The sequence below is a fragment of the Lampetra planeri genome, chromosome 12 (genome assembly GCF_965212315.1).
Source record: "Lampetra planeri chromosome 12, kcLamPlan1.2.h2, whole genome shotgun sequence".
In the NCBI taxonomy this organism is placed as follows: Eukaryota; Metazoa; Chordata; class Hyperoartia; order Petromyzontiformes; family Petromyzontidae; genus Lampetra; species Lampetra planeri.
The window spans coordinates 3,267,366-3,337,836 of record NC_136118.1 but is presented as its reverse complement, the minus strand read 5'-3'; the positions used below and the strand labels follow the sequence as shown (position 1 = coordinate 3,337,836).

At 45.9% G+C, this 70,471-nt stretch overlaps 2 protein-coding genes across 2 annotated transcripts; one reads left to right on the top strand and one right to left on the bottom strand.

Annotated features, from left to right (window-relative positions):
• Positions 1-11,445: 11,445 nt before the first annotated feature.
• LOC144721794 (kinase non-catalytic C-lobe domain-containing protein 1-like) lies at positions 11,446-52,121 on the top strand. The gene is made up of 26 exons (XM_078599717.1): positions 11,446-11,809; positions 17,410-17,527; positions 18,252-18,323; positions 19,140-19,201; positions 20,032-20,190; positions 20,730-20,813; positions 21,713-21,863; positions 23,572-23,674; positions 25,479-26,548; positions 27,240-27,384; positions 27,804-28,070; positions 29,356-29,522; positions 30,127-30,596; positions 31,316-31,409; positions 31,765-31,862; positions 32,325-32,602; positions 34,842-34,952; positions 36,794-36,932; positions 39,156-39,326; positions 39,794-39,997; positions 41,717-41,802; positions 43,343-43,484; positions 45,544-45,666; positions 46,041-46,100; positions 47,586-47,743; positions 48,500-52,121. Exons 1-26 carry the CDS (start codon positions 11,747-11,749, stop codon positions 48,729-48,731), a joined length of 4,827 nt encoding a protein of 1,608 aa, XP_078455843.1. The 5' UTR covers positions 11,446-11,746; the 3' UTR covers positions 48,732-52,121.
• Positions 52,122-54,670: 2,549 nt separating this feature from the next.
• On the bottom strand, positions 54,671-62,246 carry PLPBP (pyridoxal phosphate binding protein). The gene is made up of 9 exons (XM_078599201.1): positions 62,081-62,246; positions 60,338-60,454; positions 58,811-58,918; positions 58,583-58,618; positions 58,155-58,230; positions 57,477-57,608; positions 56,309-56,451; positions 56,018-56,116; positions 54,671-55,827 (listed from the first exon to the last, which is right to left on the bottom strand). Exons 2-9 carry the CDS (start codon positions 60,416-60,418, stop codon positions 55,705-55,707), a joined length of 798 nt encoding a protein of 265 aa, XP_078455327.1. The 5' UTR covers positions 60,419-60,454; positions 62,081-62,246; the 3' UTR covers positions 54,671-55,704.
• Positions 62,247-70,471: the final 8,225 nt, after the last annotated feature.

Sequence of the window (70,471 nt, the reverse complement as noted above, 5' to 3'; positions counted from 1 at the left end):
ACGTGACGTTACAGAAAGACCCAACAATAACAAAACAGGTGTTAAAATGTTAAAACAACAAACTGAAACCTTTTACAAGGAATCATGTCTGCATTAACCACAATACTGGTCAAAACTGGTCAGGTATTGTGGTTAATGCAGACATGATTCCTTGTAAAAGGTTTCAGTTTGGTGTTTTAACACCGTAACACCTGTTTTGTTGCCAGAAAAAAATGGGAAAATATATTCTCAAAATGTAATCTTGTCTGCAATTTGGCCTGGATGAAATCGACATCCCAGTAAACATAAAACGTTGGGCAATTGTTGATCCAACGGTTCCAACCCACGTGCCAACGTCTACTCAACGTTGGCATATTTACTGGGCAGCTAGCTACTGGGAGAAGTCTTTATCAAAAACCTGCCCCCCCCCCCCCGTGGAGCGTGATAAAACTACACAATTTAACTGCGGCTGTTGATCTCCTTTCATCGGCGTCTCATCATTTGGTCGTGAACTATTCTCCCCCTCAACTTGAAACTGCACGTCCTTCCCTCCTCTCCTCCCACGCACACAGGGCACGCAAAAACACGAGACACACGCACACAAGGCACACACAAGACACACACTTGGCACACACACACAAGACACACACGCACAAGACACACACGCACACACACACAAGATACACGCACAAGACACACACACACAAGGCACACACGCACAAGACACACACACACACACGACACACGCACGCACACACACAAGACATACGCACATAAGACACACACACAGGGCACACACACAAGACACACGACACGCACACACACAAGACACACACGCACACACACAAGACACACACACAAGACACACGCACGCACACAGGTCACACACAAGACACGCACACAGGTCACACACACACACAAGACACACGCACGACACGCACACACAGGGCACACACAACACACACACACGACACGCACACACACAAGACGACAGCGGGGCCAAGGAATGCTTCTGTAAACATTCGTCCCTTGAACAAGAAGGCTCTACCCCACCTCAGCGTTGTGCTTTGACAGTGGCGGTGGGTGGTGGTGGTCACGATGGGCGGGAAGAGGCAGGTTAGAGACACTTACTGCGGACGGGTCTGTGCGTGTCGTCGTGACAAGTTTTACCGCCCACCTTCCCTTTCCCCCAAGAGAAAAACATATCTAACTTACTGGCGCTTCGCTTTTAACACAAAAGGACACGAGGATTAGTGTAAAGAACGTCTCGTCATTGTTCATCTCCTGGTGTCCTCATGCGACCGCGAGGAGGCGAGGACTCGTTAACAAATAAGACCGCGGTAACAATAGGGCAATAATTAAAAACAAATGTTGTAATAGTATTGTAATAGTGGGGAGGGGGTGGGCAGTGGAGTGGCGAGCGGTGGTGCAGCGGTTAGCGCTACGAACCCGGCAACCCGAGTTGGATTCCCGCCCACGGCCAACAACCACCAGTGCTAGCGATTGTCTGAACCCGTTCTGGGCCACCCCTAGGTCGACCCAGCCTCAAATTAGTACCCGGTTTGTTGTAAACATCGCCACTGGGGAGACAAAGGCGGCCGGGCGTGGTGCCTTGTGCGCCGTTGCGACCTTAATTTGGTGCTCGCAAACAGCACCCCCTGTGCCATACGATCCTGGTTCAGGCGATAATCGGAAGATGTTCATTATTGATCGGAAGGGATCTTTGCCTTTTTGTTGTGTGGACAGCGGAGCGAGTAGCACGACGACCACCACCACCCCCGTTCACTTTCTCCGCAGCGACCAGAAGTGGTGAAGTATGGTCAAACAGCAGCCACGGTGGTCTGGAGAGAGACCTTTAGGACGCGGCAATAAGTGGTTTGACAGAATGGGCACTGGACATGAATTAAGCATTTCACGTGCGCTGGATTTTGCGAAGGTGCGAGCAATTTTGTGCGCAGGTTAGTTTCACTTCGGCCGTGCAACGATCCACGTGCTCCGGTTTTCCCAGTGGAGATGGAGCGATGGAATCGCCTCGTGTGCAGGTGCGAGGGGTGGATCGTGACATTCGTGAGAGATATCCGTGGCGTGGGGTTTTGGCCATGGCTGAAGATGACGGTGACCAAATCTGACACACGTGGAATGTTTTTCAGACACACACTAAATGGCGCGAGGCTTAAAGCCTCTCACGCCAAATACGCGAAACTGCAAAGTTATGACCTGACAGATATTTTATTGGTCACATCTAACCCTTCGCTTGTACAGTGAACCATTGCCGGATATGAGAATAGGTCTTCCCCTTTTTTCTGGCAACAAAACAGGTGTTAAGATGATGTTCAAACGCCAAACTGAAACCTTTTACAAGGTATCATGTTTGTGCATTTACCTGTGTTATTAAAGAAAAATTCGGGCAAGTATGGACCGTTCATACAGTGTGTGCGTATTGTTTAATTGTGTGGCTGTTATCATTCTCTCTGTGTGAGTCCTCGGGATAATGGGAGTGTCCATACGTCAATCAAATGCTAGTGTTCATCTGTCCCAACTTTTAGGACCTGGGAAAACAAGATACAACCCAGTTACTCAGCTCTCCTTTGCAGGAGAGGCATTGTGTTGACACAAGTATACAGTGATAATAATTGCCTTTGTATATCCAGGAAAGCCTCACTGAGTCTCAATACTCTTTTTTTCAAGATGGTCCCAATGCATTGTGCCTTTTCGCCAATTCCATCAATAACTTGCCATGTGGGAGGAAAATTGAGTACATAGAGAAACCCAACGCAAACAAGGGATGTCAATTAAAGCGCCGCACGTCCAGTGCTGCACTGCCATCTCCTGGTCATCTTGTCAGCCCAGCCCCACAACACCTGGTAGTCTCAGACAGTCTCCCACCCAGGCCCTGACGAGGCTCAATCCGACTTAGCTTCCAAGATCTGACAAGATCAGGCACATTCGTGGTGAATTTTATTGTAGGCAACAAACCCGGCCACATGCAATTTAATTGGACAAATGTCTCAATGCGTGACTGACCCTTATAAAGGGCGTTTTACATATATATTTACTCCCCTTGTTAATCCACTTCAGGTTGAATGCTGTGGGGTTGGTGAAGGTGAGGCTGAGAACTAGTTCATATATTACTCGCGACTGATGTTAACCATGTCCGAGCTTCTATCTCAGCTTCTTCTTCTTATTGGTTCTTTCGGTAAAGTCACGTAGAAGGGAAATAATACAATAATAAAAATAAAACATAATAAAATACAATTCTCACGACGTTTCGGCCACAACGCAAGCAGCCGTCCTCAGGTGAAGAACAGGTCTGTCGGAAAGACAGCGTCTGAATGGGCACCACCAGGCTTGGCAGCGTATATTTAAGCCGGGTTGGTAGTACGCAGCATGCTAACCACTGTGCCACCACTCTACCTCACAGGACATTTTACCATGAAGTATTTAAACTGTAGATGGTACTGTATTTGAATATTAGATACTATAATGTACTGAGGGATTTCCACTAACTCTGGTAAACCTATCTATTATAGTTAGGTGCATAGCTAGCTGGAGGTAAAAAGAAAATCCTCATTGAAGTCGAGGAACAATACGTCCGTTTTCCCGAGATCATCATTGGCTTTAAAGCTGCACCCATCCCATTATTTCGTGGTTTGGCTTCGGAAGCAATGCAGTCGTGTGCTACCGGCCTCTCACACCCGTCAGCATGAATGATTCACTCGTGCATTATTCAAGTAGGTCTTTTTGTCAGCAGTAGGAAAGTAAACAACTGATTAGGCTTATGGACAACCTTGCAAAACGTACAGGTGCACGTGTTTTCTGTGGAGAGTGAGGGAGTTGAATTTCACGGTGAGTGTTTCAAGTTTATGATGTTTTACAAGGTTAAGACTAAAGAGACAATAACAGCCTAATGTGCCAGAGTGACCTGGGACATTAGTTTGCCAGGAAAGTGCAATGATTGCTATATATATAATTAAAATTGAATAATTTGTGGTAATTTTCGAATACTGCATAGCAAATCTTTAGCTTGACGTTGCAATACAATGGCCGATGCTTGCGTATGACGTCAGGGAATGTTTAACATTCACTTTGAAGCACACCACGTATTATGGCTATTACACGCGCAGTAGTAATCAGGGCAACCACTTGAATCGAACTGTGAACAAGCAGCGAACGTGCTTTAGCTAGGCCATATCATGGCCCATGGTGGTGAGCTTTGAGTGAAATGCCACACCAGCTTGATTGATTTCTCACTTCGAGTATTGTGACAGTACAGGTGGGGATGTGAGCCTGAATTCAAGTATTTGTTTCATAATCTTCGTCTTGCGTATGGCTGATGTAGATGCAGAGCAACAAGTGCAATTTCACATTTACGTGGTCAATCCAGACAACCGCGTCAGGATCAGCGGAGTGTATCGCTCTGATGTCTCCTTCGTATTTGTGGATTGGGCCATTGCGTCGTTATATGTTGTACTAACCTTTTGCCCGTCCAAGGACGGGTGTATTGCAGTAAATCTGAAACTCGCAAGCGAAAAGCAGACCACGACGTGATATTCTAGATTTGAAGCTTTCGTGACTGCAATGATTCATATTCTCAGGTTTTTTCGGTAAAGTCACGTAGGTAAAACATTAAAAGTAATGAAAGTAAAATAAAACAAAACAAAAATAAAAATAAAATTCACGACGTTTCGGAGGCAACACAAGTCTCCGTCATCAGGTGGGACCGTCACAGCCAGATTAGCTGCATCAAGTGAAGCAATGATTCAAGATGTAATCCCTTATAAGCAAGTTGAAGGGGGGAGGAGAGGGGGGGGGGAGTTCATCAGAATGTGGTAGCCAATGAATGGAACGTATCGGGAGGGGGGGGGGGTGGGAGGGGGAGGGAGCCAACAAAACATTTGGCGACGGCTTGGACGCGGCTGCTGCGCACGCCAACACAATGGGCAGAAAGGGGGGAGGGGAGGTCTGATACACATGATAGAACAAAGGAACGAAAATGCCCATGTTTATACCAATGCAGGCTGAAAAAATGAAGAGAGTACTGTTAAAAATAACTGGAGATGTTAACACTCGGTGAAGTAAATTAAAATAGTGCCTGTCAGATAAGATGGTCCAAAAAGTGTAATTAAGTCTTTTTTGCGTGGTTAATAACATCTTTCCAGTGATTACTGAGTTTGTACCCATCATCACGGTTGAAATTATGTCTGTGTTTGTATATTTGTATGGCTTCGTGTACAAACCTTTGATGGTAGCCAGGAGGCTTGCAGAGAACCTTGGTCTCGGAAAAGACAATTTCATGAGAGCCCGCCGAGTTGTAGCAATGATCGGCAACGGCCGAAGAATCAGTTCTGCCGTGTTTCAGATCTGACTTGTGCTCGCGGACACGATCAGCAACATGACGTTTTGTTTCTCCAATGTAGCAATCACCACAAATGCAACTCAATTTGTAGACTCCAGGATACTGTAAGTCAGGAACGACATCCTTCACAGATGGAATCAGATCACGGATTTTATGCACTGTGCTGAATCGGACTTGGATCTTATGTTTGTTTAGAATTTTGGAGATCTTTTTGGTCACGCCTGCTATGTATGGTAACGTGATAGTTTTGGTCGGAGTTTCATGTGGTTGTTTCTGTGTGGTGGGAGAGACAGCTTGGCGGATAGTACGGTCAGAGTATCCGTTCATCCTGAGGGCCCGATGTACATGTCTTAATTCATCAGTCAGGTGGTGTTGGTCAGAAATGCCATGGGCTCTGTGGTATAGCGTTTTGATGAGAGAATTCTTTTGAGATGGGTGGTGGTGGGAATCCGGTTTCAGGTAGGAATCTGTGTGGGTGGCTTTCCTGTAGACAGAATGTCCCAAGGATCCGTCAAGCCTCCTCTTAAACAGAATATCCAAGAATGGTAGTTTACCGTCTTTCTCCACTTCCATGGTGAATCTGATAGATGGGTGTCTAGAATTGATGTGGTCCAAGAAGTGGTTCAATGCTGGGAGGCCATGTGGCCAGATGACGAAAGTGTCATCCACATATCTCTTCCACAGGGAAGGACTAGTAACATCAGCAAAAACGAACGCTCTGAACTCGCGAATTTAAAAAAGAGAGATGATATAGTCATCCTCTCGGCAGACAAGGGCAATGCCACGGTCATCATGGATAAAGATTCATACAACAACAAAATCCTGGACCTTCTTAATGATGGGAGTTACTCCAAAATTAAAAACGATCCCACTAAAAGCCTAACGACAAAAACCAACAGTATCATCATGAGTTCGACTTCCCTAATCGAACCAAGCAAACGTCCCTCTCTAAAACCATCGGCGGCAAGACCTCCCAGACTCTATGGTCTTCCTAAAATCCATAAAGAAGGCACCCCGCTACGACCCATCGTGTCGACGATAAACTCTCCGACGTACAAACTAGCCCGTTTTCTATCAGATACTCTGCTCCCCTTCACAGGCAAGACCTCTTCGGCAGTACTCAACTCAACCCAATTAGTCTCTATGGTTAAGGACATGGTACTATCTCCTGATGACATTCTCGTCAGCTTTGATGTAGTATCTTTGTTTACCAAAGTCCCAGTACCGGACACCCTAACAATAATTGAGGACTTAGTCCAACAGGGATTGAATTCTGATGTACCTGCGCTGGTTAGGCATTGCCTCACCAACACCTATTTTACCTGGAATGGCACCTTCTACAAACAGAATGAGGGCACCCCTATGGGCTCCCCCTTGTCACCAGTTATAGCCAACATTTTCATGGAAAAGTTTGAATCAGACGCCATCCAGACATCCACCCTGCGTCCTTCCCTGTGGAAGAGATATGTGGATGACACTTTCGTCATCTGGCCACATGGCCTCCCAGCATTGAACCACTTCTTGGACCACATCAATTCTAGACACCCATCTATCAGATTCACCATGGAAGTGGAGAAAGACGGTAAACTACCATTCTTGGATATTCTGTTTGAGAGGAGGCTTGACGGATCCTTGGGACATTCTGTCTACAGGAAAGCCACCCACACAGATTCCTACCTGAAACCGGATTCCCACCACCACCCATCTCAAAAGAATTCTCTCATCAAAACGCTATACCACAGAGCCCATGGCATTTCTGACCAACACCACCTGACTGATGAATTAAGACATGTACATCGGGCCCTCAGGATGAACGGATACTCTGACCGTACTATCCGCCAAGCTGTCTCTCCCACCACACAGAAACAACCACATGAAACTCCGACCAAAACTATCACGTTACCATACATAGCAGGCGTGACCAAAAAGATCTCCAAAATTCTAAACAAACATAAGATCCAAGTCCGATTCAGCACAGTGCATAAAATCCGTGATCTGATTCCATCTGTGAAGGATGTCGTTCCTGACTTACAGTATCCTGGAGTCTACAAATTGAGTTGCATTTGTGGTGATTGCTACATTGGAGAAACAAAACGTCATGTTGCTGATCGTGTCCGCGAGCACAAGTCAGATCTGAAACACGGCAGAACTGATTCTTCGGCCGTTGCCGATCATTGCTACAACTCGGCGGGCTCTCATGAAATTGTCTTTTCCGAGACCAAGGTTCTCTGCAAGCCTCCTGGCTACCATCAAAGGTTTGTACACGAAGCCATACAAATATACAAACACAGACATAATTTCAACCGTGATGATGGGTACAAACTCAGTAATCACTGGAAAGATGTTATTAACCACGCAAAAAAGACTTAATTACACTTTTTGGACCATCTTATCTGACAGGCACTATTTTAATTTACTTCACCGAGTGTTAACATCCCCAGTTATTTTTAACAGTACTCTCTTCATTTTTTCAGCCTGCATTGGTATAAACATGGGCATTTTCGTTCCTTTGTTCTATCATGTGTATCAGACCTCCCCTCCCCCCTTTCTGCCCATTGTGTTGGCGTGCGCAGCAGCCGCGTCCAAGCCGTCGCCAAATGTTTTGTTGGCTCCCTCCCCCTCCCCCCCCCCCCTCCCGATACGTTCCATTCATTGGCTACCACATTCTGATGAACTCCCCCCCCCTCTCCTCCCCCCTTCAACTTGCTTATAAGGGATTACATCTTGAATCATTGCTTCACTTGATGCAGCTAATCTGGCTGTGACGGTCCCACCTGATGACGGAGACTTGTGTTGCCTCCGAAACGTCGTGAATTTTATTTTTATTTTTGTTTTGTTTTATTTTACTTTCATTACTTTTAATGTTTTACCTACGTGACTTTACCGAAAAAACCTGAGAATATGACGTGATATTCATTGCATCAATTCGTGTGCAATTTGTAAGGGCGTGGTGACACAGACTTATTTCATTTAAAGGTTATAATCCCTTGTTCATCATGACGTCCTTTTTACTTCGATGTCTCAACAGCGTTACGGAGATCGCGTGACGTGAGGGTTCTGCCTTTGTAGTGAGGGTTGTAAGTTGACGTTGAGGAGGGGGGGAGGAGGCGCCTCGGCCCCCCATGTGGAGTGACGTCACCCGCTAATTATTATGAATGTGGGGGGGGGGGTGTCCATTTAGAGGACGTCACCTGTTCATGATTATTAATGAGGGGGGCTGTTCGATGCGGAGTGACGTCACCTGTTCATGATTATTAATGAGGGGCGGGTCCATGTGGAGGACGTAACCTGTTCATGATTCTTGACTTAAAGTTTTCGTAGATAGGTCCAAAAAAAATAAAAATAAAAATAACAAAAAACTACGACATTTCGTCGTAGTTTTTTGACGATCGCTTGTGTTGCGATCGAAACGTAATTTTTTATTGTTATGTTTTTGTTATTTTCTTTGAACCTATCTAGGTGACTTTACTGTTCATGATTATTAATGCTCGACGTGGAGTGACGTCACGCGCGTTACACACTGACATTCTTGGCTAAATATAGTCGTAAATGGTCTGTTCTGGATGACCACAGTCGCACACGGGAGAGTTTTAATTTTCCATTTGTGCACCATGGTTTGTGCAGATACGATTAAGGTTGGTTCATGAACTTCGTGGAAGATCATACCCAACGATCTTCTGCGTTGGGTCTTTCGCGATATGTTTGTGAGTTCTTTTGAACTCCATTCAGCTCTTAAAGCTTCATCGGGATTGAATTTGCATTGTTTAAGGTTAAGCGCACGGGTCCAAAAGGGCTTGCGTGACTTCAAGCGATGACGAGGGAGGTTATTGAGGTCCTGATGAATGGGAAGGCGATTGCTTTCCTGGATTCGCACGACTTCCTGGAGGGTTGCAGAGGATGGGTGGGGGAGAGATGTGTGACAGCACGGGGGGTGTTTGAGTCGACTTGAGGGTTCTAGTGATACGCCGAATTGCAGTGTTCAGTTGGACATCAACACGTCGAGTGCGACTAATGAGGTGAGTTCTGTGTGTCCCAAAGGTCTGGCTCATCGCAGAGTTTATGATGTTATCTTTCTGTACGGCACTGCTTCATCTTGCCCAGTTGGAAGCGGTAGGTCTCTGGTTAAGATTCCGGGGGTATTTTGCATGTAAGCAAAAATATTTGGGGACGCGTTAATATCAAGCGGTGTAAGTAAATTCTGAACAAAATAGCATTTTTTCTGTCTCCACATATATATAAAAGGCAAAGTTGTGATTATGTGTGTCTGTTCAAAATGTTTAGCGTACTTCCCGACATGCAACAAACTGCAAATTTGCCATGTGGGTACTTTCCAGACTGTACACCATGCAACAATTATAAAAAATACACTTTTTTGGGTGGGGGAGCTCAATAATGCATATTTTTTTGCACGCAAGTGAGCTGTGACGTCACATCTGTCACGTGACCCGCGCGTGTTGTAGCGTAACGCGTTGTAGTGTTGTGGTCAGCGCGCTGCGCTACGAACCCGGCGACCCGAGTTCGATTCCCGCTCTCGGCCCACCACCGGTGACGATTATTTGAACCGGTCCTGGGCCTCCCCTAGGTCGACTCAGCCTCAAACGAGTAACTGTTGTGGTGTGAACATCGCCACTGGGGAGACAAAGGCGGCCGGGTGTGGTGAATCCAAGTCCGCGAAGCCGGGTAGTACAGCTAGTAGCCAAATAAAGTTTTCTTCTTTTTTAAATCGTGCATTTTTTTCAAGCACGACCATTTTAACCCTTTCAACTTCATCCAAAACACATCCATGCTGGAATCCATTGGCGTGATATTTATACTCGCGTCTAATATTAGCAAACGTCGTCAAGGTAAATGTGAGCTTGCACAATTTCTGCATTTGTGACTTAGCAATCATGATCTCAGCACCTGGACGCCACACTTTAGCCTCAGCAACCTCGCTAGGACTTCAGTGAGCTCTGTTGACTCACTGCCGGGTGTGTGTAGGCCGCCAACCCAATACTCTCCCCTCTCACCTTGACCGTGGCACCCATGCAAAGGCATTCCTGCGGTCGTCTGAGAGAAGGGAGGCTTCCTGCTCTCGTTAAGATGCTGCTGATGCTGCTCATTGACACCCGAGACAATACTTGTTTTTCTTTTAGTTCTCAGAACCCAAACATTTTTTTGCTCGTAACATGAGGGACGGCTGATGAGAGTTTAGCCCCTGGTACTGCGGGGGGAGCTGAGATGGTATCGGTGGGGTCACGCACGTCAACACCAACACAGCCCTCGACACAAGCACGCGTGAGAAATCGTGGTAGTTGGAATCGGCACTTGCCAGCAGCCAAAGCTGCATCGGTTTCCTGCCTTCCCCCCCCCTCCTCCAACCCCTCTCATAATAAATTATGCTTTCGCGATTACTCAGACATAATGAAACTGGTTCTTCCACACCTGTCGTGTGATGTCATTTCATAGGGGCACCGTATGAATGCACGCAGGCACCGGCGATTCCAGGGGGGCCCGAGTTTGCAAGGTTTTTTTTTTAATGCAAGCGTTGACCATCGCTGGCATAACTAGCCGGTGCTATTTTTAAATGCACCAGCGAGATTAAATGATGAGGATGACTCCCCGGCTACTGAAAAACGAAACGTCTCTTGGCCGATATGTTATCACTTGCTCCGAACATAAAACTTCGCTCCGTCGTATACTTTGAGTCGTATTGAGTTGCCCCGGGCAGAAGACTACGACAAAGTTTATAACGCGTCTACTGGCTTACTGACGCTGTAACGTTTTAACATCTAATTCGGTGAGCTTGTATTTTTTTAAGCTAATATTTGCAGTACCCATCGTTAACATCATGTATTATTTCGTACGTACACTTTATTAGTTCCCCGATTTTTTTTTTTGGGAGGGGGGGGTGGATGGGTTGTTGTCAAACCTCCCCTAACTCAGCCTAGCCCAACCCAACCGAGCCCATCATTCCTCAGGGCTGTTGTGAGACCAAGTTGAAGCCATAGCTTGGCTTGGCCTGCCTGGACAGGCAAGTGCGGGCGGGCGGGCGGGCCATGAGCGCTTTGTGGGTTTGTCAGGCGCGAGCTCAATGAGCCGCACCCTCGCAGTCGTCGGCGGCTCCCGGAGTCCACGCGGACACGTCCTGGAACACATGACACGGCGCACACTCGCTCGCTCATCTTCCCATCGCTGCCTAACCCCCCCACCCCCCAACCGTTCACCATGGCTGCATCTTACGACCTGCGTACAGCTTGAGTCCGGCTTTGAAGAATTCGGGTTTTTTTGTTGTTCGTTTGAAAATAATCCATTTATTGTTGATCTTATTGCGTGCAACAGCTGTGCTGCAGGGAGACACCGGTGGGGTAGTTTGGGTACACGGGGCCATCCTGCTGAAGGCTGCCGATCTTCATTGGTGAACTCTTCGTCATGCTGCCCATCACGAATGGTGGTCTGGGTCGGACCAGACCGCCACTGGCTCGCCGGCAGAACGTAAGCGTTTGTTGATTCATGTTCTTTACTTAGCCCGTTTGAGGCACCTTTTGAGATGCATTACATCTTGCAAGGAACACCTGGGAGGCTTTACTTACAATAGGATAGGTAGTGATTTGAACACATTTGAAAGGAAAATGTTCGAGTTTATCTCATAGATCTGTATGTCCACTTTCTTGGTTCATTGTAGAAATTACTTGGTGGGCTATAGGAATTGAACTGTCCCCTCTGTGCAAGCTGGTTCAGTGGCGAACGAGCAGACTAAGCAGGGGCTGTTCATTCAATTGTGTCGTTTACAAGAACCTGCTTTTGTCGTGTGGTACATTTATTTGTTTAAACTGCGCGGTTATGTGTGTGGGTGAGCTTTTGCAACCCTCCCACCTTGCCTTTACTTGACATAGTTAGTGCACTGTAGCATAGTTTTCTGACGAACTGTAAGCCAGCCAACTGTAGCAATGTATTTGCTAAGCCTATGCAGCTTTTATTTAAATTTCAAATCCAAGTGGAGTAAATACCTTTATAGAAATGGGGGTAGCTTAAACATGTTGTTACACTGCAGAAAGCCAGGCCTTAAATCGTACCATGCCTTAGGACCTCGTCGTGGTTGAAAATATAAAAAATCAACACGACCACTCGCTTTTTGTACGTCTTTTCTGTTGCTTTTTTTTCGACCACTTTTAAGCACTGCTTTTTTATTATTAGGAAGTTCCTATCATGATTTTTTTTAATTAAGTACCATGACATCATCGACGTTCACCGCGAAATTACGCCGATGAAGTCAGCTCGTGTGCAGGTACCTAAGAGTGGCTTTGTTACATCTCAGGAGCGTGAGAGATGCTGACGGCTTTGGGAGGCGGCCTTCATCTAGAGCAACAGGGTTCGGCAATTCGCGGCTCCGGGGCCGGATGCGGCTCTTTAAGAAGGACTGCTTCGCGAAGTTCGCCACGTGCATTGCGGCTCTTGAAATGTTTATGGGGGGGGGGGGGTTTAATTTTTATTTTTTTTATCGAATAATCTCGAACAAAAATGTCTCTTCTTGTTATTTTCGTTGTGATTCTCGAGATACGTTGCATCGGTCAAGTGGAAGTTGAACCTTTCTTTCTGTACTATTGGGTTCTTTCGGTAAAGCCACCATATTCAAATTAGAGACACTCCCATCGTCAAAGATGGTAGACGGGATGAGTGAGATCGGCGTGCGTTTAAGGGTTTGCGAGTCTCTTGTAGTGTAACGTTAAAAGGCCCTCTATAATGAGAGGGTTGGCAGCAGAAGCGGCGGGGAGTTGACGGGTTTTACTGCTGCAGAGTTTACTGTACCCGTGAGTCTCGGGGCACACTTGAGGCCGCGTTCACCACCTGCACGGGGCAGGCAGCGCGCCACTGCAACAACAATAAAGAACTGGAAATGTCACTTTTGTCCAGACCCACGCTCGCGGGACCTGGAGGGAAACAGCGTAGAAGAAGCATTTCGTGGTTCCAGAAAACCACATTGCCGGAGACTAGCTTGTGGCGCAAACGCCCGCAGCGAAACTGATCCGTGCCTTTATTTTGCACGCGTGCTGTGCGAGTTGTAACGCAGGCACCTCGCACCGTTTGATTTTTGTCCTTGTCGATATTCATACGATGTTGAAATGCACTACGACTTGACCGGCCAGAAATGTATTCGAATCGCCTAGCTGCCTTATCTAGGACGAAAGGAGAGTAGAGTGTGAGGTGTGGTTACAAAAAAAAGCACAGGTAGCCCTAGCTGTATGTGCATTGCTGCATCAACTTGTTAAATACTTAAGTGTACAGTGACATTTCCTTTATTGCTTTGAAGGAGGGACACAAAGTAGATGTATATTTTATAATTGTTTTCTTTGTGAGCTGCAAGTTATTGTTGTTGCTTTTGAATGACAGTCCCAGGCAGGGCTGCCCCGAGCTGTGAAGCGCTGAGCGTGTTTGTAGTTGCCGGCCGCTGCTCAGGCGGGTGGTAACACGGTGGCAGATGCCACCTGGTTTGGCACCAATGAAAGCTTCACGATCGGGTTCACGACAATTCATGTTCCTCTATGCGGCAAAGCCGCATTGAGTCTCAAGACTCGTTTTCAGGTGGGTCTTTAATAGAGAGATGGCGAGATGGTAACACGGTGGCAGATGCCACCTGGTTTGGCACCAATGAAAGCTTCACGATCGGGTTCACGACAATTCATGTTCCTCTATGCGGCAAAGCCGCATTGAGTCTCAAGACTCGTTTTCAGGTGGGTCTTCAATAGAGAGATGGCGAGATGGTAACACGGTGGCAGATGCCACCTGGTTTGGCACCAATGAAAGCTTCACGATCGGGTTCGCGACAATTCATGTTCCTCTATGCGGCAAAGCCGCATTGAGTCTCAAGACTCGTTTTCAGGTGGGTCTTCAATAGAGAGATGGCGAGATGGTAACACGGTGGCAGATGCCACCTGGTTTGGCACCAATGAAAGCTTCACGATCGGGTTCGCGACAATTCATGTTCCTCTATGCGGCAAAGCCGCATTGAGTCTCAAGACTCGTTTTCAGGTGGGTCTTCAATAGAGAGATGGCGAGATGGTAACACGGTGGCAGATGCCACCTGGTTTGGCACCAATGAAAGCTTCACGATCGGGTTCGCGACAATTCATGTTCCTCTATGCGGCAAAGCCGCATTGAGTCTCAAGACTCGTTTTCAGGTGGGTCTTCATTAGAGAGATGGCGAGGTGTCAACTACATCGCCTGCTATGAAGGAGGTCGTGGACATGATCCCAACCTGTATATTTGGAGTTTGCGTGTCTCCCTCCATATTTAGAATCAACATACGTTTGCAGTATTTGGCTGCTATACATTTCCACGTGATGAGCTGCTTCGCTGAGCTATCATTTGTGGCTAGGTTCCTTCTGAAAAAGAGCTATACAGCTCAGTGGGCCTTACCTGGTCAAATAAAAAATAGTGAATAGTATAGTTAGACATTTCCCTTGAAGAGTGGCATGTGCAAGAAGACAGAGGAGAAGCCCACGTACAAGGAAAACACTTAAAGCCCCGTACAGATATATCCAATGACCACCTCAGTCCAAGCCTGTCATGCTTGTTATTTCCATATATTATCCCATCCAAGTTTTATTGCCAGACCCAACTTTGTTGGGCTTCCGAGGTCTGACAAGACCGGGCGCGTTCTTGGTGATTTATTCATTGCTTAGGTGCAGCCTGACAAGGCAACTGTCTCCATTTTGGCATAAATGGATAACACATAGGGGTTGCGAAATCTTCAACAATGGCTTGCGCTCAGTAAATGTTTCGTTTTCATGCACTGCACAATGGGTAGTCAGTAGTGGTCAGTTGTGGCACATGCCTATAATCCAGCACGGTGGAGGTCGAGGGTTGATGGATCACACAAATGTTGTTAAATGTGGGGTCCATATGCTCCATCTGTATAAGATAGTGTTGCCCACTCCCACATATGGGTTTTTCTGGGTGTTTTGGTTTTCTCCGACATGAAAACACTAATTCACCAGCTGAAAAGATCTCATATGAAGAAGACCGCAGAACTTGGGCATTTGGCACCAGCGCACCACATGGCTGCCTCCCGCTTGTCTGTGGTTCCTCGTATCTCGGAGTTGTCCTCTCTTTTTGAGAGTGAGCGAATACTCTGTGGCGTGTTATACATTAAAATTAGTATAATTGTGGTCATCGCACTGCACTATAAACTCGGCAACTTGAATTGAATTTCCTGCACTCCGTTCACCAACCCGCATTGACACACACGGTGAACTGTGGTAATTGCAAGGTGATTGTGTCACATATTGAGCCTTCTGCAAGAGACTAAGGAGGCTTATCAGCATAGTTTGCTATCTTGAGGATATTTGTAATAATTTCTTTCAATGTTTGCCAGTTAAAAACCATCAGTGCAATGTCACTGATGTTATTTAAATATGCCGTAAAGACCATATTCACACGCATACAATTGAGACCTCTCCATAATTTATGTCGGTAGCGGTAGTGTTGTTTTTGCTGCAACCTATGTGAGCGTTTAGCGTGCGAGCATGGACACAGAAATTTGTGCTGGTCTGCACACTCACAACACCATGGCCTATGTCACCAGAACCGATATCACCATTAGTATCATTCATCCAGTGTCCGACTTGCATACTTGAAATGCACTTACATGTGTACAAGGCCAGATTTAGCAATCTTTCTCCTGGGACACCAAAGCAGAAAAGATCACCACCCCACCCCACCTCACCTCCCCCCCTCTCCGCTTACACTATGAATACACAGTCCTACTCTTCCAAATACGTTTTGTAAAATGTATTTCAAGTGCGGTTTTCTGGGTTGGGTTGCAAGTTGAGAAATGTATTCTGAAACGACACTAAGCTTCGCTTGAAAGAATTTAATGTACAGTATTGTAATGCTTTGTTCAAGAGTTGACTATAATGTTTTGTTTTTGGTGGGCCCCGCTGGAGTTTTGGACTCAGGAGGGGACAAATGTCCATTATGCCACCCGCTGAAATCTGGCCTTGCATGTTTGTGTCCTGTGTCAGCTCTATCTGAGTGAGGATTCGGCCAGTCGTTCATCCGCTGATGATAGCAGTGAAGTTGATGGCCATCGGTGTCACCACCCACTTCCCCAACCCGCAGATGATTATCATTGTAGCTTTAATCGATGCCCCCATGATGTACGGCTCATACACAATGGGTGGCCAATGACTCATCCACATAAATGTGTCCTTAAGTATTAAATAGCCCCCACTTGTGGCTGCCAGGTATGTTGGCAGTTGCGGTCGGGACCCTAAGTGGTTAACCCAGACCCTTCATGTGTCAGTTCTGTATGTATGTATTTATGTTGAACTTCTTTCACACTGTACGTAGCTAACCGTGCTAATCGGAGGTCCGGCGGAAGGACAAGAAACTAAACACAAAAGCAGTTCTAAAGAAATGAGTTTTCAATTAGGTTTAAAGGTGTAAAGCTCCAGTGACTTACCTAATATCGGAAGGAAGAACGTTCCAGACGGCCGCTGAAGCGCATCTAAAAGCGCGCGATGCGGTGACCGTCTTTGTAAAGATCCCTGGAGGGGTCTGAGAGACACGATGTGTGCAGTGGACAGGCATCGCCATTAATGTGTACGTGTGTGGACATTTGAGCTTATGTCAGCTGTGAGACAAAATTGTATGATAAAATGTTGCTTTTTTCAGATTAGGCCAACTTTCCAACAATTTTCACTTATATGCCCATAAGGCCTGTGACCAAATCAACCAGAATGTGCCCGATCTCATCAGATCTCGGAATCTAATCAGGATTCTACCTTGATAGTGCTTGGATGGGCGACAACCACGCAGAGCGAGCTGTTTAATCTCCCCATCCTCACCCACGCTGACCATTGTGGTCAGCTACGGTCAAATAACATTTCACACGGAGTGGGGATGCCCTCATCCAGTATTGGATTGACAACGCGGTGTATATTTACACGTACACTTCATCAAGCTGTGCCAATGGGAAGTTTGCTGATCAGTGTACGACCCATCGCTGCTGCCCCGCATGGTAAAGAGTAATCCGTTATGGACGAGCCTCGCCGGTGATTGAGACGGTGTTGCGCTTTGCCCTCCCCGCTCAGACGATAATGTCCCTGCGTGAGATCCTCTGGGGTCTGACCCACCACATCGGAGAGCCTTCGCTGTGGGCCGTGCTGCGGGAGTGTGTCATGGCTCTCAAGAACCGGGAGCAGAGACCAGGTGAGGACTGGCCCGTGAGAGTTATTCATCGTCGTTGTCATCGTCCTCATCTGCCAGGATCAATCCACTGCTGAATGAAGGCCTCCCCAAGCCTTCGCACTTTTTCACAGTCCTGCAATTTAATAATCCACCTAGCACCTGCACAGGAGCTGATTTCATCACTCCATCTTCGCGACGGATGTCCTCTCCGGCGCGTTCTCTCACTTGGCTGTCACTCATTAGTCTTGATCACCGGCGATGATCATCACCCTCCTGCCCAAGCCCACTTTCATAACAGCTGAAATTATGTCTTTAACTTGCATCCATGTGTTCTGCTTTCTGCATGTTAATTACATCCCGAGCATGCACCTCTCCATGCTTTTTTGCGCACTGTCTTTGCAGATTTTTATTTTATTTGAGCAAAACCGAAAAAAATGAGTCTGCTAATTGTGTAATGTGTTTAGTCTTCATTGCCAATTCTGCCTTCCATCACACATTTACCCTGCAATGGTTACGTCTCTGAAGCGTGTTCAAACTACCTGCATGTGAGAACTCTGAGCATCAGCAATGTGTTAAACATCATTTATAAAATCCTGTGAGTCTATACCTTAAAAGTAAACAGAGAACCAATTATTTGCGTCGTGTTGTTATTGATGTCGTTTTTTGTTTTTGATAACATTTGAAGTAATAAAACGCGTGTCGGCGGCCCTGACGCAGAGCGCGTGTGTGCCCCGTTCTGCCGCAGTTTACGTGTCGCTTGACACGGTCACCATAGTCCCTTCTGGGATCGTCAGATTCATGCCCGTGAGTCCACAAGGTGAGGGCCCAGAACAGCCACAACGCTACACCCAAAGACAAAGATCCCCCTTATAGCCTTAACAGACTGTCGGGGTAAGATAAAATAAAAATCACCTGAAGATGGAAGCTTGTGTTGCCTCCGAAACGTCGTGATTTTTATTTTATTTTACTTTTATTAATTTTAATGTTTTTACCTACGTGACTTTACCGAAAAAACCTAAGAATATGTAGGGGCAAGTGCTGTTTGTGAGCACCTATTGAAGGCCGGCACTGCACACGAGGGGGTGGGTGGCCAACACCACGCCCGGCCGGCTTTGTCTCCCCAGTGGCGATGTTTACACACCGCATCAGGTATTCATTTGAGGCTTAGTCGACCTAGGGGAGGCCCAGAACCGGTTCAGATTATCGTCACTGGTGTTGGCCGCGAGCGGGAATCAAACTCGAGTTGCCGGGTTCGTAGCGCAGCGTGCTAATCGCTACACTTACACTACTCAGAAAGTGACACCAACATCCACAAACACATACAAATGCAGAGATGGTATTTGTAATTGCTGTTAATGAACACCTCTGAAGGCTGTCACTGTATTACACAACCTTGGGGAAGCCCAGCACCGCTTGATATATCGCCACTCATTTTGGCTGTGAATCGGACGCACATCACAATGCCTTAGCCACACAGGCATATACACTTTTACACAAGCACTAACACGTGAATATGTACACTGATACGAATATCTTACATGGACTGTTGGTGCTGTACCTCAGTCCCCAGCAAATGAGATATGCGACATGGTACTCTACTCGCAAAATAATGGATGACTCTGCCCCTTCTCAGATGACCTGGATGAATTTTTTCTGGCCCCAGAGCTTGAAAAGCAGGGAATCATCTCAGAAAAGGTAACGGTTGTGTGCATCGCTCCTCCCTCCACTGGCACCTACCGCAAACCAAAAGCCAAATCCTCGTCATATAAAAAATATATTATTCCGTCAAATTGTAAGCAATCTCCTGTAACTAAGGACTTATCTTAACCATCATCGTCCTCAACCGTGAGCAATCCGCTGCGAGGTGATGGCCTCCCCCAAGCCATCGTCATGCCACACTGTCTTGTGATGTAGCAATACATCGAGCACTTGCACAGGTGCTGATTTCATTGCTCGGTCTCCACCGTGGACGTGCTCTCGGGCACGTTGCTTGGCGGGCAAGTGCACCGACGTCAGTCTTGACCACCAGCCACTTTTTTGTCAATCGCAACAGACCTCATGGAAGTCTTGACTCTTACCCCGTGGATATTATTTATTCCGATGGCTCACTGACTAACCATTTAAATTTCGATTTAAAGCTTTCGTGACTGCAGGGATTCATCTTTTTGGTTCTTTCGGTAAAGTCACGTAGAAGGGAAATCATGAAATAATAATAATAAAACGTGATAAAATAATTCTCACGACGTTTCGGCCACAACGCAAGCAGCCGTCCTCAGGTGAAGAACAGGTCTGTCGAAAAGACAGCGTCTGAATGACGAAGAACAGGTCTGTTGGAAAGACCTCGTCTGAATGAACATTCACGGCTGCTTGCGTTGTGGCCGAAACGTCGTGAGAATTATCTTATTATTCTTTTATTATTCTTTTATTATTTCCCTTCTACGTGACTTTACCGAAAGAACCAAGAAGACTAACCCTTTGTTTTCTCTGCACCCACGTGATCGACGCCTCCTTTTTACCTCCAACAGTCGTGTATTTTCGGCGTGGCCCAGACGGTGCTGGCCGCGGCCACGCTCTGCCTCCCAAGCAGCCAGGGCCCCCAGCTCACCGAGCACTTCCAGCAGCTGCTGGCGCGCATGACCGAGCCCGACGCAGAGAAGCGCCTCTCCATCAGCACCGTTCTCAAGGTGCCCGCCGGCACGGTGCCACGGACGGGGCAAGCGGCAGCGCGCTGCGTTCGATTTTGTAGCCGTTGAAGTTGTTTTGCATTCGGTGCAAGTTGTAACGGGGCTCGTTGGGACGGTAGGACTCAGGCACTGGAAGATCAAAAGCAGGGAAATTGTACGTGGGACCCTCATTTAAATCCTTGCAGCATGCCCATTGCCAACAACGCTACGCCACAGAACTGGCCGTGGTGTTCATTTCTACATTGCGCTGGGCTGGGATGTGCTGTGCTGTTGGCCATTCAAATTGTGCTCTTTTGAGCTGTAATCAGCCATAACAATGATGTCATGTGCCCTGCTGCTCCTTCCCCCGCACCTCCGATCAGCACCGTTGGCTAAGAAGTTCAAAGGAGGTCATCTTTGGCTCTAAGCCAGGACTATATCTTGGGATGCCCTCCCTCTTTTACAGTCTTCGTGTGTTATAAGCTGGTGGATGAGCCTGTGCGTTTCGCTCCAAGGCTCTTGGCTGACCAGGTTGCCGTTCTCTGTTTACCGTCGACCAGGACTGTAACGAGTACCAGAGCCAGACAGGGATCCTCACCCAAGAGATCTGCATGATGTTGCGCATGGAGGCTATGCATGGACAGGTGAGACACCGTATTCATTTGGCTGATGGAAGAGACTCAAGGAGTTCAGGTTATTCTTCGGGAATGGGGTGGTGTTGTGGCTTAACTTCCTGTTCACCTTATTTTTTACGAGTACAATGTGCATCTCTACACTTGCACCGTGGAAAATGAATCCCTTCTATTGCGTAATTATCATTGCCGCCGGTCTTTTAAAGAGTGACGGATAGGCCTGCGGGTGTGTGTCCACGTTGGGTAGCTTATGATTAATCAGGAAGTTGACTGCCCACAGAGTCATCTCCGCGAAGTATAATTCGCGCCGCACCCACCTGTGCACTCCACCGTGAAGCCCACGCCCACGCCGGCCGTGGTGTGCCGCGGCGTGTCTGCGCAGGTGTGCGGCATTCCGCAACGGGAACTGTGCAGCTCGCCCTCCCTGCGAGTGTCGCAACAAGGAGCCGCGTTGCCCTCCCTGCGCGTGCGAGCGATTGGAGATGACACTTTTGTAATCGGTTCACAACAAGCAGAGCGGGGATAACGAGCGTTTAGTGTTGCGTGACGTGGCACCCCTCGCTTGTGCTTTTTGCGAGGCATGTCAAGAGCTTCGTGAATTTGGATAACGTAGCCTGAAACGATCGTCCTCGCACGCAGGGTTGATAGAGTTCAACGAGCTGTTTAAGTAGTCTGGATTTTGCACCAGTGCTCTGGAGACCACGTGTATCATTTTTAATGCGATGTATGTATGCCTCGCATGCCTGTGTTATACTGCTACAATGCGTGTCCATTGTTCACGAGCCGAAGAGCATTTGTATCAACCGAGCAGCGCCGACTCCAAAATTCCTCTTGGAGCCGACTCCCCTTCATTCTCCTGGTCTCGGTGCCACTTGTGCCCTGCTCTTCTCTCTCCATTCTGCTTCCTGTAGATTCTGCAAATGCAGGAGCAGTGCTCGGGACAGCAAGGAGCCAGAACAAAGCCCAAGAGCCCTCCCCCCTGCCCGGCACGCGCCTCCCGTCCAGCGCCGGCCTGCTTCTCTCATTCAACCAATGACCATTCGGGGAACCCGGGCCGCTCAGGTACTGAAATGCTTACAGACTCGGTCCCACGCAGGCGTTCAGTGCCATGACTCATGGGCACACGAGTGGGTGGACAAATATCTAGCCGGCATCAGCCCGGAGGAGTGAATGAGTTCAGTGTGGCTGAGCAGACCTCGTGGTGCTATATTTGAGCTAAATTTACACTGTCAGTAAAACATTTGCATGAACACGATTTGTCCCGATAAGCTTGCCTGTAGAAGTTCAACTGAAATAATTCCCCCATGAACTAGACATTTCTGGGGTGTAAGAGGGAATTTTACCCCCAAGGACACCTGACCATGAAAGACCCCCTCCCCCTCTCCTCCTCCGCCCTGTCACCCTACACATACAGACAAAGCTCCCTCGTATAGCCTTAACAGACTGTTGGGGCAAATGCTGTTAGCGAGTACCTATGGAGGTCAGCACGGTACATACGGGGGTGGGTGGCTGGGTGGCTAGCACCACACCCAACTTCCTAGTGGCGATGTTTACACACCGCTCCAGGTACTCATTTGAGGCTGAGTCGACCTGGGGGAGGAGGGCCAGTACCGGTTCAGATATTCGTCACTGCTGTTTGCCGTGAGCGGGAATCGAATTTGGGTCATTGGCTTCGTAGCACAGCGCTAACTGCTACACTACTGCTCCCCACATACAAGGAAAAAGACACACACAAAATTCCTACCTAACCTACATGTTGAACTATCTCACTAGTTTAGCACAAGGCTGAGATGGGAGGGGTTAATATATGTCAGATGGGAACAATTGAAGAATAGATCAACCCCATGAAACAGCAAGTAATAAAGGTAGCATTGTTTATAACGTTCATATTATAACTATTATAAGACTAAACAGCCAGATTTCCCTTGCCTCCTCCCACTAAATCCGGCCGTGCCGCAGGAAAATTCGATAAATTGTTTCCGTTCAGCGTTTGTGATATGATTCAAGAATTTGTTTTTATTGTGGTGAATGGCAGTGTCTCCAGTGGCTACAGGGGTCATGGGAAGCCATTTCATACATCATATATACGAATAAAAAATCATCAGTTCTTACATAATCGATTCGATACATGAATTGTGAGCTTAACATTCGATATGTATCGATGTGCCGTCACACCAATGCTTGTCAGGGTAAACTCATTAGTCACAGCGTGGCATTAAAATCATACAACTACATTTATAACATTTATTTCCCCTTCATAAGACAAATCTGGGTAGTGGCAGTTGTAATATAACAAACTTTAATGATGTTATTTGTTTAATTGAACATGAGTTTCGGGCTTTATTCTAGGAGGGTTACGAATGAATTATGGTAAAGTTGTAGTTTTTTTTGTGTTTAGTGCTCAACCATGACTTAACCCTGGACTGCATGAGTCCAACAGATCTGAGAGGAACTTTCCACCTTTAATTTTCAACCTATCCGGATGTATCTTCCGATTTGTGCAGTGTCTCAGTACGGTACAAACATTACACGTTACGGCCGGTCACACTGAGTTGTCAGTGCTTGGTTGGGGAGGGGGAAAAGAATTGTTTGATTATTTTTTAACCGCTTTCGTTTTTTTTATAACAACACTACGGCCTCACGGTCTGCGCAATTGGGTTCTCGGGGCGCGTCGCGACACGCCCATGGCTTGCCCCACTAATGCACACCTACCGTCCCCACCACTACAGCTTACCCCACTAATGCACACCGACCGTCCCCACCGCTACAGGTTTCGTGCCCGTCTCCTCGACGGGAAAGTTCGAGGCCGTCCGCGGACCCGTTCCCACCAAGACCCCTCCGCAGCATGCCGGTGGTGCAAACCACAATCCTGAGTGAGTGAAGAATTTGTTGAAAAGATATATATAAATTTCGATTTAAAGCTTTCGTGACTGCAGGGATTCATCTTCTTGGTTCTTTCGGTAAAGTCACGTAGAAGGAAAATAATAAAATAATAAAAATAAAACATAATAAAATAATTCTCACGACGTTTCGGCCACAACGCAAGCAGCCGTCTTCAGACCTGTTCTCCACCTGAAGACGGCTGCTTGCGTTGTGGTCGAAACGTCGTGAGAATTATTTTATTATGGTTTATTTTTATTATTTTATTATTTTCCTTCTACGTGACTTTACCGAAAGAACCAAGAAGAAGATATATATACCTACCGTGTTGTCCGGGTTATAATACACACTTTTTTCTCCCTGTATTTTAAAGCAGTATTGGGGGAGGACACATCTTCTCGTCCAGTAGGTGTGTCTGTGACTAGATTTGTAAACCTTTATTGATACAGGGCACAAGGTTTCGAGTTTCCTCTAACTTTTAGAAATGTTTCGGGCACTTTCAGAAAATCTGTTGAGCCTTTCGCATTTAGCGAACGAGCCAAAGCCTTCACCCTTCTCTACTTCATTCACAGTGACGGTGACACGGAATAAACTTCTACTTTTGTACTTTAAAAAAAAAGTTCGGTGGTATTCAGTGCCAATTAACTAAGATGTTAATTACATACAATAAAATATATTTAGAAAAAAAAATTTGCAATATGCCAGTCTTCGCACATCGCCGGAAAGGTACTCTCAATGAATTTTCGCAACAATTAGGTAAAACTATTTCCATCTCCAAGACTCGTGCAATTCATCTTCTTGGTTCTTTCGGTAAAGTCACGTAGAAGGGAAGTAATAAAATAATAAAAATAAAACATAATAAAATAATTTTCACGACGTTTCGGCCACAACGCAAGCAGCCGTCATCAGGTGAAAACCAGGTCTGTCGAGGCGACAGCGTCTGAATGAAACAGCACCATGCTTGGTTTTCACCTGATGACGGCTGCTTGCGTTGTGGCCGAAACGTCGTGAGAATTATTATATTATGTTTTATTTTTATTATTTTAGTACTTCCCTTCTACGTGACTTTACCGAAAGAACCAAGAAGATGAATCACTGCAGTCACGAAAGCTTTAAATCGAAACTCGTGCAATTGTTTAACACGCTATCAAAGACTATGTTTGTGGTGATGCTTAAGTTCCTATCTGTGGAAAGATTGCTATCTGATCATTGTTATGTTTGTTTCTGTTTATTGCCTCTACCATGTGTGACAATAATTGGCAGCAGAAATTGGCAGGAGCACCTGCACTCAGTCATACTTTCATCATAATGACACAAAGTCGGTCCTGTATTGCGAGATTCTCTTGCAATTTTAGCATGCTGCATGTGTGTGTGTTTACATTATAAGATAGTATGCTGTTCATCCACAGCACCTGAGTAACCTTAATCGTTCGGTAAGATCTCATTTAAAGTCTCATTCTGACCAGAAGTAACCACGCATGTATGGTGTTGATGATGCGCTATCTACAAATCATATGAGGTTTTACCTGTTAAAAAAACAGCTATGAACATTTTCACCATGCTTATCTTATAGGTTAAAAAAATCTGTAAAAAAAATTCAAATCCTCTAATGGCATTGCCACTTACCTCAGGAGACCACGGGTTGGGAGTCTTATTGGTAAAATGATGAAAAATCTGGGTAACATGTCAAATGGAGTCTTGGGAGGCAGGGGGGGCAGAGGGCACTAAATTGCATTTGTGAGGCATTTTTGAGTAAATATGTAGAGTGTCTATAGACTCGTTTATTTTTGTTTGCAGAAGGAGCATGAGCGTCGACGACGGCGCACAGCAGATGCCTAGGCGCCGCGTTCTCCGGCAGCAAACGTGGACCGAGACGGGGCACCGTAGGGTGTCGCGGCAAAGCGGCGTCGACGCCGACCACACGACCGCTCGCCTGCCGTCGGACACCACTGCCGACACCGCCGCCGCCGGGCAACCGCAGCCCAGCCGGAGGCAGTCGGAGAACCACAATCCGTGCCCACCCGCGGCCTCGCCGGCCCCGCAGCAATGCTTCTCCCTCGTCCTGGACGAGTCGTCGGGGAACTACCTCCTCGTCCCCGTCTCCTCCCCGCAGGACCCCGCCGGGGCCACCGCTCCCGCGCCCGGGCCCATCGTGAGCAGCTCGCCGCTCGTGATGATGTCGGCCGCCGGGAGTTACGCTCCCGCGGCGCAGTACGGCGCGCGAGCTGCGGCGCTCGCTCGCGGCAACTGGCCCAACTCCAACGGGGACGGTCGGGGGCCGGACCACCCCGCCTCGCCGGACTGTGGCAGCCCCTTGTCACCCGGACGTGCCACGAACTGGAGCTCGCAAAGTGGGCCGCTTCGCCAGCCGGCGACGCCTGTTGCCAGGCCACGGGGCCGCCCCGAGCAGTGGACCACGAGCACTCCGGTGCAGGGCCGAGGAGCGGCGGCCGCCGGGCGGACGGCGGTGGGCGGCAGGGCTAGGGGAAACGGTAGCTTCGGCGGTCGGGCCTGCTCACTCAGCCCGGACCTGGAGTTCCGCCGGGCGGAGATGTGGGCGGCTCAGGCGCAGGGACACCCGGGAAGTTACGAGGGGAGCGGTACGCAGGGTTCCGGCTACAGCCCCGAGGCGCAGTGGGGCAGCCGGGCGCCCGTGCCGGCTGCGGGGAGACGCCGGACGCCATCCAGCCCTGAGGTGGGGCCATCGTCGCCTGGACATCAGGGCCAGAATGGCCGCACGGGGGCGGCCGAGGGTCCCCATTCACCACGTCCCATCAGCCCCCAGCAGCAGCGCATCCTGAGGCTGCTGCGCGAGGAGTTTGCCTTTGAGGGCTACATGGAAAACGGTGCCGTGGAGATGGAGATGGGTGAGCAAATCCATGAATTAACCGGTGCTCCAGCAGTAGTGGTGGTTAGGGTGACCACGATATGGCGATTCTATGATATATCATACGATATAAGATCAGCAATAATCAAATCGTCCATTTTGCTAAATATCATGACGATCATGTCTTAATTGTTGACAATATTTATGAAATGCAAACACAGTCATAAGCTAGCTATCATGCATTAAATTAATGCTCTGCATTAATAAAGTATTTGATGGCATGGCAGTTATGATGTCATCCCTTTCGGTTTCATTTTATTATGTGATTATTCATTGTCCCACTGACAGTGTGCATTATAACCATTACAGATTATAAAGTTGCGATGATTAAAAGACTTATGGCATGCTTATGTTGAGTGAATTGTTTCTGAATAACTTCTAATTAACCTTTATTCGTACTGGAATTACAGCAAAGTGTAAAAAGAATACAAAGATAATGCAAACTGCGATTGCCTATTGCACCTGTTTAATGCACGATCGTAAACCGTCCAAGCACTATCCAGTCTCAAACTTTGCTTATCTTGCGAGGCCTTACAGGATCGTGATGCATTCTGGGTGATTTGTGTGTGCATTATCAGGACATTGAATGCAAGTTAATTATTTTGTTACATCGATTTGACTCCCTTCCCCCCCCCACCGCCCCTTTCACCACATCTGGCTCCACTTCACAGCTGAGTTTATCCGAGCCCTGCGTGTACTCAACTTCAAGGCTTTCAGTTACCTGGTAAAGGAGCGCTACCCGGACCTGTACTGGGACGACGGGCTGCTCCGCAAGCTGCACTCCCGCGACACCATGCCGCCTCTCAAGATACAGAGGTAAACATCCCCGAAGTCACGATGTGGAACGCTGTTTGTGTCTCACGAATCACACTGCTCCTTCCTTCCGATCTTCCAACATTTCAGTGAACTTGTGAAGATTCAGATTTATTGTATTGCTATTCAGGATTTACCTTTATTTACATTCCTAGAAATTGGCCCGAAGGGTTGCCCATAACCTGTAGACACAAACCAGAGCAAAGTGGACGATTTTCAAACATGTATAAACACAATTGTATATTAAATGCTTACGAAGACAAATCGAATCATATGCATCTTGAACTTCTTTAGCACTGTAGGTGCGGGGGAAGGACAATAACAAAGCACAAAAAGCAGTTGAAATTTTGCAAAGCGTAATAATTTACGCTTGCGCGTGATTCTTCCTAACTTGTGGGATTGCGCGTTTCCCATTAAAGCAGGCCGTCCTTTCAGAAGCCACCGCCGGGCGTCGAGCGGCGCATCGACTGCACGGGCCCCGAGCCGGTGACGAGCAACGCGGGCCGGGGCAATCGCGGTGCGGCCGACATGGAGCCTGGCCTCCGGAGCTCGCGCTCGCGGACCTGGTCGGAGAGCACGTTCCGGCAGCACGGCACACCGCGCAGCGCCGGAAAGAGCGCCAGCCCTGGCTCGGGAGACTCGCGGGGCTCGGGGTCAAAGGTTGCCGGGAGAGTGCAGTGCACAGGCGAGTGCGTGCGTGCGTGCGGTGGTGGGGATAGGGAGGGAAGGATTTCCCGTGTGTGTGTAGTAACAATCATCAAAACGATTTGTAACCTGCACATTATTCACAAAATGACAAGGCTATGTCCTATGTCATAGTGTGGCCAGCCCTCTTCTGATGTAGCACTAAGTTAATCTCAAATTCATATATTTACTCACTTTGAAGTGATACTGATGATGGTGATGGTCAGGGTGATGATGGTGATGATAATGATCACGACGTTAACAATACATATAGTGATCACAATAAAGATGACGATGATGATGATAATCACGATGATAATGATCATTTTTAACCGATGTGACCCTGGCTGTGATTTTTACTCCCGTCCTCACAATGTGAGACTTTAATCGAGAAACCGGTTAACCTAGTGGTTAGTGCAAGCAAATTAACATAGATGGTCCAATTTCCACATTCGTTCAGTAATTTCTGCACGGTGTTTATTTTAAAGTGTGCCATCTGCTCTAAAGTGGAATGTGACGTAATTTTTTTACAAGAGTGGGTCATTCATTACCTGTGCCATAACCCAAATCCTAGGTTGGCAATTGCTAGGAACTAAAGTACATGATGATGAATAACTGTTCATACATTCGAGTGTTCAGGCTCCCTCTCGGAAAATACACGAGGCACTATGATTTCTTACCTTGTTCAGTAAGCGGCATTCAAACGAATCGTGTTGTTTCTTGTGTACACATTTCGGGCTCGTGTTTAACAATTTATGCATGTCAGCCATTATTTTATGGACGCGCTTGGTACCATGGGAGCTTTTTGCCAGTATCAAAGTATGAAAATAAGAATAGATTTAACCCTTTCTGGCAATAAAACAGGTGTTAAGATGTTCAAACACCAAATATATACCTTTTTCAAGGCATCAAGTCTGCATTAACCACACGTACTTGTGGTGAGCATGTTTGTTTGCATATCCAAGGTATGTATTTGGTTTTTGAACATCTCAACACCTGTTTTATTGCCAGAAAGGGTAAAACCTATTCTTATTTTTCATGCTTTGTGCCACCGTAAACGTACACAGCAATGGGACCGAAAACTGGTTAATATTTACTGGTAATCTTCCGTGATGGACAAAGTACATTCAATTTATACAAATGACAAAAAAAACTGTGTCTCGCATCATTTGGATAAAATGTACAAATTCCATTGAGATGTTTAATTTCAATCAATTGTAATTTACATACTGCACATATGTGATTATTTCAGTTCTATGTCTCGTAATAGCCTCGTTGGATGCAACTAAGCCATGTTTATTTTTTCCCCAATGCCGCCCATGCAGGCCCGGATCCGGCCGTGACATGCGGCAACATCAGCGAGGTTCCTGCACCGGAGCGGTCGCCCGACGATCAGGCCGGAATCCAGGTCTGGAAATCCGTCTGTCAGAAGGACACCGGCATCGGAGAAGGCAGCGGTGCGTGCAAAAATGTCGCGATGTGAACGTCCGCGCCGCCCAGTCTCTGTTTGATCCACGCGTCCTGTGGCTCAAAGCATTTAGGAAATGACGCTGAATTCTAGTAACAATCATCGCTGCCAATGGCGGCGTTGCTTGTAAGGACTCGGGAGTGCCACGACGTGTCAATTCCTTGATTCATATTTACTTTTGCACTCGTGCTGCACCGTGAAATGCGATCACAGCACCCCTCACGACCCACGCGGCGTCATGGAGAGACGCTCATCGCCGTTCCTGTCAACCCTGCAGCCGCTAGAGGTGCTGTGTAGGAACATCGGATAATTTTCCATTGTGAGAGGAAAGTTCTTTGCCTGCAAATCATTTTCTTTACTTGTTAATAATTAACACACGCTGCAGCATTAATAATGGATGTCATTATAGAATTCAAAATAAACGATGCAGTCGGAAAGAAATTGCAGGATAGGAAAATATTTTCCCGTTTTGCCGATCGGTATTTTTGATGTGTCAATGAATGAAAGAAAACTGCGCAACGAGGTGATAACCCTTTGAGACAAAGGTGGCTCTCACGCAACATCTGTCTTACCATTGCACCTTCCACTCACAGGAAACCCCGCGGCACTGCCAGCCCTGCGACGGCCAATCAGCTGTCAGAGCGCCAACTCCTCACTCTCCGAGCTCTACAGCCGGGAGTCGTGGGAGGGGAACGAGGGAGATGGCGCCTTGGGTCCCAATGTCACTCTCGGCTGGCCCGGCGGAGAGACTCGTGGCGGAAGTGCTGGTGGCGGTGGTGGCGGTGGCAGCCGGATGACCAACAACAACAGCAGCAGCGGTGGCAGCATTGGTGGCGGTGGCGGCGGTGGTGGAGACGGAGGCAGCGGCAGCTGCAGCGGGGATGGCGCCAGCAGCGGTGGCCCCAGCTCAGACTTCCCATGTCCGTCCGGGCCACAGCCCACATGCCTTGGCTGGGCCTTGGCCTTCCGCGGCGAGGCGGACTTTAATGAGGAAATCAAGACGTATGCACAGACGTTGGGCCGCAAATACGGGCAGAGCGCCGGGCTGGAGGAGAGGTTGCAGGTGCGTACACCAGATGCCAACAAGTATGCCGCACTTTGGCTGATACTCGTTTAAGGCTGAATCGCAAGGTGGCAAAGTGGCTCCAAGATAAAAAAAAAAGATGAAGAAAACCCTGAGCTGGCATCACTTAGATATTGGGTTCACATCTAGGCAGCTGCCCGATATTAATCTGGGTTCTCAAGTGTAGTGAGCTGATTGTCTCAACCTGGTCACTAATGACTGCGCAACAAAAACAACATCGTGCCATATTTGGTTCTGCAGTCAATTTGGCTAAAGTCCAGCTCTGAGAATTAAAAATATCGGGTTGACTATCTTGCGACGGACATTACTCTCAGTGGCAGAGCGCTGCCCCCTGCTATATGGAAAAAGAGATCACTTGAAGGCATCTCAGAGGTAACTCTGTGATATACACTTACGTGGGCCATCTCGAACATGAAGAGTTGCGGTGTTTTGCGACAAATCCAAATACACACATTGTCACATGATATTATGTCAATTGCACAATCGGGATAAAATTCTGGAAACTTTATTTCGTTTTTAAAAAGGCTGAGTTGCTTTAGGGGGGGACCCAGGACAGGCGCAGCTAATATGTGCAACACATCGTGTGCACGTGATAACAAAAGCTGCCATGATGTGCCCATTATACATTTTTTTCACCTCCGTACATTTCTGCCAGGATGTTTACCGCCGCAAACCAAAAAACAATCTTCTTCTTGCAGGAGCTGGAGCAGCAGTTGATGCTGGAGAAGAAGAACCTGAAAAAGACACAGACGTACTACCGCAAGCTCACGCAGGGATCCGTCAAGAGCAAAAGTGAGACTCGCTCACTGCAGCAAAACCAGACAGACATGAATCCGAATTCTAGATTTGAAGCTTTCGTGACTGCAAGGATTCATACTCGTAGGTTTTTTCGATAAAGTCACATAGGTAAAAAATGTATTGAATAGAAATTAAATTTTTTACCTACGTGACTTTACCGAAAAAACGTAAGAGTATGAATCCGAATGTGTTCTCAAAACGACCCCTACATGGTAATACGGTTGTATGTAACCTGCACTGAAGCCTTCTAGGCAACGTTGCTGTCAAATGTTGCTGCCGGGTGGCTAGATGACATCACCCGCTCTGCATTGTGGGTAGCTCGAATGATGTTGCCCGTTTCCGCCAACAGGTGGTGGCGATCGTGGGCTGCTGTTCAAGCTCACGTCCCAGATGGAGGAGACACAGGGCAAAGTGGAACTGATGCACTTTGTGCGCTCCTACCTGGAGGTGTGGACCTTGTGACCCGTGGCAGGCACCAGGCCCGAGTGATTTTGTGATTTTGATTGCTACAAATATTTTTAAAACGGTGACCAGTTTAAGTTGAACTCTTATGTATGTTGAACTTCTTTCGCACCATACCTAGCCAACCGTACTAATCGGAGGTGCTCTTAGCATTACACCCAATGCCTCTCCATTTATTCCATGACTTCGTCATTCGTAACTTGTGAGTAGGCATTTTGAGATTGTGCTGTTTAACTCAATGATGTGTGTTCAGGTTGTACCACGTGTTGTTTGCCATGATGTCTGACGTTTTCCGGCTACGCAGCACGTGGAGGAAAAACTTTCGACATCACGTCGTATCTTATCTGTCAAAACAACACATGCGGTGCAATCTGAATACACATCAGAGAGCTGTTCAACATTTATTGTTGTCTACATCATCACCGCCATTGTGCCACTAACCCGCAGCTGCTGACGGCTGAGCAATGTGGCTTGAACCTGTACGACCTGCCCTCGCTCAAGACGAGCCGATTTGCGGGGCAGCCCAGCCCGGACTCCGTGACCACCGACATGGGGGAGGAGGAGGAGGCGGAAGACGCGATGGCCGGCGACGTGAAAGACGTGGCTCCACCGACCTTTGGCCTCCTCTTCCAGGCGGCCGCGCCCAAAGAGGGTGCCCCAAAGGAGTCCACGGCCTTTGTTCATGCAGGCACTCCCCTCGGACTCATGTCCTACCTCTATGCCAAGTACGAGCCAGTGACGTCCACCCGCTTCCTCCTTTTTTACTTAATGACTAGCATAAGTTAATAACCTTACATATATACACACCCTCACCACTCACCACTCACCCTCACCATTCACCCTCACCACTCTCCCTCACCACTCTCCCTCAACACTCATCCTCACCAATCACACCCTCACCAATCACCACTCACCACTCACCCTCAACACTCACCCTCACCACTCACCACTCACCCTCACCATTCACCCTCACCACTCTCCCTCACCACTCATCCTCACCAATCACACCCTCCCCACTCTCCCTCACCACTCTCCCTCACCACTCATCCTCACCAATCACACCCTCACCAATCACCACTCACCACTCACCCTCAACACTCACCCTCACCACTCACCCTCACCATTCACCCTCACCACTCTCCCTCACCACTCATCCTCACCAATCACACCCTCCCCACTCTCCCTCACCACTCTCCCTCACCACTCATCCTCACCAATCACACCCTCACCAATCACCACTCACCACTCACTCTCAACACTCACCCTCACCACTTACCACTCACCCTCACCATTCACCCTCACCACTCTCCCTTACCACTCTCCCTCACCACTCATCCTCACCAATCACACCCTCACCAATCACCACACACCCTCAACACTCACCCTCACCACTCACCACTCACCCTCACCATTCACCCTCACCACTCTCCCTCACCACTCTCCCTCACCACTCATCCTCACCAATCACACCCTCACCAATCACCACTCACCACTCACCCTCAACACTCACCCTCACCACTTACCCTCACCACTCACCCTCACCACTCAACCTCTCCTCACCACTCACTAATCACCACTCACAATCGCCACTCACAACCGCCCTCACCATTATATTTTTGCCCCAGTCAACGCCGGATATTTCCCATTCGTAGCAGTTTATATCAACTCTATAAGCAACTTATATTAAACAGGAAGCGCGATCCTAAAGTAATTTACAACCTTCGATTAGTCCTTTGTGCGATTCAAAGAATCGATTCCTGGCATGTTGGGGGTTTACATTTTGAATGATAGAGTTTCATTCTCATTGTTATTTTATTTTTTTATTTTTTCAGGAGTTTTTTATTACATTTTTGCCCCGGTCAACGCCGGATATTTTCCGTTCGTAGCAGTTTATATCGACTTTAACGAACTTATAGTAAACGGGAATCGTCCAAATCTAAAGGAATCTACAACCTTCGATTCCTTTGCGCGATTCAGAGAATCGATTCTTGGCGCGTCGGGTTTAAAAGTAATTACACAGTTGTTTTTTTCATTGGTATATAATGTTTGAAAGTTTTCATAAGATTTTAAATGTATTTCCCCCCGGGCAACGCTGGGTATATCGAGTTTATAGCACAAATGCGTGCGCATATTTTTAACGGGAATTAAAAATGGCGTCCACCCGGCAGCGAATGCGTCGCTACCCGTTGCCAGGGGCAACCGCCGTCCAATGAAACTGCGTATGGTCTGGCGACACACAGACACACACACAGACAGACAGATTTGCGATTTTATATATATATAGATGTCCAGTTCACGGGCCACCTTGAAGAGCAATTGAATAGCCTTAAAAAAATATATCCAAGTGCTCTTAAATGTCCGTTTGTTTTGCCGCTGCACCCTTGCATCGCAAATCCACTGCTCGGTTTGTGCGGCTGCGTCTAATGTAATTCTGGCTTCTTATGATTGCGCTGAAAATTCAAAATGCTGGGATATGCCATTAAGTAGCCTCTGTGGTAACACAGAGCTGCCAGCCAGTGAAATAATTTAAAGATTAACTCATATTTGGGGCAGGTGGATTGACGCCTTTATGCTCTTTTTAAAGTTTCAACTCGGGTTGAAAGCGTTGACACATTAGGGCCATCCTTTGTTAACAGTGAGGCATTGTAAGACTCGTAAACATACCTAGTGAGAACAAGACTTTCGTATACAATTGTGTTGCTATTGGCCACTTACCCTATTGAAAAGCAACCAAATTATTGAACGGTTGCTTGCCCAGCATTCCGAGTCACAAACCAGAGCAAAAGCATTTTGCCCTGACAGCTATCTGTAGGCTTCCGTACTGCTAACGAAATGATTTTGAAGACAGGTGCATGTTGGAAAATGTTACATAATTCATGCGAATGCATAACTGTTTGAACTCGTTTCTTTTCTCTCTTCGTGTTGTGCGTGTGTGTGCGCGCACACGTGTGCTGTGGGTGACAGGAATTCGCTGTCCCAGGGATACATTCACCAGTTCTTCTACACGTACCGCTACTTTGTTTCCCCTCAGCAGCTCCTCAGCTTCATCATGGAGCAGTTTGTAAACGCCTCCAGGTAAAGAGTAGCATCTTTAATTTATAATTTCCTTTTTTTTTATTCAAATAAAGCTTCACCGATTCTCAGAACTCTTTTTCACGGGAGTACTGCGTTGGGATGGTTGGCCAATTCGATAACTGAGTATTTAACTTCGTGCGACAGGAAACTGGATTACCTGCAGAAAATCTACCGTGCATACGAGGAGGGTGTGACACTCAAAGCTCCGCACAGATGAAGTGAAGCCATTGCTGTGATACCATCAATTGGCCACCTTGTAGCCAAAGACTACATGCAACACCTGGTATACCCAGGTAGTCTGCCATTCAAATACTAAACTGACCTGCCATAATTGGGCATGTTCACGGTGATGTGATTGTAGACGCCATGGTGATTTGGTTGTAGGTTGGGCATATATTTGCCCATAGGGAATACATTCTCATAGAAGCAGTACACCCATCATTGTGGTTATCACAAAACCCGTTGTCGCCTATGCTTAGACCTCACACCTTGGAAAATGTGTTTTTTCATTGTGAGTCCTTGTGTTGAGTGTGTAAAAAGACGCCATTTTTATTGGTCATGTACAACATTCAGTCAATACCATGGTAATACAATTGCAGCATTAAATGCCATACTTGATAATCCCACAATTTACGACTATATTTACCCAAGAATGTCAGTGTGTAACGTGCGTGACGTCACTCCACGTCGACCAGTCCCCCTCATTATTAATCATTAGCAGGTGACGTCACTCACATGGAGAACCCCCCTCATTAATAATCATGAGTGGGTGACGTCACTCCACATCGAACAGCCCCCCTAATGAATAATCATGAACAGGCGACGTCCTCCAAATGGACAGCCCCCCCTCCCACCATTAACAATAATAAGCGGGTGACGTCACTCCACATGGGGGGACCGAGGCGCCTCCTCCCCCGTCGGCGTCAACTTACAACCCTCACTACAAAGGCAGTACCCTCACGTCACGTGATCTCGGCAACGCTGTTGAAACATCGAAGTAAAAACGACGTCATGATAAACAACGGATTATAACCTTTAAATAAAATAAGTCTGTGTCACCGCGCCCTTACAAATTGCACACGAATTGATGCAAAGAATATCACGTCGCGGGCTGATTTTCGTTTGCAAGTTTTAGATTTACTGCAATACACCCGACTTTGGACGGGCAAAAGGCGAGTTTAACATAATCATAATTTGTGGATTTACAGTTTCTGAAATGTTTTCACTCAGCAGATTGGGAGTGATTACATTAAAAGCCCATTTCATTTCCATAGGTAATACATCTCCATTGTTCATGTAATACCGCTACCGTGAAATCGCCCGGTCCGTATGTATTATTCAGATCCATCAGTCCAAAGGACTTCTTGGTCAACATTTTCCAGGGGCATTTGTCTAAAGAGGAAAACCCCGGCACAGATCCTGCTGAAAAACATTGGTACGGGAGGGTATTTTGGATCATCAACTCAAATGTTGTGGGGGGGGGGGGGTTATTTTTTCTGGTGAAAGAGATCTTTGCGTATATTTTTAATTGCCCACAATCTAACAGGATAACTCAAAAACGGTTTTGTTATATTTTGACTTAAAACTTCCGTGACTGCAGGAATTCATATTCTTGGTTCTTTCGGTAAAGTCGCGTAGATAGAAAACAAAATCTAAATTAAAAGCAAAAAACCCACGACGTTTCAATCGCAACACAAGCGGTCTGAAGAAGAAAACCAAGAATACGGTTTTATTATACATTATACATTATTTACAGGATACGAGGCACCGCTGTTTAAACATTCTTTGCCCCCCTCTTTTTTGTGTCGTGTTTGCGACAATCCTCTTCCTTGTCCCCGTAGTGTCTACACGCCACATTCGTCCAAGATCTGCCAGCGCAGCATGGACCTGCTGCACATGTGGTTGCAGACATGCTACAGGGTGGACTTCGCGGGCGATGCGGAACTCACCAGCGTACTGCAGGGATTCATTTTAAACAAGGTGAGGCGTGTGTGGTGAGCCAGTGGGGGGAGGTGAGCATCACTGGACGTTTATCCTCATTGCTGTATAATATTTTATTTGTTTTGCTTTCATCATTTGGTGTCCCAGGTCATTCTTGAAAACGAGATGATACCCTGGTCTCTTGGGTTCTCACCTGGTTAAACAAATAGACTTGACTTGAATTTCGATTTAAAGCTTTCGTGACTGCAGGGATTCATCTTTTTGGTTCTTTCGGTAAAGTCACGTAGAAGGGAAGTAATAAAATAATAAAAATAAAACATAATAAAATAATTCTCACGACGTTTTGGCCACAACGCAAGCAGCCGTCCTCAGGTGAAAACCAGGTCTGTCGAGGCGACAGCGTCTGAATGAAACAGCACACGAGCTTGAGCCAGTAATAAGTATAACCCGTAAAAACAAAGTTTTTCACTATAAATCCTTTATATGCGTGGCAGCGAACTTAATATAAAGGATTTAAAAATATATTCGCCTGTGGAGGACGCGGGGATCGATCCCGTGACCTTTGGCATGGGAAGCGAGGGCACTACCAACTGCGCTACTCTGCCACGGCCTATGGAGGGGTTACGCTCGGGGCTCTTATACTGTGAATGAGTTCTATTTGAATATATGTAAAATACATTTTTTTTGCCTAAAAAGTGTAAAATTTTGGGAATTTTTTTTCACGAACATTAATTGTCTCGCACAACGAGTCTGTGTGGAAAATGTCAGCTCGATTGGATCACGGGAAGTGGGTTAAAAAACGACCGAAAGATTTGCACGGTCGTAAGCAAGCACGCAAGCAAGCACGCAAGCAAGCAAGCGAACTTAATATAAAGGATTTAAAAATATATTCGCCTGTGGAGGACGCGGGGATCGATACCGCGACCTTTGGCATGGGAAGCGAGGGCGTTACCAACTGCGCTACTCCGCCACGGCCTGTGGAGGGCTTACGCTCTGGGCTCTTACACTCTGACGTTCAGCCAAAGCCATGAATGCGTTCTATTTGAATATATGTAAAATAATTTTTTTTTGCCTAAAAAGTGTAAAATTTTGGGAATTTTTTTTCACGAACAATAATTGTCAGGCACAACGAGTCTGTGTGGAAAATGTCAGCTCGATTGGATCACGGGAAGTGGGTTAAAAAACGACCCAAAAGATTTGCACGGTCCTAAGCAAGCAAGCAAGCACGCAAACATAATATAAAGGATTTAAAAAATATGACGCTGTCGCCTCGACAGACCTGGTTTTCACCTGAGGACGGCTGCTTGCGTTGTGGCCGAAACGTCGTGAGAATTATTTTATTATGTTTTATTTTTATTATTTTATTACTTCCCTTGTACGTGACTTTACCGAATGAACCAAAAAGAAGACTTGACTTGATCGCTCACTCGCTATAATTACTCGAATGCCTCTCGGCCTCTGGGGTGTTTGTTTATTTATTATGAATTATTACTGCATGAGAAGAGGGAATGCGATGTGAACGGTTTGTTCTGAGTTGCCATTGGGCAGCAGGCATAAATGGGGGGTTCACGTCCTGGCAAATGATCCCAGTTAATGCATTGGTGAATGTTATTTTGTTTGCGCAGTTTTGGTCAAAAATTTGCTGACTTCTCCATTGCTAAAAATGGGGAAAATCACAAAGGTGCCATGATTTGGCCATTTCTAATCTTTAGTCACCTGCCCAGTGGCAGGTTCATGGCTCAAACATCCTCCGTTCTGTCCGATTTTGATATTTCTTCTTCATGTCACTTCTTTCCAAATTTTCAAGCAGCATCTTTATTATATTCTTGGTTCTTTCGGTAAAGTCACGTAGAAGGGAAATAATAAAATAATAAAAATAAAACATAATAAAATACAATTCTCTGCCCCTTCATCTCTATCTTTTCTGAGTTATATTAATTACACTTCCCTCCTCCTGAACTTGGCCATGTCACTCAGATGTAAACATAGCCAATTCAGTTTGATTGAGTTAAACCTTTGGAGAATTTTGCATCGGGCCGATACCAGTTCTATAAAAGATTAATAAGTTGGCCTAGAGGCCTGGCACCTGGTTATGCAGATTGTTGTATAATCATTGGCAGCCTTCTTACCAACAGCCCTACCCAATGTTGTCACTCCATATCAACAGACACGCACACATAAAGACACTTCCAAATGCCCACCACCTGAATCAATCCACGTGTTCTGCACCTCCCAACACCCACGACATGACACAATGGCCAGGTGGTCTCATACCACGAGACGGCGGGGCAGCACCTTCTGCACCACAGCAGCAACTGCGACCACTCCAGGGGTCAAGGGTCACTGAGCAGCCTGGAGGAGGAGGACGATTACGCAGTGTTCTCACCGGGCCCCGCATCGGCACGTGCCTCCTTGGACATCGGCGCAGCGCGGGTGAGTGTGAAAGTAAAGTCACAGGCTTAATGAATCACTCGCTTGCGCTTGCACCTACGATTAGTATGGTTGGCTACGCCCGGTGCGAAAGAAGTTCAACATACCATTGGTACCTCAATTTTTTTTTACCCTTTTATCTGGCAACAAAACTGATGACTCCTCGTAAAAAAGGTGTCAGTTTTGTTGCCAGATAAAAGGGTAAAAAAACAATTATCAAGTTCAACATACATACATATATACATAAGTCAGAGTAGTGTGATGAAGGATGAGGTGGCCCGGTGGTTTTGTGCGCTCATACCATATTAGAGAACTGAGCCGTCACCGTTGAGACTTGCAATTCAACGAGATTCTCAGCTGTAGTGAGTTGATACATCTCAGTCCAGTCGGCAAATGACTCCACAAAAAGACCAAATAACATGAAATGTAGTTGTGTCACTTACATGTGTCATCTTGTGTCCACCTTGCAGAGAACCCGAGATCAACACAAGGCCCGGCTGCCCGTGCAGCAGCAGATGTCCGTCTCGGGCTGCCTGGGCCTCTTCCGACAAATGTCCTCGGTCGGCGAGAGGGACACCTCGGTGTACAAGCACAGCGCCAAGAGCCCCGGCGCGTACATGTTGGCCAATTACACGGCGACGCAGATAGCGCTGCAGCTCACCCTGCTGGAGGAGGTATGGCTTCTCCGCACATCCGCGGCTCGCCGTTTCGTGCCGCTGCGTAGAGGGACGGGGCCGCTGTGTTGCGTCTCGTCTGCTCTAGTGCGACACGGTGTGTTGACGACTTGACGTGTGCATTATACACTTTTGTTTGAAATTTATGGAACGGTCTTTTTTTTCCGGACATAACAGAATAGCTGCTTGTTTTTAAAATATTCGGGTTGTTAAATGTTTTTTTTTAATTGCATTACCCATAGCTGCATGCAAAATTAATGCTAAATACAGTTTGCCGCACGTATAGAAATGTAACATCTTTGCTATTTTAGTCGAGAAATGAAGGGAGCTGCCATGCTGCAATAGAGAGGTAGACGATTTGATCAGTGAGACAGTGCAAGTTCCTTAACCCCCCCCCCCCCACACCTTTGTCCCCCCAACAGCATAGTTTGGTTCAGAACAATTGATTGGCTGGTCGCGGTTCAGGGCACAAGGAGTATAGGGAGGCCAAGCATAAGATGCGAGGGATGCAGTGGAACGAGATATGTGGATCGTGGGTGTGAGCAGTGAAGAGGCGCAGAATAGAAGCTCGCGGAGAAATTAAATCTTAAGCAGCTGACCAAATGTCAAACAAATGGGACTTTGGCTTAGCAGAATAAGGCCTCTGCTGACCTTTGCTTTCTCAGGCACTTCGAACTTAAACATTTGCTACGGCATTTTTTTAAACCAAGCTACCGCTTTATACACAACAGGTTGGAGGTGCTGTATTGTAGCAATGTTCTGAGGTCCTTGATGACCACTCTTTGGTTCTTTCGGTAAAGTCACGTATAAAGAGAAAATAATAAATTAAATAATAGCATATGACGTTTGGATTGCAACACAAGCAATCATCATCAGGTATAAATGAAATAGAAAACAAATCTAGTATACTTAGAAATGTAATGTAATACAACACAGAGAGTCGGCTAACATAACAGTCAACACCCTACCTGGTGGATTACGTTCTTCCAGAGAATGCTAAATTTGAGAGAGAGATAAAACACAAAACCGGAGACATATAGACAGACATATAAGCAGAGAGAGATAACACAGAGATACATAGAGAGAGACACATACATAGGCACACAGAGAAACCACGCCTCTGTGTCGAGGCCTTAAATAAAGAGAGGGGGGGGAGATATGGGGGGGGGGGGGGTAGAGAAATTAGCATGTCAATGAGTGGCACGGAGACTGCGCCAAAAAAACGACTAAACAACAAAAACGAGGGGAGACAGAGAGAGAGACACACTAAATTAAATAACCTAGCAAAATTTCGAAATGTAATGCAATGCAACACAGAGAGTCGGTCAACACACAATTAACGCATAGCCTGGTTGATTACGTTCTTCCAAAGATTGCTAAGTTAGAAGTTAAGTGTGAAATTTTAAAGAGAGACAAGACACAGACACGAAGACAGACATACAAGCAGAGAGAGAACAACAACAGAGACACACAGAGAGAGCAGAACATAAGAACGACAAAACGAGGGGAGACAGAGAGAGAGACACACTAAATCAAATAAACCTAGAAAAATTTCGAAATGTAATGCAATGCAACATAGAGAGTCACTCAACACACAATTAATACATAGCCTTGTTGATTACGTTCTTCCAAAGATTGCTAAGTTAGAAGTTAAGTGTGACATTTTAAGTCCTTGTTGACCGCTGGGCCCTTCCCTTGATGACTGCCACCCCCCGCCAGGCGACGTTCAAGTCCTGCCTCCCCGTGCACTTCATGAACACACGAGCGCAGGGCGTCAGGGAGAATCTGCAGCCTGGAATCAACAGGTGGGTGTGGAGTCATCAAATCAACGATGTGGAGAGAGAGAAATTTTTTTATCGTTTTGCTCACGCTGCATGCATCGGGAGTGATGTGGTAGGCTCGGTTTGATTCCTCGTCTTGAGCACCGATCCGTGTGGAGTTTAAATGTTCTCCCCCTATTCTGCATGAGTTTCCTCTGGGTTCTCCGTTTTTCTTCGCATGGCTGGAAAAAAACCCACATTGTAAACGGTTTTGACGGAACATCCCATTGCTGAAAAGTGATCTTAAAAAAAAAAATACTCATTGGGATCACGCACAGCCAGCAACGTTGCCTCCTACTCCGACAACTTTGGCAGGACCCTCCGTGTCTTGAGACTCGGTGAGACCTTCTGGAATAAACATTCTGAATAATTATAAAACAATCAAACCATGCGTGTCAAAACTGAATATTTTACAGTTTAAGCAAATGACCGGTTTAATGTTACCTTCGGGACCGTTGACGAAGCCTCATGAATATGCCCGATCTCGTCACAGATCAGCAGCTAGCAGGTTTAAGCCTGAACACAGCAGTGCAGGAGTTCGCAACCTGCGGCTGAAGGGCCGCATTCGGCTCTTCAAGGACTGCCTTCTCGTATTCGCAAGCATTGCGGCTCTTGACATATTTCGCTTTGTTTCTACCGAATTCGAAAAAAACGCTTTACGGGTTGCTTTGGTTGCCGGCCCCTTTCACGAGTACAACATTGCTCTACCGCTGCCTGCAATGTAGCTGTAAAGCAGCAGAGGGCAGTGCAGGAACATCTGTGGCATTGTTTTCCCAAGCCTCTTCTCCCCAACCTTCACGCAACATGGCACTGGCCACCGTGATGAAGTGTGGTCATTAACCCCCCCATCACAGCACGGTGTGGGTAGGCCCTCATCCAGCAGTGGATTGACATGTGTATTACCTTTGGCCTAATGGAACAAGCTAGGCAGAACCAGAGAGGAACATTCACATTATCGACACTGATAACACTGTGTAAACATTTTTTTTTGTTCCTGGGTAGTGTTATTTCCTAATTGCTTATGTCTCAAAAGTGCAGAAAATGGCTATTATTCCCCACAAACTTTGCTTTTGTGACCAGGACAGTGATATTTTGAAATTTACCTATTTTTAATGACAAAACGGGCGAATTTGTGTCTTTTCGTCTCACATAAAGTCAGAAAAAAACACCATATGAATCAAAATTAACATGTGTTTATACTAAAGTACAGCCTTACTGAGTCTCAACGCTTTTTAAGGAGGCTCCTGCGAAGTTTTTGCGCAGTAAGGGGCGACTTTTCAATATGTAACCCAAGTGGAATAATTTCCAAGTATTTTTTTAGCAATTGGATGTTTGGCTAATACCCGTAACATTGTATATGATGTTAGCTATGGCAGGAAACAAGAGAACCTGGAAGAATCCATGCAGCTCAGGGAGAATAAAAACAACTACATACTCCAGGCCCTTGTTGCTGTGAGGCATGAGTGTTACCACTGGTCTAACCTGCCACCCCATTAACGTGTGCGTGTATATTCTGCACTGCTAGACTGACCATCTGCTCGCCGGAGGGAGTCAGCCTGTTTGTGCCTGACTGCAAGCCCCGGGGAAGCCTGTGGAAATTCCTGGACCACTCAGCCAACATCAGCACCTGGGTGTCCGCGGAGATCCTGAGCTGCGACTCCATCAAGGTGAGTTCCGGCGCACAGGAGATATGCAGTGATGAAGATGGTTACATATCGCCAATGAAAATAAACTATTAAGAGCTTCACTTGTTAAGAGCTTCACTTGTAAGTAAATTAGCTATACCATTTGCTCTGTCTGAGATTTAATGAATTGCGGAAGCACTGCCTTTAGATTTACATTTGGCGCAGTGCTAAGTTACGTGGTCCTTAGGCTGGCGTTCATAAACCAAAGTTACATGCAACAAATATTTTTATATTGCATTTGTTATCCGCATCTTCCGTGGCTTGTGAAGATTTGGTTAAGCGCTGTCCGTTGTTTCTGGGGAATATGTAAGCCAGGCAGTGTGGTGGTGAGCTCACTGGTCAGTAGTTGGGCAGGATGCTTGAATCTCACAAGTTGGTCAACGCCGATTAAATGCTGAAATTCGCATGGCGCTAAACTTTGTGGATGTTTTTCTTTTCATATTTGTGCTGCTAGTTCAGGAATAGAGGAAGAACGACTCATTGGTGCCATATTCATGGCAATTTGATAGGAATATGCAAGGAAATAAAAGTAGCTGTTGTAGATACACACCTAGCCTCTTGGGGTGTCAATGACAAATATGAACCTTCATTAACGAGAAATAAGCCCACCCTCATGGCACTCCTTATGGCACTCCCAAAAATTTTTCTAATATTTTAATGCTGTAACGTCACTAGAGCACAATAGTAGAGCATTTGCTCATGTTTTTAAAGCTTTCTATCGCCATTAATGAAGCTTCAAAACTTTATTGGACAGTCTGGGCACATATCTATGATTTTTTTTAGTGATGTTACATCTTTGTTTAAGAGGCCTTGCGACAGGGCGGGGGGGTGACCGGGGGGTGACTGGGTGTCTCCGAGTTCAGAACGCTGAGCTGTGGTGAGCATTCAAATCCCAGTAGACGTCTGTGATTAAACCGGGTTCTCAAGTGTAATGAGTTCATGGTCTCATCCTGGTCACCAATTACTGCACAAATAATATGGTCAGGGTAAAATACGTTTGGTTCTGCACTCAATTTAGATCAATTACAAGCCCTGAGAATTAAAAATATCAGTTTCACTGTTGTGCGACATACGTTAACTCACTGGCATCAGTGGGTGGGGAAATGCTGCCTTCTACTGTGTGGACCAGAGATCACTTGATGCAGGGATATTTACTTCTGTGGGCCGTTCACTAACATGAAGAAGGGTTGCACCGCTGTGCAAGAGATACAAATGTAATTGGAACCTCCTTTGCCAGTAGCAAAATATGATAATTGTTTTTTTACCCTTTTACCTGGCAACAAAACTGACACATTTTTTTTACAAGGAATCATGTTTGCATTGACCGCAATACCTGCGGTCGGAATGCAAACAAAAAACACAACTCTGATAATGTATGCACTGTCCTTGAAATGGATTGGTCCACACCCGAGACAGCTTTTCTTAGAGCCTAGTCTCACATGGTGTTGGACCAGATGACGCCAACAGCCGCACAACTCAAAGACAATGCACCATCAGAGTATGAGAGCTCGGAGTAAACATTTACACCATTGGAACCTCCTAGTAGCATATGATAATTGGTTTTTTACCCTTTTATCCGGCAACAAAACTGACACCTTTTTTACTGTTATCATATTTTGCTACTGGCAAAGGATGTTCCAATGGTGTAAATGCTTACCCCGAGCTCTCATACTCTGATGGTGCATTGTCTTTGAGTTGTGCGCCTTTTGGCGTCATCTGGTCCAACACCATGTGAGACTAGGCTCTAAGGAAAGCTGTCTCGGGTGTGGACCAATCAATTTCAAGGACAGTGCACACACATTATCAGAGTTGTGTTTTTTGTGTGCATTCCGACCGCAGGTATTGTGGTCAATGCAAACATGACTCCTTGTAAAAAAAAAAAGGTGTCAGTTTTGTTGCCAGATAAAAGGGTAAAATAACCAATCATCATTAACAAATGTAATTGTTGTCTCATGATGTGACACTGATAGCTTGGGAAAGAGATTCACCAAACATGTTTTTGTAAAAGTGGATCGTCGTTGTCTGTCACTGTCTCTTGCAGACACAGCTGGCTGTTCTCTCCAAATTCCTGCACGTGGCCAAGACCTGCAGCAGCCTGCGCAACTTTGCGTCCAGCATGCAGATCCTGAGCGGCCTGGAGAACTTCACCGTCCGGCAGCTTCCCGTGAGCTTCGCACTCTCCAGCGCTGATCTATCACGGTGTACACTCGTCGCATGCTGGGTACATGCACTGAAAATGTCCGCAGGTTGGTGGGTTCCTAGTAGCGAGATAAAGAAATGTCATTTTTCTCAGTATAAATAACACAAATATTTATTATCTTTGATAAGGTTAAACATTAACGCGTATTTTTTTCAAGTGACCTTTCCAGGAACATCCAGCCCCAGACTCTGGCGCAACCACCAACCACTCTTGCACATATTACCTTCGGGGCATATGATGAAATCTCATGAATATCCCCGATCTCGTCGGAACTCGGCAGCTAGCAACAGGGTCTTGAATATCCATTCGTCCACTGTTGTGTCATGTGACTTTGACAGGTGTGGAGGAGCCTTCCCTCCAAGGCGATGGCCATCATGGAGGAGCTGGTGGCAGTAAAGGTGCAGCATTTCCGGCCGTTACATTCACACAAAAATCTTTCCCTCTCAGAGCGGGTGAGAAAGTGATGGCCTCAACTTTTCAGAACAAGAGGTCACACCTTCTTGGTTCTTTCGGTAAAGTCACGTAGTAGGGAAATAATAAAATAGTAAAAATAAAACATAATAAAATACAATTCTCACGACGTTTCGGCCACAATGCAAGCAGCCGTCCTCAGGTGAAGCACAGGTCTGTCGGAAAGACAGCGTCTGAATGTGTCTTTCTGACAGACCTGTTCTTCACCTGAAGACGGCTGCTTGCGTTGTGGCCGAAACGTCGTGAGAATTGTATTTTATTATGTTTTACTTTTATTATTGTATTATTTCCCTTCTACGTGACTTTACCGAAAGAACCAAGAAGATGAATCCCTGCAGTCACGAAAGCTTTAAATCGAAAAGAGGTCACACGTGAAAGACCTCAGATGTAGCCCTGTGATATCCACTTCCGTGGATCTTTCTTTGACACGGAGAGCTGTTGCACTGCTCAGATTAGATTTTTCTTCTCAAGGCACAAGCGCTTTTTTTTTTCCCACATTGTATTTGATATACAATCGCTTCCGTACTGATCGAGTCTCTTAGTATTATTATTAACTCAAATACCCCTTTGTGCTGGCGTTGCAGAGTCACAGTTTACGTATATATGTTGACTAGCGGGAAGTACCCGGCGTTGCCCGGGTGAAAAATATATTTAAAAACTTCTCAATACTTAAAAACATAACATTTACATATGAAAAGAAAACTTTGATCATTACCTCGTTCATTAAAATAAAACCCAACGAGCGGTGGGAAAAAAAACTTACACTCGCGCGCCAAGATTCAATTCTTTAAATTGCGCAAAGGAATCTAAGGTTGTAGATTTCTTTAGAATCGGCCTATTCCCGTTTAATCGATACCACAAACGCTCACCAGATATCGATTCTCGCCAGTTCTGTATATGGGTTGACGCCACACACTTCATCGTCATTCCCCCCCCCCCAAATACAAAGTCTATTTTTATACATTTTGCATTGTGTACAGTCTGGAAGCTACCCACATGCCAAATTTAAAGTTTGTTGCATGTCGGGAAGTATGCCAAACATTTCGAACAGACACACATTCACAAATTTCCCTTTAATATACATAGATGATGATGTCAAAAACACATTCCAGATAGAATTACCTTTATCTTACTACTCTGCTGTGACCCAATGACCACCGGTAGCCGAATAGAAATGTTTTTGCAAAAAACAGGTATCCAATTTGCCACACATTAAGAGATGTCTAACAAAAAATACATTTTACTGAGAAACTAAGGCAGCTGCCAGGATGTGTAACGGTAACCGGTTAGCGGTAATCGGTTCTAAAAACGCTTACCGGTTACCGTCTAAACAATTCCTGGTCACTGCCCAGTGTTCATCCACCCACGCATTTTTCTGTCTTTCACTACGCCCCCCCCCCACCGTCCCCCAGGTATTCCTGAAGAGTGACAGCGAATGCTTACTGGAGGCCGATACTAGTCGGCCCAAGCCAACCATCCCCTGCCCTCACCTCTTCTCCATGCACGTGCAGCAGCTGGAAGTTGGCGGTTTCACAATGGCCAACAGGATGTACAAGTGGCCCAAGTTAAGGTACGAACTCTTACTCTTAGTTCTTTCGGTAAAGTCACGTAGGTAAAAAATGAAATTAAAATTAATAAAAAAAACAATAAAATCACGACCTTTCGGAGGCAACACAAGCTTCCGTCTTCAGGTGAAACTGTCACAGCAAAAAATCTGTATCAAGTGGAGAGAAGTCCCAAGAGGTACGACCTTATATACTGACTTTACCGAAAGAACTAAGAGTATGAATCCTTGCAGTCACGAAAGCTTCAAATCTATTACGGACTCTTATCGGCAGGGCCGATTTGCGGGGAGCGGCAGTGCAGTCATTTGCACACTATGTTACGAGCCCTGCGACTAGGTGGTTGGCATCCATCAAGCTATTCCTGGGCCTCCTCCGGGTTAACTGAGCCTGGTGTGGTGTGTAAATATCAGCACCAGGCAGCTAAGATGGCCAACGTGGCATGGGGAGGCCCTAACCCAGCAGTGGATTTTTAAAAAGATGGACAAAATACGTTCAGAATTACATATAACTGGAGGAAATCTACATAGAAGTTACCAATTCAGTATCTTGTGTGTTAGGTACTAATTACCTTTAGGTGTGTAATTTAGAAACCAATTACGAATCACAAATGCAATACAACTACATATGAATTGCATGTCATTTGTACACGTAACTATTACAGTAACAGTACATGATCACAAGCGAAATTCACATCTGTAAACTGAAACGTCCGTCTTTGTTCGTCACCGCTACCGCGTCACCCACTGTCTCCGCCGTCCCAGGTCGCTGGCAAGGACGGTCCACCAGATAGCGGCCTTCCAGAGTCGCACGTACGCCCTGGCGCCCGACGAGGAACTGAAGGTGCAGCTGCGTGCACGCATCTGCCGCTTCCGCGGGGCCGACCTGCAGGCGCTAGCCTCGCAGCACGAACCCAACTACCACCGGCAGCCGGCAGAGCGCAACTCCCGCAAGGTGCACGAGGTGCTCGCCAAGGTCAGGGCCACTTTCCAGTAACGGCCGCCGCCAGTGAAGAGAAGTCCAGCTGCGTCGCAAGTGGGAGCCCTCCGCGCTTGCGACTGTGGCGGTGGCGCAAGCCGGTTGCGGGAGATGTCCTCCATACGCCTCCAGCGAGGCGTACGCAACTCCTGTTGGCGCATACACAAACGTACGCGTCTCATCTTTGGAGTGGGATCCTCCCGGACGGACACAAACACACACACACGTGTGTGTGCAAGATGTGCCCGTCACTTGCGGCATGAAACTTTGAATCCCCAGGAAGACAGCTAGAAGGTAAAGCCACTCCTCAGTTGTCTGGATCAAATGTTAAGACAGATGAGCCTCAAGTGAATTCGCCAATTCAGCATTGTCTTCTGCGTGTATTTAATGGTTTCGTAGCTCTACATGCTTTGTGTGATTTTTTTCCCTGTAAAACAGGCATGCACAAGAAGAACAGACAATACACGCTTGCATGACCACGAGCACATCAAGACACATTGCGTTCCAGTGTAACTCGCGTTAATTACGGTTATTTTCCGTCTCTTCGCTCCGAGTTTACGGTACGTCATTCCGAATAATAAGGGAATATTATAGGTTGTGTATACAGACGCATCATTGGAATGCCAATGTGGTGCTGGTAACAATAGACGTGTTCTGAAAGTGATACTAAGAAATAAATATACGATGTGATTATGTTTTGGCTGAGAAAGCTCGATATGTAAATCCGCGATGAGATCAATCCACACATTTCACGAATCATTCATGTTTTTTGAAAACTGCAAATACTGTACTATATATGAAAGAGAAAACATGACACGAGTTATATAATTTATTTGTGACGATTATTGTACGACATTTTTACCTTTTGAGCAGGCTGAACTTTTCCTTGTTCATGCATTTTGCAACATCACCGGGAGAAATAGGTTCTCGAAATGTATTGCTCAGCATCACTCTTAACGGGCTGCGGTGTTTGCACGTTAGAGAGTTACAGCCAGCGGCAGTGCGGTGGAGTTGGCGGAGATCTTCATTGCACCGGAATGTTTTGTATAGAGTGAATGCACAAGGAGCCACGTGTTTCAGCTATATCCATGTCAGGCTTGAAAATCACTTTTCCCCTATTCCCAACCAAACGCGTCTTTGCTAAGGGACCATTTTTAAGCGATCTTTGCTGCTAAACAGTCAGTCGGTCACTGCTTCGTGGAGGATGCTGCTGTCTTTTTCGTGATGGAGTTAAATGAAATGACGAAACCGACCATGAGCAGAAGTTTTTTTCTGAGAAGGGGTTATTTTTGAGCGAGCGGCGGACACAGAGGACGTGAAAAGGCAACAAGTTGACTTGAAAGGAGTGAGAATTTGTAGACACCAACAATAGCTGAACAAAAGTAATATTCCGAAAGGACTTGTTTTTGTTTATTTATAAAAAAGTCATATTTGGCTTCATTTTAATTACTTGAATGTTTAACAAAAAAATTGGCCCATGCAAAATTACTTTGGCTCGTTATTTTTGGTTTGTCAAATAAGCAAAATGTTTCACATTTTTCCCCACAAAATGTAATAATTACTTTTTGTTATATTTTAGGTAAAGCATGTATACATTCAATGTTATATATTTTTTCTCAAATAACACCCATCATGTCCATTTGGACCTAAATTACAGGTTTGTAAAAAATATCAATTTCACAATGAATAAGGTAATTATTTTCAGTTTATGTAAAAGACCAAACCAACACGTGTTTCCTATTTTCAACTAAAAACTGACAGATTTGTACGTAGGTTTTTTCCGGGTTTTTTTTTATCACCAAACATCTTTTTACACTCATCGTTAGTTATTTAAAGAAACTTCAAGTTTTTTTTGGTCAAAAACTAAGGACATTTTTAAGCCTTATTTTTGCAAAAACTGTGTAAATAATTTTTCTTTTCACCAAGAGACCAACTGGGTGGTGGTAGCTAACGCACGTAGCCGGTAATCCAGCAATGTGGAGTTGAGGTTTGGGTGGTTCGCACAATTATCGAGACTCCCTTTCCCATGGGCAGTGAGGTGCCATACCCTTGGCTTACCAGGAGAAGGCAGTAGAGCATAAATGTGGACTCACACCTGTTTGGTCGGTATGGGATAAAGCATTCCCCCCCCCTAACATTACACACGTGGTTTACAAAGACAAAGATCCCCCCGTATAGCCTGAACAGACTGCTGGGGCAAGAGCTGTTAACGAGCACCTATGAAGGCCGGCAAGGCGCACGAGGGGTGGGTGGGTGGCCAGCAACACGGCCGGCCGCCTTTGTCTCTCTAGTGGCGATGTTTACACACCACACCAGGTACTCATTTGAGGCTGAGTCGACCTAGGGGAGGCCCAGGACGAGTTCAGATATTCGTCACTGGTGTTGGCTGTGAGCGGGTCGCCAGGTTCGTAGCGCAGGGCGCTAACCACTACACTCCTGCTCTGGTTTACATCCACATGTAAAGACATTATTTGGCTAACACCTTTATATATAGAGGACCACAGATCCTGGGCAATTGTTGGCGCTGTCTCACCGCTTGGCTGCCTTCCCGCTTGCCTGCGGCTCCTCATGCTTCTGCGTTGTTCTCACTCTACGAGAGTGAGCGAATACTGCGTCACATTACAAGTAGTATCATTAGTATACGTTCAGACAGTTCCAACAGCGAGCGATTACAAGGTGTGATGGCACCATAAGCATCTGGCGATGACTTCTTCGACTTGCTATTGACACGTACAATGCAGTGTTTTCAATAATAAATATTGAATAAAACATTTACGTTGCATAAATAAATGCAATACATTTTAAGTATTTATTCAACAACGGGTACAAACATCATCCATGCTTCATTTTTAAAAAGGTAAAAGCAAAAATACTCTGGGCCACTTTTGCTTCCAAAGCAACATTATGAGCCACTGTCAAAATTCTATTCAACATTGACCAAAACATGTGTGAATTCAATATTTGATGCAAACAGTATTTCATACATTGTCACAAAGTGTGTGTTTTTTACATGTCCCACTTTTGGCCCAAACATGATATCAGAATGAGTAGTACATTGCAGTATTTCAAAGCATTAATACATGCCAAGAAATATCATCTCTACCAACACTACCAATTTGAATCCAGAACTAATGCGTGCAATACGCTGGCCACTTTTGACCAAAAAAAACGATTTATTCCAGTGTTGACCAAAGAGTTAATTTTTAATACTGCCTATTTTTCTAAAACGTATAAAGTAGAAACAGTAGCGCCAAACAAACTTGTAGGAAGCCATTTATGAACACTTTATACATAGCATCATTAACAGCTGACTCCATTTATGGCTTTGATCTTCACCAATAAAACTGTAGGTTTTTTTTGTACATTTCTTTCTTTCAAATAAATCTCACGAAATAAAAGTTTAAGTTAATTGTTTGTTGAAGACTTTATTCATTTTAAAAAAAATTAAATACATAACTCGAACATTAGTTGGACAATACATGTGTAGTAACAGAGAATGGGTCACTATGGAGCATAGCGCTGGTTGCTGGCAGGAAAATGGATCTGCGGTTGCAGCAGCCCTGTCAGCCGGTCACGTGATAAGCAGAGAGAGGGATGTAGGGCAAAGGTGATAGAGAGAGCACGTGAGGTAAGCCCGGGAACTCACTAGTAGGTTCCAGAAGGGGGGTGTGGCCGGGGGCGAAGCGAGGCCACGCCAGGAGGATAAAAGGGGACCCCAAGCGAAGGTTCAGGGCTGTTTGGAGTTCAATCCCGTCGGGCTGCTGGAGTCTTCGTCACCGCCTTCACCTTCAGGCAGTCGGTTAGCTGTCCTGACTGAAAGTGTAGTTACCTCTTGTACCCTGTAAAGGCTAAAATAAATAGAGTGCCTTCTATTCCTAGTGTCTCTGAGTGTATCACTACATTTGTATTGCTCCCTGGCAGACATTCAATGCTTGAGTACCAGGTCCCATGATGTGGTTGTAATTGGCTATATTAAAGTAAGATTGGCATTACCCCAGCATGCTGTAACTGACGACTCTTGGAGCCACACAATGGCAAATTTCCATTTACATGACGGTCATCAAAACTCAATAGCCAAAATGCCAACAAACGCCAACGTAAAACATTCACCTGAAAAGCTGTCTCGGCCGACAGATTAAACGTTATATTCCTTTAAAAACTCAACAAACTTATTTACCTTGGTCAAAATATAAATGTATTGGCTTTAACTTATAATGTCAAAGGATAATTTTAAGCTGATAATGCATTGTTCGCATTTAAATGAATCTTTATTCTACCCTGACCTTAACAATGTACACAACGTGGTCCAGGAATATGTATACTGGGTCCTGAGCAAAGACCTGATAAGTTTGCAAATGGTGCATCTCTAATAGCCGTGATCAGAAGTGGAACCGTGAGATTTGTACAGTCCAGAATAAAAGATGCTGCAGCCAACTAAATAGCTTGGGTCCACTCAACCTTCAAATGGCATCAACATCGTGAAGATCCATTCTTACAGAATGTGTGCCATCTCCTCCCTACATATGCTGTGACTCTCACTGAAAAGTACCTGCTCACACAGACTCGCGGCATAGCTGAGGAATCTTCTGCAAAAAGTTGTAATACTTTAACATCTATTTCCCCGTTATACACCAATGTGAAAAGAAGCGATTGCTCTGTAGTTGGTGCATTACACCACAACATCAGCAAGCCGATGTTTATTTCCAGTCAGATAACATCAGTGGCGAGCAATACCAGAACCGGTCCTGAGCACTGGCCCCCTCCTTTATCAATCTGCACTGACCAAGCGTGGTGAAACACGTTCCTTCGGAGTGGGCAGGTAGGAACTTGGTTGGACAGCGCATTCGTGCACGACAGACAGACAAATAATCCCTGGTGGGCAGTGTGGAACCTGTTGTTCCTACCTGTATTATGGTCAAACAGTCCCCATGACCGACATGGCGTGGCAAGGTCTTCAGCAGTGGATTAAAACGGGATGTAATTAAAATATATTTTTTACCACAATATCGTTGCCAGTTAGCTTAGTGGTGGAGCAAGCCGTTCGCAATTGGAAGGTTAGTACAAATCATGGTCGGTGATTGGCTCAACGCATCGTCCCTTTGGAGTAGATCAAATAAATTCCACTTCGTCGGGAAGTCAACAGTGGTTGTCCTGTGGATAGACTAGCTTTGGCCATAATAATGGGGAATTTCCACCACTGGCTCAGGGCTGTAAGCAGGCGATGAGCACCGTCTCAATGCTCAGTTTCTATTCCAATGCGCTTTCAGTGCGATATCATGAGACAAATACATGATCCATTCCGAACTCTCGCAGCGAGTAGTGCCACCCGGCCAGTGGAAAACAAGAGCCCCAGAAGATGAAGTTGCACAATCACATCTGAAGTCATTAAAGATCCATACGTGGGTCAGACAACACATGCACTTCTGCAAAGTATACCTAAAATTCAACCCACTGGCACTACCAATCTCCAGTACTGTATATAAATAATAATAATTATTTATTCATTAAGGTCTATTGGATTACAACTAAATACCTATATTGATTTTACACAATCACTTCCAAGTGTGGCACTCAATGACAATATAAACATTTAGAAAAAGCTGTTTTGCAACCTAAAGCACATTTTCATGGTCGACTCGAACCCGGGTTAATCTTCAACTACTCCACTGAGCAGCGTAATCCTCTTGTGCCAGTTTTATGCATGGGGGTGATGCGTTGTGTTTCTTCAGAGTTACAACGTCTGCCTTGGAATTTGCATTTCTTTTTTTGTTAACTTTTCAAACGTGTTAATGAAGCATTCTGTTTTGATGGAAGTATTTTAAAAATAACAAAAATGTGGGCACAAGTACGTACGGATGTGAAAAACACCAACGTAAGAATGTACAATTGGTACCTTAGAAAGCTCACCAATTGTGTGCACTTTGAAGACTTAACTTGAAAAATCCACAATTATAATCTTGGTAATGCATAAAACTTTTATTGAAGTAAACAACCCTGGCGTTGTCATTGAAAATCAACTGGAATCTTCCAAAATGTGAGTTTCACTGCAAGGCAACTGGAAACTCAAGTGATTGGATCCTGCGAACGCTACAAATCTAGGAAATATTAAACAATCAGAATGACAACAGATAGCAACCCGTGCCCTTGTAGTGATAATTGGTTTTTTACCCTTTTATCTGGCAACAAAACTGACACCTTTTTTACAAGGAGTCATGTTTGCATAGACCACAATACCTGCAGTCGTAATGCAAACAAATAACACATAACTCTGATAATGTATGCACTGCACAACTACAAAAAAAACACGTAACTCTGATAATGTATGCACTGCACAACTACAAAAAACACGTAACTCTGATAATGTATGCACTGTACAAGGACAGTGCATACATTATCAGAGTTACGTGTTTTTTGTTTGCATTACAACTGCAGGTATTGTGGGTTATGCAAGCACGACTCCTTGTAAAAAAGGTGTCAGTGTTGTCGCCAGATAAAAGGGTAACAAACCAATTATCATGTTTTTTCTTCTGGCAAATGAGGTTCCAATGGTGTGCCCTTGTAGTGTTTAGCAAAGTGTAAAATTTACACCTAACTAACAAATGCTGATCTTTATCATTTACTCGGTAAATTCAAATTTACGAACCACAATGGAGCAGTGACTCTAAATATGACTATAATAATGGATTCATGAATGTACCACTTCACACATTATTAATCGAATGCGAATTTCCAATGCATGAATTTCAACTTATTCGAGTGTTTTGTAATACCAATGGGCAGCCTGCATATTGTTTTCAAACTTCCAGCAAAAGCAACAACATCATGCCCAAGTGCAAACGCTTTAAAGCCAGCGAGATTTCGAATGAAGAATCATACAATTGTTACCGCATCCTTAAAGCGCTCAAAATCCGCGATAGCAAGCACTCAAGTCCAGCACTGTTCTGAAACAGCAAGGTTCCATGACAAACAGCATGGCAGCGGGAGTTTGATTTTATCTTCCGGCAGAACCCCTCTCCTCCTCTCCGTCGCTACCTTTGTTCGCTTCCTTGTTTCCGTAGTCCCGCTCTCCGAAGATCGTGCTGCCAACCCGGATGCTCGTGGCCCCGACTTCAATCTGACGGAAGCAAAAGACCGCAACATTTGTCTCTGCAAAATACGCAAGAACCTGGGGTGCAATCTTTGAACATGTGCACTCGGCCTTATTACAGTTCTCTGTGCACGATTTGCGGTTCACAAGTAGGACAGGGTATGTGCGAGCATTTAAAGGAAAACAACTGTGCATGGCGTGACAGGTACTCTCTTACCGCATGCTCAAAGTCTCCTGACATCCCCATGCTCATTTGAATGGTCTCAGGCTTCAATCCAAGCTTCTCACACAAGTTGACACGGCAAGCCAACAATTTCTGTTCCAGAGGTACACACACACACGTATTAATATTAATAGCACGCGGGCGACACTCGTGTTTTATTGCCGAAAGCCTGTTTTGTGTACTACATTGGCTCAAAATCAGCTCATTGCAAATCCACGACTGAACTCTTATATAACTTTAATATGCAACAAGAAGTTTGTGTAAGACACATTCCGTAGGTGTTACCTGAAAGTCTGGGTTGGGTCCCTGGGACAGGTCATGTCCATACATTCCGATTGTCATCAATCCAAAGAACTCCAGTCCAGTGCACTTGTCTAAGACTTGCTTCACGGTGTCCACGGTGTCTTTAGGTGGCAGCCCATGTTTGCCTTAAAGGTAACAGCAAAAAAAGGGCAAAACAATGTTACATGTGTAGTGAGTTCAACCGAGTCGCAGACGTACTCTTGGAGGCAACACGTTAATTTAACACCAACACACGGGGTAACTGCCCCTTAACAGAATAACAACCTATGGTGGTGACCACCAGGCTAACTACACTAGTTACAACGTAACTGCTACTACGGACCGGGACCAGAGCTCTGGTCCAGGTCCACGTGTTGGAGACTCGGTAGAACGTAGACGTCGACGAAGGTTTCTTCAGGATGAACAACAACGCCGGTCCCTCTGGGGGACCTGGCTTATATCCTCTGCGTCGTGGCCGGCTCTGCCCTTGGCCACGACCACCTTCCAGAATCCTCGAGCAGGATCTGCACCCCGACCACGTGACCACCCCAAGCCCCTACTTGGGGCCCCTTTGTAAACTTAACTGGTCACGTGTCCCCTCGGGTCAACCAGAGTGCCATGGCCTTTAGTAACCTCATTCCTACGGCCGGCACTCACACACCCTGTCCTGTAGGGGCGGCACTGCACGCCAAGCGTGGTGCCATCCAGCGCTATCAATCAGTACTGACTGAACTTCTCTTGGGCCGGTACAACACCCACACCAAAGTGGTATCTGCGATGCCGTTACACCGCACGCCGTGCCTCTCTCGGGCGGGCACTACACAGTGACATCCCGCGATGTCACTACACATGAAGTGGGACATTGGACATCGTGCCTAACAAAAGGCAGGGTTGTTAGGCACAACCGCAAAAACCCTATGTTATAGTCTACAGCTGTTGTAAAATAAAATACCACAATTAAATGGGGATGCAACCATGATTTGCGTTTAAAATGAAAACAATAATCAAGATCATCAACCATGATCTATCCACTGCTGGATGAAGGCTTCCCCAAGTCGTCATCATCTCCCCTGGTCGTGCGATCCACCAATACCTTCTGCACCAAGTTACCAAGGTCTGAAGAACACGTAACCAAAACTGGATTTGGGAAGATTTGCCGAAGCTTACTTACTGTCTTCACTGCTCGTATTGATCTGTATCATGACCTTTAACTTTTCCAAGCTTTTCTTCTGCCAGGAAGCATTTACCCGTTCAGCGAGCTTGATCGAGTCAATAGTCTCCACCACGTACAGGTTTGGCGTAGCTGCGTAAAAAAAGCAAAACATAAACCCTAGGTTGTAGCAATATATCAATGAAGGCATTGTGCAAGTAAACTGCAGCCATAAATATAACTGCATACATTTTGGATGCACCATGAAAAAAATCACCCAAAATGCACCAGATCCCATCAGATCTCAGTGCAAAGCAGGTATAACCTGGATAGTGTTTGGATGGATGACCACCATGCACAAACATGTTTTAATTGGGCTGCAGGGCTACATTGTGGGCAGAAGAGGGTGGTGCAGCAAAATCCATTGTTGGAATGTACTCCCATGCTCCCGCATTTATGCTCACCAACCCGCACTGACCAGCACGGTGAAGTATCGTCAAATAACCCCCAATATCTACATGACGTCGCGAGGTACTCATCCAATTGTGGACTGACAAATCGGTGTACATGTACAGTTTTAATAAGTGTTGAAACGGCAACGTAAAAAAAACACAATACGCTCTAGCTTAACAATGCACCCTTTAACATTCCTGTGCCAGAGATAATCTTAGACTTATCTGACGGTAACAGGACACTTACTCACGAGCTTGTTGACATTGCCTTTCTGTAGGTGGCCGATAAAATGCCACTTTATCTCAGGACATTGCGACCGCACCTGCAAGAGGAGAGAACTCGGTGTTAAGAGAGAACTCGATGTTAACCTCAAAGGCAAGCATTTACGAAGATGGTCACTGCATCCCCCGGCGCTTTCAGATGCGCTCCTGTGGCCGTCTGGAACGCTCTTCCTTCGGATATTAGGAAGCCACTGAAGCTACACACTTTTAAATCTAGGTTGAAAACTCATTTCTTTAGAACTGATTTGTGTTGTACTTCCCCCACCTCCGATTAGCACAGTTGGCGACATACAGCACAAAACAAGTTAAACATATATATGCATGCATATTAAGAACAATAAAAAATTGCTATTTTGAGTACATCGTGCACACACACTCATGAATCTACTATACCTGAGGATCCGATGCCTTTTCTACCAATTCCTGAACCTGCAAGATTGATAACAGCTGTGACTTCAATGTTTCATAACTGCCACAGTTCAATACCCGACTGAACCCGCATGTCACTCATTAAAAGCAGACGGTGAATTTCGACATGGGATCGTGTCACATTACTTGACGCAGACAGACAGATTTGGGGTCAAGCAGTGCGAGGGCGAGGGGTCAGACGTGCCCACGTACGTAATTTTCACCAAAGTGACGCTGCCCGTGCTTGTAGGCCTCGATCACCATGGCCGCCGGCTTGGTCTTGCTCACCGCCACCAGGCATGGTAGAGTGTCTGGGAGATGCTGTCGGATGAACAAAGAAAGTCACGGAGGAACCCGTGATATGTGGTGTCGGGAGGGGGGGAGATGCTCGCGTGTCGGGGAATACGTGCACTCGGGAGCGTAATGATTCATTGCCCCCAATGACTCAAATGTATTGTTGAGATTCAGGACAACGATTCTATTCAATAATTGATTGGGTTTTTTTTGTCTAACTTTTCTCATATGGTTTATATCGTTCCTTGTTTATTCTATCTAGTTTGTAAAGTTTGTTTGTTCCACTAGCATGAATATAAAATAGGAATATCATTTCCACATAATTGCACAAGTAGATAAACACTGATTATTATACCGATATTCAATGCATGTATCGTGAGCCTTACAAATCGATATCAATACATTTATCACCCCATGCTAAACCCGCAATCGATGCTTAAACAGCAATGCTCTCAGCATTCTTCAAACACAATAAACATTTCATATTTGTGTACAATTCTCCCTCCTCTAAATCCACCCACCAAATGAGAGAAACCTCCCGCTACGATCCGAAAGGCATTTCACGGCGTTGTGGTCAGACAGCTTGAGTTCACGCAGCTGCCGTCGAGTGTGAACAAAAAATCTCGTTTCATTTAAACCTGAGCATTAAGGCAACGGGTGAAGCAACTGGGGTTTTTGCACAAGAGTTACACATCAATGAAATGCTACTGACGGCGCAAAATTATATCAATTACCAGCGACCGCATTCTCGTCACACTATATACCCCTTTTTCCGAGTTGGGAAATAATTAAACAGTTGACTGAGACAGGGTAGCAAAAGCTTACAAGTTCATCTGTGTTCACTTAATCACTCAAGCTATTTAGTTGACTGCAGCATTCCAGTCGAAAAAAATCAGGCTAAGTTAAAACACGTTTTTTTTTTTCTCAATGCAACGGGTGCATGTGAGACACGGGTGATCAATGCAGCGGACAGAAAGATCACAACTTGTGAACAATGGTGCCAGAAAAAGACTACTTGCGTGGCTCATGGATGGCAATAAGAACCAATGCAAGTTTACTGCAAGAGATTTGCGAAACAGCAAAAGCGTGCACCATAATATAAAGACAGACACAAAATCACACATAGCTAGGTGCGATGGGAGAAAAACCTGGACAAACTTGACATCCTGTAAAATGGAAGGAAAAAAATAACAGATGCCAGCAGAAACTATGACAGATATTATGTTAATTTTAACTAAAAAAGAGAATACCAGTGCTATAGAAAAATAAAAAAAATCAGAGTGGCGTAGCTTCATCATCGCAGACACAAATACGCATTATTAAGCAGGAGGACGAGAGATAGCGGAATGCCATTGCAGCACGGCCAGTTGTGGTGACCCACGCCGCCTTGCCAAATGGTCAACTGTGGGACGGACATCACGTGCGTGACAGGAGCGGTTCACTTACAAGTGGCCTGCGGGCAGTGGCCGCCCTCACTTTATCCAACACGGAGCAAAGTGCTCCTGCCAATTCCATTGAATCTTGCATGGGAAGCAACGTTGAGCCACAAGCCGCACCTGCCCACTGGTCACAAATGACATCGCGGCGACAAAGTATTAGGCAGTGCATTGCAGCAGACGAGTATTGTACAGTACTGTGATTTATACACATTACGGCACTACCAGAGGAGATTTTCGTATTAATAACTACGCTTTGTAAAGCGGCTGCTGTATGAAGGCCCCCCCACCCCACACCGTGCCGATCATAGGAGTTGTTTGGCCATGCTTCAGCACGCTGGTCAGCGCGGAATGGTGAATTGAAATCCCAGGACCGGTCCACAGATGTTAGCCGTGGTCTGGAAGCGAACTCGGCTGACCGGCTTCACAGCACAGTTCACGAACCACTGTGCTTGCCGTATCCACTCTAGGTCCACCCCAACGCCGCAATAATCTTTATGAGAATCACGACCATGTGAATTTAAAAAAACAAGCGTATTGAATTACTATGGTACACGCATGCACACCTTATGTCCCAGTGGGCGTGTGTTTACATGTGCATATAATTCCAGTGGGGTAATAAGCTCGCAATTTTTATTTTAACGATAAACGGTCGTCCTGTAAAATAATTGAAACCAATATTTATCTGAATACGGACACACTTTTTTTGCAGGCAAGACACCGATGCAGACAAGGTAACAATTATTTTTAGAAGATTGTTGGACCGCTAAAACGTTGTACAATATTCCCCTTGATATAACCATGCATGTTTATATATTCTTGGTTCTTTCGGTAAAGTCACGTAGAAGGGAAATAATAAAGTAATATAAATATAAAACAATATAATTCTCACGACGTTTCGACTGCAACACAAGCAATCATCATCAGGTGTGAAATGCACAGCAAGAAAATTTGTATTGTTTTATATTTATATTATTTTATTATTTCCCTTCTACGTGACTTTACCGAAAGAACCGAGAATATGAATCCCTGCAGACACGAAAGCTTTAAATCAAAATTCATGCATGTTCAATCCCAGTTCTCCATCCTTAAGAGAGTTGTTGCTTCAAATTGCCCTCATCTCAGTTGTGAAATGTAAAAAATAAATGGGAAGCATTGCAGTACTGTACATGGTGGCCCAGATGTCTTGTGACGCCCAATTAATTGACCCTAACATAAGAATGTTTTTCCTTTGCATATGAATTTGTTTTAAATAAACCTTACTTCAAAAAACGATTAAGTTTTAGAGAATGAAATGAAGGGTCACAAGACATCTTGACTACCCTGTCTGTACATAACAGCTCCAAGCTGTTTATATCTCGCGCTGCCGGGACTTGGACGTGTACAACTTTAAACTCATGAGTTCAAGTCTCACCCAAGCGGCACAGAAAGATAAATACGACGTCAATGCGAGGTTAAACACAGCACATAAAATAACCTTATACAAACAACAGAGCAGTTATACTGGCTGCAACATCAATCGCATTCAAACGTGGTACACGCACCAATCCACAGCAACGTATTTGCTCAGCACACGTAAAATATACGAGAAACAATTATATTCGGAACACTAAACATGTTACGGTTTGATATAATTATCGTAAAACGTTACGTAAGCATGTAAAGTTCTAGATATATAACAAATGTACAGTATAGCGAGCTACATGCAATAGGGCTCAGCGCAGTGGGAAGCGTTATTACATTAACGGCTTACCTGATGATAGTTCCGTGTTAATACCAACAATAACGATAATAATAGCTAGAAAGTATTCAATTTAATAATAATTAGCGTATTGTACATGGAACGATGTCGGCCAAGATTAACCACAACGCTCTTGCAGTCGGGACTCTAGCCGAGACGCCAGGCCTCTTAAGGAGGTAAATTTCTCTCTCACGCGCGCACACACACACAGTGGCCCTTAACAATTGTCGTACATTTCGATATAAAGCTTTCGTGACTGCAGGGATTCGTATTCTTGGTTCTTTCGGTAAAGTCACGTAAAAGGGAAATAATAAAATAAATTAAACAATAACATTTATGTTAATAAAAATAAAACGAGAAAATTATTTAATTGTATTATTTCCCTTCTACATGACTTTACCGAAAGAACCAAGAATATAATTGGCGTACATTTAAAAAATACATTTAAAATATATATATCCTTAAAATGTTAATGTATAAAAAAAAACGAAATGTTTTTTTTTATCTTCATGGCCCCAAGCGAACACGCATAAAGTAATTGTGAATAACCAGCAGCAACAACACCGGTCATCCTTAAGAGCAAGTGGGCTGCCAATTGGTTCCACGTCAGGGCACGATTCATCGATTTAAAATCGATATCTGAAACAATGCGATTGGCAAATCGCAAAGGCTGCGTTTTTTTTTTACGATTTGAAAAGTCATTTTACTTTCTTACTAACCGCGGTGTAGTCATTTACGCGGCTGGGTAGACAGAGGCGGCTTTGCCAGGGGGATGGGGCTAAGAATATTGGACCGTTGTTGCGACTGCAAAATCGAATGGAATCGAACCGGCGACCTGTGAGTTGCACGGCATCACACCGACGTCGATTTGAAGTGCATTTCAGTCATTTCTCGACCGCTCCTGGGCCCCCCCACCCACCCCCCTGCACAAAGCTGCAGTGACCAATGTGGTGAAGTATGGCCAACAATGGGTGACGGAGGCCTCATTCATCCAGCAGTGGATTGCCAACAACCGTTATTCCAACGAGCGTGCTGGCACGTATTCAAATAAAGCAATAGACGTGGACTGGAACGCCGGTAACCATACCTGTCAACTCCTCCTTATCAACGCCTACCTTATTAGAGACCAATTCAGACCGTATTGGTCACCCCGTGACCTTATAAATCTCAACGTTCACCCCACAAAGTCCCATCGCAATGGAGAAACACAAACATGTATAGACATTTTTTTCGGCCCGTATTGAAACGGCTGTACGCCGTATGGACCTGAATAGTCAATTTCTCTGAACAAGAATGCGGGTAACCCGTATGGGTTTCCTGACACACGAGACGTGACGCATGGAATGCGAACCACGAGGAAGGAGGTGACCGTCATTCCAGGGGGGTTAACCACCGCGTAACGCTGGCCACGTGGTTATAGTGGCCGGCTGAAATATCCACACCTGTTCATATTGCTGTAGACAGACGTAAAAAAAAAACCCACACGCACTTTGTCCCGGTCACACAGTGACTTGGCTCTCACTTCTATTGCCCAACCCCCTTCCACTTCAACCCCAACCATGGAACACGAAACAAAAAAGGACACCCAACCCACAGCTTACAAACTCCATCGAGGCATTCGCTGTGTTGCTGGGCGTCTATGAATAGGAGCAACTTAAGTAGTTCAAATAGAAATGTGCGTATTTTAAGGTCGTGAACATTGAGTAACTTTGTATTTCCCCCCCGAAGACGTCGATGGACCGTCATTGGGTTTCCGCCGCGAAGTAGCAGTGATAATAATTAGACTTGCTCAACTCTGAAATCCCATGATTATACTTGCGTCTTATTTTGGCTGGGCTATTTCCCCTTTTCAAAGCCACTCCAGTCAATGTTGTTCTTTAACATCCCGTTAGCACCGGTGTAGTGTCATACACGGGTTGTTCACAGGGGGGCAGCTCCACAAACTAGGAAGCCTAAAAGAGCCAAAATTTAAAATGCATCACAAACAACATAACGCACGTGGGGTGTCGTCCTGTTGAAAGTATTTTTTTCTTTCTTTATAAAATCTGGCTCCCAGCGTGCGTGGAAAAACTCCGTTTGTCCGGGTACACCCAACACCGTGTTATTTCACGTCCATTTCTCCTTTTTTGAAGGTGGACAAATTATCTAAATTACAGTCCTAATTGGTCGACATTTACCCATGTAAAAAGAAACGCATTTTGTGATTATACTAATTATTGCCCACATCTTTAAGTTGTCTAAAGTACAGCTTCCTTTCTCATGCACTGGCAACCCTGGATGTATTTACCACGTGCAAAAAATATATATAAAGCCCACGTTTATTTGTATTCACATTATTATAAGTTGTTCGGAAGGACGTACAGAGTTGTGTCCGTTCTCATTGATTCTCTATTGAATGAACAGCATGTATCGGAACAAAAAAAGAAACGCGACTCGGAAACTCGGCGAATGACGTCGTGGGAAAATCTGTTCCCATGCAGTATTGTTAAACAAAAATAAGAGCGCGTGGTGTGAAACTTAAGGCGTCATGCGCTGGTCACGCATCGACACCAAGAGATGCCACTCGAGACGCGCACCTTGACATTTAAATACGTTGGCGTCGCAAGTGAACTCACCAACCAAGAAGCCTCATCCGTGACTCTCAATGGTTGCTTTACCACTCCGTAGATATTCTTTTACTGGTAGGAACCACCTGGTTCCACCAGCCCACAGGGGATTATTGTGTCCGTCCATCCTGCATCAAAAAATGGGAGGGGTCGGGCTGGGTAGAGAGGGGCTGGGTGGGGAGGGGCTGGGTGGGGAGGGTGGGGCTGGTTGGGGAGTGGGAGGGGTGGGGCTGGGTTGGGAGGGGCTGGGTGGGGAGGGAGGGGCTGGGTGGGGAAGAGAGGGTGGGGAGGGGCTGGGTGGGGAGGGTGGGGCTGGGTGGAGAGGGGAAGGTGGGGAGGGGTTGGGTGGGGAGGGGCTGGGTGGGGGGTGGGAGGGGTGGGGCTGGGTGGGGAGGGGCTGGTCACCCCGTGGTGCCCTTATAAAACTCAACTTTAACCTACTCACGCCGGCTTGTGCCCGCCCTCACAGGCGGGCATATTTGCGAAATACACCACGCCGCCGTTGACCCTGGCCATTGACCGAGCAACCCAACGTTCCTACCAGTTCCCTCCGCAGGAATGTGTTTTGCAGTGGTGCTGTTCAACTGTCCCACGTGTTTTCTGGTTGAACCGCGTGTTGTTCGGCACGGTGTCCGACGTTTCGCTCCACTTACTGGCAGCATGAAGCGAAAGAACAGACATACAACATGTGGCACCATCCAAAAACACATTGTAAGACTAATAATTGGTTGTTTCGTACTCCTCGTGCGAATAAGTGGCGTGAAGTTGTTCACACACTACGCTTCTGAACCCAGCAAACTGAGTTTGATTCCCGGCCGCTGCTAATATCATTGCGTGATATAAACTGTTCCTGTGCCCCTTCCTCTCACCGACCCACACTGACCAGCGTGGTGAAGTATAGTCAAACAACTCCCATAACCAACACCCCATGCATAACATTGACAAAGGGCTGGACTGTATTATTCTACCTCTGGGATCAACAAAATAAGGACTACTTTGGGAGCACGTTATCTGTGATTCTTCTATGGATGGACTGGCTCGTGTTATTGGAATATGACATTTTCACAATTGGTCCAAAGCTGGTCATAGAAACAGCAATGCTCTATGCTCGTGAGCAGATACACTTTTTTTATTTCCACAGTGGCATAGGAGCATACTTGGCAAGGGCCTTGGTGCAAGGAATTAAATGTGTGCGCTGCCATGTCCACATTCCCCCCCCCCCACCACCATCTTCGTAGCCTGGTGACTGGGCTCCTATGGTGCCCAACGGTCCCGGTGCAGTTGCAACACCTACACAACCAATGGCTACTACACCAGTGCTTCAGAAGATCATGACGCACGCAGCACGCTTACCCACAAAATGCATTACTTATGGAAAATGAAACTCGATACATGCGGCGCGGGTTCAGTTCTCGACGCTGGAAGCCCTCAGCTGCCTTCGGGCACACGCTGCACTGCGACTGTGTCTTCTTGTGCTTACTAACAAGTTCGACTTTTAAATGACTCAACCACTTGATTTTCAGCGTCGTCAGAGTTCAAACTCAGAGTTCAAACAACCATTTTCAGTCCCGTCGTTTCGCCACCGTCGTTTAGGGGGCAGTCCGCTGCAATGTGGACGTCCGTTTGAAGGGACACTCCACGGTCACAAGTACAGGTGGCGCACAAACCACAAATGATTCAACGGCGTTACAAATCGGCCAGGTGTCGGGTAAGGTAACACGCGCGTGTACATTGGGTTCAGGGACAATACATCGGTGGGCGGGTGGCACAGACTGGTCTGGTGATGGTATGAATAGCCCGGCCTGGAAAGGTTCATGGCGCAAGTGGTGATGGTTTTTTGGCTGTGGCTGGAGCCAGGAGGTGGTATTGGTGGTGGTTGCTGTGAGGGTAGGAGAGAAGACACGAACTGCTCGGCAACTTCTCAAACTAATTGCTGTAATATGCGCGTGACCTCTACTTTGTGGATGAACACATGAGCAGACGGTTTGCGCGAAGATAAAATAACCAAAGCTGCATTCATATGAACTTTGAAACAAGTAGATTTCAAAACAGTACTCTAATTATACATTTAAAATACAATTCAAAACAGGATAACTTCCAAAATACAGGTTTTTGTTGGGTTATATAACTAACACAAAAAACCTGTATTATAAATATTGGTCGCGAAAGCCTACGTGTTAAACTGATGAGTAAGTTCATTATGCAAGAACAAGGGGCGTGTTCCAAATAATTGTTGTTCATTGCAACACAAACATATTTCCTTCGAACCCTATAATTGTATTTTAAATAAAAAGTGGGCTTGCAAGCTCATCCGCCCTGATGCTTATCTTTGGCGTGGTGGCTTATTAACCGGTACTGGGCCTCCTCTAGTTCGCCTCAGCCTTAAATAAGTACCCAGTGCCGATGTGTAAACATCGCCGCTGGGGAGACAAAGGCGACCAGGCGTGGTGTTGGCCACCCACTTCGTGTGCCGTTCCAGCTTTCAAAAGTGCTAACAGCATTTTGCTCCAACCGTCTGTTACAAGGCTATATGGGGGTCTCCGTTTATTAACAGCATTTTGTCAATCCACTGCTGGATGAAGGCCTCTCTAAGCCGCGTCATTCATGAGGGCTGGTTGACCACACTGCACCGTGCAGGTCAGTGCAGGTTGGTGAAAGCAGGAGATGCCTCAGGACCAGTTAAGGTATTACTCTCCACCGCTGTTAGCCGTCGCCGAGAATTGAACTCGGGTCGCTTGACAGAGCCGGCCATAGGGGCCAAATCACACCGTGTGGGCCCTTCCGACGCCTTCAGACTGAACCAGGAGTATTATGTCTGACACCGTGATGTCGAAGCGTGCCCCCCCGACCACCCAAAGCGCGGGGTCCGGGGCAGTCGCCCCAATTTGCCGTCGCTGGGTTCCCCGTGCACTGTGCCATCCACTGCGCCACTGGGTTGCCGTGGTTCTCTCTGCTGAATAATCTAAGAATGTCAAGAATCCCAAAGCTCCGAGATGGAGCTGAATGCAAAGCAGAAGTAGATTAAACAAGTGATTAGCCCACAACACGCTCAGCGGGATGCATTTTTAACACGTCTCTAACATGTTGCTCAAGCAGGTCAATTGACATCCACAGCCGTGCCTGTTCTATCTAGCAAATTGAGCATTGTTGATTAAAACTCTTATCGAGATGATCGTGACATCTCTTCAAATATATGTTTACATCTGATGCAAATACCATCCATGTGCAAGTGGATCCAAGTTGCACAAAGGTGCAGTCAAGATATGACAAATATGCTTTTATTTACTTGAATAATTGTGGTTTCCGAGAGCAAAACAAGTCTGAGAAATTGGTGTGTATAAAAACATGTTTTTTTTTTTAAGAACTGAAGCCATAAAGTCCGAAGAGGCTGAAACGTCAATGCCCAGGCTGTGACTAGTGCCCAGGGTACCAACAATTTCCAAGTGTTTGTGGTCGTATCTGACTTGGCATTAATGTGTTTACAAGAGAAATCACTCTTCACTCATCTGCACTGTCGAGCATGGTGAAGTATGGTCAAACAACCACCATGACCGGAAGTTAATGATTAGTCTCTGTCCTTTCTTTACCGACGAAAACCTGTCGGCCGTATCCTTCGTCATGGCTCAGCTCCGTCTCCGCCTCGAATGCTCAGTCAGGCTCAGCTCAGGATTGAGCTGCTCAGTTGCTTTCTCACACGCAGGAGCTCGAGGTTCAGCCGTGGCTCGGCTAAGACTCCTGAACACGGCTGGGGTTGTGCTCAGGACCGGCTCAATTTAGCCAGAGCTAAGTAGATCTGCGACGTAAGAATACGCAGTCTAAAGACTCAGAGAGGATTAAGGTGACGATTGCCACTGAACCTGTAAAATCTTACAACTTAATTAAGCTCTATCCCTATTTATAACAATGCACGAATAACAACCACATTCAAAACAACACACATATCTAATGCTTCAATTATTCTTCTTGTTTTCATAACCCCTTTGTTTATCTGGAAAGCATATCTGAAACGTAAGCACTTGTTTAATTATGATCCTGTTACATTTAGATATTTGGCCAATTATCGTCGTAACCATTTGGAAAGTTTATTGAGCCAGGTTGTAATAATTTGGTGAAAATGTATCAAGCCTATTTTATTTAACCAGGTGACAACTTCAGAAACTAGAATAGACTCATTTGCAAGTGACCTGGGTAATCAAAATGACAAATAAAGCACAGTAATGAAGATCAGTAACCCACCCCTTTTTCACAATATGATAAGTCATTGGCCTAAAATAGTCAATCGGAGGCAGTTTCAAAGAAAAAGTAATCAGACTCAGTAGCAATGACAGAGAAGACACTGAATGTCCTAGGCATCAGCCACATGAAACCTGTCCTGAGCAAAAATTAGCCCACTTAAAAGTCAACCAGGTACAGCCCAAGCTGCGTGAAATTCCTTTTTAGCCTCACACGGTACAATGTGTACCTCTCGTGACAAACCCTTCTCTGTGCACAAGGGGCTCGTGGCTGCAGGGACTAGCTGCTGTCGGATACCCAAACCAGTTATTGCCCTCCCCCGCCCCGTTAAAGTTTCATGCTGAAGCGGTGGTGCAATGGTCAGCGCACTGCGTGACAAACCTGGCGACCTGGGCTTCCCAGCCACATCCAAGGTCAGCGATGATAAGTGAACTGGTTCTGAGCGCCGACCACTTCACCTGCCCGCTCTAACAAGCGTGGTGAAATATGCTTCATTCCCATGACCAAAGTTTCAAGGTTTTGCCATACAGCAGCCAGGCGGGTGCCTCGCAGTCGGCACAATTAAGGGATGAGTGCGTTTTTTTATTTAAAGCCCACGTGCAAGCCACTGTGGTGCAATGTTGCGATGCAAATGTGTCTGGATAATTATTAAACCAGTTCATCCATTGACCGAGAGAACTCCCTCCCAATCCAATAACCGAGCCTCCCTCACCCACCTGGCTACGACACAAAGAAAACCGTGTCCCTGCCACGACTACGAACAGCCACCGGCCATTCTCTATCCACCGGTAAAGTGTGACCATATGCCAGCGGATCAAAATACGCATGACCTGGCAGAATTCATCATCGTCGACCATGATCAATCCACTGCTGGATGAAGGCCTCCCCAATCCGTCACCAAAATCTGTCCTATCATATATCAGCAACAGTGGGGACCATGCTTTCCGCCAGTGTCACCAACGTAGTGAATTAGGTGTTCAATTTTCCTGACCCCCAGACGGTAATAATTGTGATAAGCGTAATGCTATTTATTTATTACATTACCAATTACAGGAAAGCCTCATCCAGTTTTCCAAGACTTTTTTGTCAGGAGGGTGCTGCTGCATTGGGATGCTCGGTCAGTTCGGTGACTGAGCGTTTGGCTTCATGTGGGAGGAAAACGGAGAACCCATGAGAAAATCCAACACGCGTTATACGAGGGGGTAACGAATCAGCACTACGACCACCACCGACCACATACCTCGCAGCTCCACACCAATTACACCTGGCAAGCCCTGGTGGTCTCCCATCCCGAGTACTAACCAGGCTCAATACTGCTTAGCTTACAAGATTTTTATGAGACTGGGTGGAAATAGGATTTAGGGTAATAGCCATGACGGATGCCAACGATGCTCTGACTATGTCGACCCCGGCTGGAATTTTAATTCGTGAACTTGGGTCCCCCGCTGCTGTGTTGCATCTAAGCCGAAAGGACATGGTGTGGATACAGTTACAACGATTGCAGGAACAAACGAAAAAGGCATGCGCCACCCACCCATGCCAATGAGAGCGAACCTAACGTGCG

Excerpts from the sequence above, each read along its gene's own strand:
- LOC144721794 (XM_078599717.1), top strand. The coding sequence starts at position 11,747 with ATGCTGCCCATCACGAATGGTGGTCTGGGTCGGACCAGACCGCCACTG. Across the intron at positions 11,810-17,409 it reads CACTGGCTCGCCGGCAGAAC|ACGATAATGTCCCTGCGTGA; the intron begins GTAAGCGTTTGT and ends CTCCCCGCTCAG. Across the intron at positions 30,597-31,315 it reads GGCTGGAGGAGAGGTTGCAG|GAGCTGGAGCAGCAGTTGAT; the intron begins GTGCGTACACCA and ends TTCTTCTTGCAG.
- PLPBP (XM_078599201.1), bottom strand. The coding sequence starts at position 60,418 with ATGCAAGATTCAATGGAATTGGCAGGAGCACTTTGCTCCGTGTTGGAT. Across the intron at positions 58,619-58,810 it reads GTCACTTTGGTGAAAATTAC|GTTCAGGAATTGGTAGAAAA; the intron begins GTACGTGGGCAC and ends TCAATCTTGCAG. Across the intron at positions 55,828-56,017 it reads CAGGAGACTTTGAGCATGCG|ATTGAAGTCGGGGCCACGAG; the intron begins GTAAGAGAGTAC and ends TGCTTCCGTCAG.